The sequence below is a fragment of the Hyalella azteca genome, unplaced genomic scaffold, assembly GCF_000764305.2.
Source record: "Hyalella azteca isolate HAZT.00-mixed unplaced genomic scaffold, Hazt_2.0.2 contig6470, whole genome shotgun sequence".
NCBI lineage: Eukaryota > Metazoa > Arthropoda > Malacostraca > Amphipoda > Hyalellidae > Hyalella > Hyalella azteca.
Genome location: NW_025936631.1, coordinates 36,880 through 108,968, shown reverse-complemented (window position 1 = coordinate 108,968; position 72,089 = coordinate 36,880). Strand labels below are relative to the sequence as shown.

The 72,089-nt window shown below is 35.6% G+C and overlaps 1 protein-coding gene across 1 annotated transcript; it reads right to left on the bottom strand.

The window, feature by feature from the left end:
* Positions 1 to 12,970: 12,970 nt before the first annotated feature.
* Positions 12,971 to 54,042, bottom strand: LOC125178013. Its single transcript, XM_047880856.1, has 7 exons — positions 53,763 to 54,042; positions 24,934 to 25,139; positions 24,221 to 24,362; positions 20,854 to 20,996; positions 16,183 to 16,269; positions 15,266 to 15,392; positions 12,971 to 13,870 (listed from the first exon to the last, which is right to left on the bottom strand). The coding sequence occupies exons 1-7, from the start codon at positions 53,818 to 53,820 to the stop codon at positions 13,794 to 13,796; spliced, it is 840 nt and encodes a 279-aa protein (XP_047736812.1). The 5' UTR covers positions 53,821 to 54,042; the 3' UTR covers positions 12,971 to 13,793.
* Positions 54,043 to 72,089: the final 18,047 nt, after the last annotated feature.

Genomic DNA, 72,089 nt, shown 5'->3' with positions numbered 1-72,089 from the left:
CACGAAATGATGATTTCAACGACGTAAACGGTGTATTCCTGCCAAAATGAATAAACTTTATTCCAAAAATTTCAAATAAAATGATAATAAATCACTCGAAGAAAATTATTCGGTTAAAGATTTTTTTAAGTGATTCGGTGACATACGTTGGGTTGGATTTTTTATTTATCAGCAGGGGATTTCTCCCCGAAACCCTACTAACAAATAACAGCGGGATAAATTTAGAAGAATGATACAAAACAATGCTGGTCGCATGAGAGATGAAATAAAAACATGCTTTTCTAAGCTTTTTGGTGGAAATTTGCACGTTGAGGCACGTATCTGCTTCGGTCCAATTAGCAGCAGTCGCGCGTAGCGAAGCCATTTGCATGCCGTTCAAATGTGACCCATTGTTAGATCACATTGGCAGTGACAGTCAAAAGCGTAAACATTGCGAGTGTCATTGTAAGTTACGGAGGAGAATAAAAGCCGATATGATGTCAGTGAAGTTGAAAAGAAACTTGTGCAGAATGAAGAGTCTGAGGCTAGGTCAGATCTAATGCATCTCTATTGAGTCTCATAAAAAATTCAATAGATTTTTTATTACGCCCAAAAAATTTTTTGGTTCTAATATTCAGCTGGATTACTATGCTCAAGCATTTCCGTTCAAACTTCATAGGGTAAAGAAGAACTTATCGACTCATCCTCTAGTCTTCAAAAAAAAAAAAAAAAAACAGGCTGGTGCATCAAATGGCATAGAAACTTAAGCTCATAAATTCGACCGGAACCCCCTTCAAACTTATAAAAGAATTTATTGTCTGCTTTTTAAATATTTAACCAAACTTGAGGTGCTTCATCAGTAGCTTAAAAGAAATGGCTACGGAGTTCTAAGAGTTTTGCCTAGAAATATTTTTATAGGAAATATATTAATTTTTAGTTAATATTAAAGCCATATACAAGCACACAATTTTCTAGCCATTAGACGACAGAAATAATTTGTTATGATTACCGGATATTTAAAGCCAAAAGTTAATGCTGGGTGGCATTATTGTCCAAAAAATCTCAATTTTTACTATATCATACGATCTTAATATTCGCATCATTCATTGATTGGATACTTATCAGCGATGAAAGATTTTCGTTTATCATTTCTTTTTTCAAAATCTATGAACAATTTTTCTTCTACATTCTTTTTACCATGGAAATCATGTCTGTTACACTGTAACAGAATTGCAGAAATAATCTCAATCACAATATTAATCATGAAGAACATTAGTAATGTAGGAGTACCCCTCATTTGATGACGCAGACGCAAGAAAATAGATCTGTTGAATGACTGACTGCTTCTTCCTTGCGAGTTCACATATAAATTATGCGCCTATTCAGCATAAAAATGTGTGATTTTATTCGTGTTATCATCGCTGTTGGAATAAATTAACATTTTTTTTGAACTGTACAAGTCTCGTGGATTCTATGGGAAATCTCACTCGCAGAATTCACTACGTAAAACCTTATATTGGAAAAATTAAGAAGCTGTCGAGTAATTTCCGGCATACGTTCCATGACACTCCTTTATCCAATAGCCTGACTTTGATTGAGTGAAATTAAATCATATTCAATTTACATTTTAAACATTGCTTGTTGTGCTTGTCTCTTGACACTTTTAGACTTGTCCTTTGTTCGATTATCGGTAACTTACTTCAATGTTTCTATAGGCATTCACGATACGATGATGTCTTGCATTAGTCCCATTATCCGAGCTTTCCCTCAACAATTTTTTAGTCAGATATATCCGCAATTATTATCTGATCTTGATTTGTGCAACAATTATGTTCGTTTGTTTTATCCCGTTTTGTTCGTGCATCAATCTAAGAAGATATGTTTCCTAGGCAGAATCCGTTTGAAAGTGAAGCAGCGCGCTCGAAGTTATTTCCCTGAAACAAACCATTAGTTAAGATCAAATTTTTGTGTTATCTACGTACATAAATGATCTGAGTTAAGATCATTTTGATTTAACAGCAAAGACGCCTGCTATATTATTCACATCATGTCCTGATGTGAAAAATGTCCTGTTTACATTATGTCCTAATTTTTACTCTCTGTGAGAGTAAAAATGCAGCTCTGTGGTGCTTGGTCCCCGACAAGAACATGAATATTAGAAGAGCAAGTTGATTCATCACATTTTGTGAATGCATATGTTTATTCAGCTAGTAAACTCATGCTGTAATATATGCATCAATATAATATAGGAGTGTTGAATAATAATGTATGAAGACTTATTACTATGTGTCACAATTTCTAGAAACTCCATTGCGACAAACGTGATTCGATGAAGAATTTCATTTCTGAAGTATTTCACTTAATAGAGTAGATTTTATCTCTATTAATTTGCAGAAAATGCAATTAAAATCTAGAGTCCTCTTTTCAATCGCCGTGTTTCAATTTCAATCAATCGCCATGCATTTTTCGCCTATTTCAATCGCCAATATTTTTTGCCGTGAAAACTTATTGAAGTCCAGGCGTCTTCAACATAGAAAAGAAGGCGGTTATGAGTTCTTAAACTTATGAGCTCTAAACTGAGTTTAAATTTATCTAACAGATGGTGAGGTTCCACAAGCGTTTATATTAGAAAGGACCTTTAAATCGACGAGGTTCGGCTTAAACATAAAAGTATACAAGCAACAACAGTAAAGAGAGTCTCCTTAAATTAGAATTTTTTCCAAGAACGCGGTAATTACTAGAAGTTATGACAAAAGTGAACATATTCGCTACTATATAGAAGAAAAAATATTACATCATTTGAGGAGGAGTCATGCAAAATACTTCTTCTATAATACGATATCGACTTGATCACATGCCCAAGGCCATTGACAGTATTGGCAACATTAGGACGCGACGTGGTTCGTTATCATTTCCTGTCAAAACGAAGCGGCTGGATTTTTTTATTTTGTGTGCTTCTGGTATTTCGTTATCAGACCAAACCTGAATATCAAAACACGTTATACTTGTGAAATTTTCTTTATACAAAACAATTCTTTTGAACGTTTACCTTCACATTAAAAAGCGTTGCTGTCCGAACTGAACTTATTCCGAACAAATGTGCACTATAGCTGTACATTTCGCTTAAGATTAAAATTTATTCAAAAATCCAGTACGGATAAATTGGAGACCAACATTATTGTTCTTGTCCTTAGATGAACGAGTAGAAAAAATTTCTCAGTAATAATTAGTGCTTTTTTAGGTAAAATAAAATCTAATATGACCAAAGGAAAGTTTATAACGATCATAAACACCCAAGAGATCGCCCGCAAGCACGAACGAATGAGCGAGAAGCTTGAGTGCAAACAGCGCTTGGTGCCGCCGCTCATTTGTTTCCGACTTTAACTTTCGAGGCATAACAAAGAGCTCGGCTCAGGTTACAGCACACACATTATGGGAGTTTATGCTGAGTTGGAGCTTCTCCTTACGAGCGTCGAACGCTTCAGATTTTTGGGCAGGCGTAGTGCAAGCTCGGTATGATTCGGGCAGACATACCCATGAAATAATCTCGGGACCCCATAAAATATTTAGGGTGGTAGATAAAATGCAAAGGAATCGCCCATGAAAACTGACATCAAACACGATTAAGAGAACTAGGAAAATAAAGTGATAGCCCTCAGTGATAAAAACAACATTTATCATTGAAGCCAACTAATGTATAAACGCTTGTATATGGTCGGTGCACTCGCCCAATGGATCACATTGTAACGGACGCCTGCGTAAATACGGTAGTGACTTTAGCGTTAGACCTACACTCACCCGTGATTCCGCTGTAACGTTAAATCTAAACCGGCATTGTTCGTTTATACGTGGAGCAGAGAGGTAAGAGTCCGTCAATATTTAAGACCACATTTCCTATTGAGCTGATTCATATATGCTGCTTATACGTGACATGTAAAAGGTCTTGTTTATTTGCTTGTTTTACCGAATTTTGTTCTGCCCGTAGGAAAGCTCCAATTCTGACTCAACAGAACACGTTCCCTTACCCATTTCCATTGTGCGTGGTATGATATAGTGAGAAGTGATCTTGTAATTTAGTCTTTAGTAAATATACGGTTTTTGAGAGTGGTTTATTTATACCTGGTCACTTGATAGGAGTATGTCGCGACGGCCCGCAACAACATCTCTGCGTTTAGAGAACAGTCATGATGTACATGAAGCGTGAAAGGAGGACGTTGATTTCACTGAAAAATAGTAGGAATAATATATTTCTGGAACCCATTAAATAATAATATGCTTCTTGCGAATGGGAAATTTTTGGCCGGTCATGCCTTAGCGGTAAAGGTGCTAATCAGTTCGAGTTCATTTATGCGACGCTTTCCTCTTTGTTTAGTTAAAATGGCTCAAGCAGCGAGTAGTATGAATATTTTTTTTGTAGCTCACAGTTTTTTCAACATTTCTTCCCTTCAAATTTATTCTGAAAATCATGTGAAGAAGGGAGAACCTTCTCTGAAAACATGTCGTTGTTTAAGATTTGACTCTGTCAGTGATGGTGCTCACTAGTCTGCTATTATTTGCTGCCAGGACTAAACTAATTAAGCACAAGGTTTTAGCACCCTAGTAACCGGGGTTAACTTAGGGGTTCTCTAGATTTGGGCTCGCCTGGAGAAAAGTATGCTAGGGTTCTGGGGATTATATTTTCCGAGTTTGTCTTGGCTATGTAAACCTTGCAAATGAGCTAGGTTGATGTATCTTGCAGTGCAAACGAAAATTTCATGATGTTGTTGTACACAATTTTATAGCTCATGTGTACATTTTTTTTTATTAAAATTACCATTTTTAAATATTTGTATCACCTGACACATGAGTAGAAATTAGAAGCATATGGTTACGAAGTTGAATCGTCTAAAAACTTTTGATCTGTAGTTTATTAGAGACTAACATGTGCACTGAATTTTATTGAAAGGATTTGCATTCCAGTCATAGATTAGTTATTGAGTTTGAGAGCTCAATGAAATTAAAATATATCATCACAAGAAATGAAGACAACATTTGATAATTTACGAGGAGATTTACCTTCTTGCGTCAGTAGGCCATTGATCCACAACATGTAAATCTGCAGACGGAAATCGAATATAAGTAGAGGTGCTGGATGAAAAAACTATCAAGATTGTGCCTTATTTATTGCAAGTTTCTTTGTAATAGAGAAATTTAGTTTTGTATTGCATTAAAAAAAATTGGTAAATTAAATTTTAACAAAAATTTGTTAACAACAAAAAACGCAAAAAATAAAAAAAATAGACCAGTAATTTTGGTTTTGTGGTCGATTCGTAGAAATAAACTCGTTTTATCATCTCAATAACAATAGTAATCCGTTGTAGAATCGGTCAGACCACTAATCCAAACCTTGTAATATAACAAATTATCCGTACGGAGTTGAAGTGCAAGTGTTACTTTAAATCGAGTGCTCAATTTTAACAGCTTTTTAGCGCATTTTCTCATTTATGGGAAAAATGCACTATTGTGCTCGCCATGTCCGTCTGTCTGTCTGTCCGTCCGTCCGTGACCTCAAGTTTTCGTCGACGAGAAAATGCGCTCTCTGTCACTCACTGCAGTGAGTACTGAGTTATATTTTTTTATTGATCGTTTTGCAGGCTGCCGCCAAGGACGCTCATTAAAAATTATGGCTTCATCTTCTCCTGTGATACCCTCGATCTCCCCTTTGCAAATATCAGCTTCAATTAGCAAGTCAGGGACGCTTAATTGGGAGGATGATGACGAGAACGAGACTGTGATTTCACGAATAACTTTATTTATGATCTACCCAAGTCACGCTAAGATTTTGTCTAAAATAAGATTGTATTCCTTTTCTATCCTTTAATCTACGAGCACAACGGAATGAGTACCTTGATAGAATATTAATAACATTAATACGTTCATGCTCAATTTAAAACTATATTTGCCCAACTTCTGAGGGCACGGAAAATCGCGAAAACAAAGTTGAATGAAAATTAATGAAATACGAGTCTTCTTAATTTATATTTATGGCGGAAACAAATCCAAATTTAATGCGATATGCCTTGAATTAATACGGTATGCTTTGAATTAATACGGTGTGCCTTGAATTAATATGGTTTGCCATGAATTAATACGGTGTGCCCTTGAAAATTTTTACTTCAAGAATGAATCTAGATATGAATGGCAATCTATAACGTACGACATATAAGATACAATTTCCGAGGTCGTGCTGCTCAAGTAGCCGGGTGACTCATGGCATTCAAATTCCATCCGATAATAAGAGATTGCCAAATTGAGAGAGCTTCATTTCGATATGAATGCTTAGCTAGTCTAATTTTCATTCTCATTACTTAAGAATTTGCAGACTGCTAAGGTCACTCAAATTAATCCTTTGTATCAGCAGGATGACAAAGGCTACCTTGAATCGTCTTCCTTTTTTCCAGCAGGGTGTCAAGTGTCAGCGTAACTGCAAAGCATCTTTACTGTGTGTACTTGTGTTTCATCCAGTGATTCATGGACTCCAGCTCTGCTTTTATTAATTGAACCAAAACAACCGGCAACATTTATGCATAAATTGTACATTTATGCTTTTTGCATCGATCCACCAGATACCTGCTTTGTTTTCTGAAGCTGTTAAACTTCAATGACAAAAAGTAATGTGAAAATTTGCTTGGCTTCAGTGAGGTTTTCTAGCCGTACGCAAGTCCAATTTTGCTAATTCCAACAAGAGGATAGAAATGAAATTCGTTTTAGTTTGTCACTCGGTGCTATTGTATCCAAAATATTGTAAATTTGCAAGTCCTCGTAAGCCTATTGACACTAGTATAATAGTTATTAAAAATAATTTTTGAGTAAGTTATTTTCAAGTCGCAAGTAATTTTGTTCGAAAAATGTTAACTTTCTTTTTTTCGTGCACGTGACAACTATCAAATATCTTGATATTTGAGGGAACCTTAATGTGGGCATAAAAGAAATTTACCGTAAAATAAATTTGAGTTCGTAATTACGTAGCTGAATTAAATTTAAATTTTATTCAAACAAAACACCTTCCTGATTTGGCAATGTATTGTATTCTCCATCCGCACTTCTAATCAACTTTTCTAAGTAAAAGAGGCGTCTGTGGAGAAGTGAAAACAGGACTGGCGCAAGTTCCACGGTTTGAGCTTCTCTGACTATCACTGTGTCCCCGTGGACTCCATCTTGCACTTATCAGAACTAATCGTCATGGGTCCCACTCAACTAGTATGTTGTAACTCCATCTGTGGAACTCTAATGGAGACTTAAAGCCTGCTACGCCAGCCGCCCCGAGGACTGTCGACTTCCACCCGCTCCATTTGACCCATCCTCAGCCAGAGCTGATCCTCAATCCATACACCGTAAGTCCGGCAGGAAGTACGTGCATTTCTATGTCTGTGAAGGTGTTTTGTGAGGATCCTAAGCCGCTTTACGGCCTGTTCTTATAATAAAGACGATGTGCCTTATTTAGTTACATTAAAGCAAATGATAATCGATAACGAACTATAATAATTGATTAAACTAATAGCAACAATTTTAATTGATTGAATTGATAAATGGATTGAAAAAGGGTCATAGTCTTACTGGCGCTAGAAAAGCTTCCCTATGTTCTATGACTATAATATTGATTGATTTTTCCCAATTTATATTCCATACACCAGTGACGTGATGACGTGACTCTGACGTCATCCGTCATCAGGCACTTCGTTGAACGAATTTGGCGGGACCGGCACGTTTAGCTTTTCATCTCAGGACTCAAATGAACAGAAGCGAAACCTGGCCGAATATCCTTCAATAAACTGATTTTCTTTGTTTCGAATTTTTGTGTCCCGCCATAAGTTTTTCGTTAACAACGGCCAATTGATATCAGTTTTATAACTGTGATGAAACCCTCACAAGTACTGTGAGAAAAAGTTGGAGTTCAGATAAAAAAAATCAAGCAAGTTATTTTAATTTTAAAACGGAAAATATGAGCAGTGAGCGTCCAAGTTTTCGACATTTTGCGCGCGTCTTTCGGGGTCTTTACAAATCATTAATTTGATGGTTCCTATGAGTCATACGAATGAATATTGAGTATTTCTCTTCTTTCTTATTGAAGGAGTAAATGTTCTCGATTTTCGAATTCAGCTTTGCTAATTTTAGAGTTCAGAGTTCTATCCATTTGCGATCTAAACCATAGTTCAGAGTAATGAGGTCCAAATGCAACCAGGTTTCCTAAAAAACTCTTGTTATACGAGTGCCAACGATAAGGCAGATTCATATTCATCAAAAACGTATTTGGGATAGGAAATGAATCAAGGTTTGTCGTTATTGTAAAAGTAAATGATGACTGCCACTCAAACAAGGGCCCTGGATCAGTCTGGGCAATGTCATGCATCAAATTGCAGAGTTCAAAATAACCGCCCGTTGAGGGAATTGTGCAAATTATGTTTTTGTGCTTTTGCCGCTATTCTGAACATCGTCGTTACTTATATTGGAGTTTGAACAGCCCGCGAGAGACTTGGAATTGGTCAGTTTCTTGAAATGAAATTTGATTTTATCGTGGCTACCGCAAGTTTGGTTTCTTCGTCGATGTTAGTCGAAGGATGATTCTACCTACTGGAGAACCTTTATTTGATGTTGAAAAAATTCTGGATAATGTATATTGAAACGTATCTCTGAAAATTTTGCGGCGTTTTTAACAATTATGAAGTCAATACATTTTTCATATCGTGTTACACATATAATTTTAAGTTAGGGTACTACATGTACATAAATTCACAATAATGAATAAGCAGCCGAATGAAATATAAAGAATAAAAATGCGATAAATCGAAATTTCTCACATGGTAGAAGATATTCCTTGATTTATACGTTGTCTTCTATGACAGACTGGTTTGTGGTTAAATAACATTATTTCATGATGTTAACCTCAGTTAAAACTTAAGCATTTTAAAAGTTATTATGGTTATTAAGTTATTATTATTATAATTTTATTATTATTTATTAAATTTTGACACATTAATTGTAATTCCAAAAAAATATTCACACGAAATCCTCTAGCCGGTTGCATGGTTCAATGAGCTGTTGTCTCTGAAAGTTAATTTTCTTTACGAAATGATCAACAACAGAAGCCATTTGCTTTTACTAATCAGAATCCACTTGTCTCCTGCCTATTTTCAAATAAAATTTCCTATATATTTTTCTCCATTAACAAGACGTCAATTGTCCAACAGTTCCCAAGCTCACTCAACGGTCTGTTCAGCTGAAATTATTGGGTCTGGAGACCGAAATTCCTTCAATAAATCAGTCTCGATCATCATCGTCTAATTCTATATATTTTATTCTTAAAAGTCGATTGAAATATTCATGGCATCGCAGATGTGTCAAAGCAGTCAAGAGGCCATTTGAATTCGAGATTAAAGATTTAATTGGTTCACGATAAGCTGGCGTAATGGAAAGGCACTTAAATCACATCCGATAAGAATTCAGAATTATTTTGGCTTTCTTTAATAGTCCACCTGCTTCAATTACAGTGGATTAGTTGCAAGGATTTAATTATTTTGTAGAAATCGTATCTACAAGTTATTTGAAATAAATGGCATGAAAAAAATTTTTCACTATTATTTAGAATGATTAAACAAGTTTAGAGTTGTGAACTAAACTGCTAATGATTAAAATTTCTGACAATATCAAGAGATATTAGAATAGTTTTAAAATAGGTTGCATTTTTTATCGTCTTAAAACATATGATTATATTATTCCCCACTATGCCTAAATTCAGAAGTATATTTCTAAATCAAGAACCGACCAGAAGATAAACTTCATATATACATGCTTTGGAAGATGAACTTTCTCAACAAGAAGATATACTTCAAATGAATAATTATGATACGTTACTGAAAATAGGTTTTAAGTATTAAGGTCATATCTCAAAAATTTAACTGAAAATGTAAAGAAAATTTTCTACCTTTTAATTCAGTTCAAAGTTTAGTAATAGAAGGATATTTAAACGGAAGATACAGTGGAATGGAAACCTGTATGTTCAAATGCGAAGCAGCTATGAAACACTCGCATAACAATACCTAAGGTATACGAAAAAAATATGCTCGGTATTTAGTTCAATTTAGTTCAATGTAAGGATTCAAAACTTCTTATATAAAAGCACGGAAAGAGTGAAGCTAAATATTAAAGACTAAAATATTAGACTCTCTGGTACACGGTACCTGATACAGTGAAATGAAGTGGATGGGCAGAACGAGCAGATTCCCAAAGAACGATAGCTCCTTCCCTTCTTACCGGCCAAGATGGTGTAGAAGTTACGTGACATACTCCATATGCAAGCCAAAATGCGCACTGCGCACAACTGTTCTCGTAAGTTTGCGTGGACTTCGTCTAGGCAAGAATAACAAATTTTCATTTCAATAAGGAACCAATATTTAAAATGTTGATCAATAACGCAATTAGAAAATATTTTTGAATCTATTTTTCTACTTTTTATGCAAAGTTATTTTATGACTTCCATCTCAAATTTTTCTGACGTGAGAATTTTTGAATTTTTTGGGGGGAAAAGGAAACTACTTATGAATAATTCGTATATAGGTCATTTTTCTTTAATAATAGTGAGCTAAAGGTTATTATGTGACCGCGCCTTTTATCGTTGAAGTTTTATTCTATACAGAGTTAATTTGATGTCCGTTTGATTATACGTTTGATTGAATTGTGTACCGATAATAAAACTGGCCGCGGAAGTGATTTCAATGAAAATAAGTTAAATTTTCTTGGCATTTAATTTGCTAATAAACAAAAAAAAAACTTTTTCCTGCGGAAGCACCTCCAACTTTTTACTGCCTTCGGAAATGTTGTCGATGTAGTGAAGCTAATATGATGATAACAGCGAATGACCAGTTTTTTTTCTTTTCCTGTTCTTTCATCATGTTGCTTAAATATTAGGTTAGTGGGAAACAATGTCAATTCTGTAATTCTTTAATACATATATTGTTGAAACTACCAAATTCTTTCATTCATTCTATGGCAAGAACATTATCTTCTTTCATTACATTCGGCGCAAAATCTGAAACTTCCAAATTAAATTGTTTTAAAAAGTCTCAATTAGCTTATGTATTCACTCCCATAGGAAATCGTCATACGATATCAAACTCGTTACTCATTCTATTTTGTCATTAATCTAATATATCGCAGACACAATTAGATTAAAATTTTCGGACTTTCTTTCTTGCTGCCAGTGGCTCTACCTGAACTTTCTTATATTTTAATCATTTTAATCTACAGTCTAGTCTTAATTTAACAAGGAGGCTGGAAATACTGCTCCGCATTAGTAAAAAGTATTAATTTTTATCGATTACATTTTCTATAACACCAGCCAGCCAGAGGGAAGTATCATCAAATTAAAGTTCCTAAATTTGGGTCACAGAATCAACTAGCAGTCTTCAAAAGAAGGATCTTAACCCTCTACCGCCTGACACGAGCAACCGGAGCAGTATTGTCACTAGCCTACTTCCCAAAAAGAATACGTTCTATTGAGCGCAAAATGACTTGCGCTAACGGTTGCCACCACGTACGACAACTTTAAAATGTTCTCTGCTGCGTACAAAACGTCCTTAGATTGCTACACTCAATAGTTTACGCATAATTTATGTTGAAAGTTATGTTCGCGGCGAGTGATAGTACGGCGGTGGAGGGTTAATTACTGTACAGCGTTATAGGCCGTTCACTTATAATCACTAGAGAACCGTAGGAATAACTATTGATGCTTATGATAGATTTTGTTGCGATTTGGTATGAAATTTCTACATTACACTCATAAAGAAAACAGAAAATGTGGACTTTGTTTCATAAACATTGCTGATGCTTTTTACACTCGATATAAAGTATCAAAGGAAACTGGAACTTTACATGCAAGGAGGTTTCAAATTATTTGAACGTCTTATTTCACATTCAAAATGTGAAAAGTTTATCGCTCCATACACAAAAATTTGTTTAACTTAATTTTAGCAGTCACCCTGGAAGTATATGGCAGTTACTGATACACAGCTTGTTCAGGACGGGACTGAGGAGAATGAATTAATTAAGTGGGAAGATTATTTAGGAATTGGTCTTATGTTTCTACTCCTATATAACTACTCACAACAATAGAGTATTTACCCGTGAGGCAGGTAAAATATTCAAAAAATAATTCTACCTAAATTGATTGTTTGGGGACTAAAACTCTAACAAATCGCTATCGCTATCTTACTATACGTGAAAATAAGACATGAGGATAAATTATAGAGTAGGGAGAGGTATCATTACTTGATGTGGGAGTTAAACAGTCATTAATTTGAATTATATGCTTAGAGAGTAAGCAGCTTATAGAAGATACATTCAATTAGACAATTTGTTGGCGTCACCACGCTCGTTTTTGATAGCGCCTCAATAAAAGCGACTAATATTGAACGCAACTTATTTTTTGTGCACAGCTTTAAGGTTGCTCCGTCTGAAGTTGTTCATATTCTTTTGTCGCAAGGCAAATCAGCCTCAAATTTCTGGAAAATTATTGAGAAAAAACTAACCAGCAGAAAACCACAATTTCGTTATGAAGAAAACTGACAAATATTTAATCTGAACTCATTCGTGTAAGTGGCTTTACTGAAAATGAATGATAATTTGGAAGAAAAATAGAGGCTTTTTAATTTCTATCGATGATTTAATTCAACAATTCTTCTTATTTTAACTTATAGAGCCTATGATAGACCAAGAAATCTAAAATTCTGTTTACGGCTCAAAGTGATTGCTCGCTTCCGGGCACATAGCAAAGTACTTGATATAAAATCTAGATTTTCATTAAAATATTAATCCCACATCCTTAATTGATTACCTAATCGTCTATTACGAAATAATTTAAGGAAATCTAAGTAAGAAAGACGTTATCGTACCTCAGCATGATGTTCCTTTAGTGCAAGTTACAAGTAAAGAAATATATATTTTCCCACCACGTGTAAGTAAATATAAATTGGTTAGCAGGAATTCGAAAAAATTTTTCACATCGATTGTATCACCAAACAGAATATTTTCCTTGAAATACTTCTACAAACATTCAACGCAATCATTCCAATATATGTCTTACGACGTGGAAAATGCACTCAAGCCATGTTAATAAAATATAGACATGCACAAATTTTTGCTACACGACACAAACGATAGTTAAGCATATATAATAGCTTAGAAAACTCATTGTCTACAGCTACTATCACGAAGGGAACAGGCCACGTCGAGGCAGAGAAATTCAAACGGAGGTCTCTAAGTAAATGATGGCCAAAGTTATCACGTCAATTGCGATGTATCAAATACAAGGAAAATTAAGGGCTGGTGGGGCTGTGAGTTTTACAAATTTCTGATCAGCTTCAATTACCTTGTATAATTAACTTTTCTATTGAGTTTTTGATTCCGCACAGTTGCCTAACATCATTTTGTATATATTAACTATGCTCTAAAACTAGATGTTAGTCCGACTACTGCAAGAAAGCTCATATGTTTTGTTCGACTCCAATGTTTTACCTCCTGCGTGCTGATTTGCGTCATGAACTATGCTCTCTAAGGTGATGAATAGTTTAATAATTCTCTAGGAGCGCTATGTTGTTACCAGCTTCTGATGCATATAATCTTAATCCTGTGATGAGTTATTATATTGATAATTATTATTGATTATTTGATATGGACCTAACCTGCTTCGGCAAACTTCTGAATAATACTTAAATTAACCACGCTGCATGCTTGGACAAGCATTCAATGAATCTTTCTTCTCAGCTGATGTCCTCTCGGCTTCAGCTGACCCCTAAGAGTAGACGCGCTGCAGCGAGCATCGTCGCTGCCATGAAGCTAACTTCGACGCGACTTGTACCTGTAAAAAATAACGTGCAGAGATCACTAATCACTAAGACCACCAGTACTACAGAGATCAAAGTACATGTAGAAAATAATGTACAGAGATCACTAATCACTAAGCACTAAGATCACCAGTACTGCAGAGATTAAAGTACCTGTAGAAAATAACGAGCAGAGATCACTAATCACTAAGCCACCAGTACTACAGAGATCAAAGTACATGTAGAAAATAATGTACAGAGATTCACTAAGCACTAAGATCACCAGTACTGCAGAGATTAAAGTACCTGTAGAAAATAACGAGCAGAGATCACTAATCACTAAGCACTAAGATCACCAATACTGCAGAGATTAAAGTACCTGTAAAAAATAACGTGCAAAGATCACTTATCACTAAGCACTAAGATCACCAGTACTGCAGAGATTAAAGTAAGGTATTAATTCCGTGAAGTTTTGCTCCTTGTAGATATTGAATTGAACCTTATATAAACTGGTAACTGATAGGTTCCAAAATGCTAAATGAAACGTTCAATTTAAGTGACATTTTGTTGAATTTAAATTATTTTTTATGAATTTACATTCCAGCCCTCTTCTGCAGAAAACAAATCAGTCAGATAATTAAAACCGCAAGTTTTTTTCTATGAAGTTATAATTTGCCCATAACTTTTCTCCAATAAAAAGTTTTTATGTTGTTTCTACAATAAAAAAGCGCACATTCAACAAGCAGGATAGTATATAGATTGAGAAGAGTCAATATAACTGATATTCACTGAATATTCTAAAACATAGCATTGATCGAATGACTTAATTCGGATGCAACAGAATACGGCCGCTGTGGAATTAGGCAATGTGATTTCACAGCGATAAAAAGTGCGCGCGCAAAAGTTAATTTTACGGTTTGTGCTATTAAGGAAATAAGAGACCAATAGTTTCTTGCTTCGTAATTACGAGTATTTCTGCGAGACCAACAATAAAGTTTGCTTCTGAGGGGAAATAAAACAAGCGGGACTCCAGAGATTCCATAAAATCGACGTGGAAGGTGAAGTGTTTTTCTAAGGCATATAACGTATAAAGAAATATGGAATGATGAGGATTGATTCAAAAGGGGGACCCAGCTCCCAGAGACAATACATATCCATCTGGCATTGTGTCACGATGACGCTAAATGAAAATTTAGAGCCTTCACGAAAGATCAATAACTCACCCTGAGTCCCAGAGATGGCGAAGAAGTAATCTTTCATCCTGACCCTGAGGGTTTCGACGGCCAACTCACCCTGAGCCCCAGAGATGGTGAAAAAATTGTCTCTCATCCTGACCCTAAGGGTTTTGATGGCCAACTCACCCTGAGCCCCAGAGATGGAGAAGAAATTGTCTCTCATCCTGACCCTGAGGGTTTTGACGGCCAACTCACCCTGAGCCCCAGAGATGATGAAGAAGTTGTCTCTCATCTTGACCCTGAGGGTTTTGACGGCCCTGTCTTGCAAGGGACCGAGGCTGGCGCGACACTCCACCTGCACGCTGCCGCCGGCCTCTACCACCTACACGCAATGAGATAAAACGTAATTTAGTACACGACTTTGAAGAATAATTTTAAAACATCTTCTTTTATGCGTAAATAAATTATATATAAATAATTTTCCGAACACCACGGCAACTTTTATTTAATTTTCTATGGAATAGGTAGGATGAGGGAGGGAACCGTATTGATGGTACTGTAGCCGCAGCTTTGACGCATCTCTTGTAGCATTTTTTTTAGTTTTCGGTATCGCTCCGTCACCAAGTGTCACTTGTGGTCACGACGCTGACCAGCACGGTACGATGTAGAGACGCTGAACATGTATGGTAATATTATTATTTGTCAGATTTAAATTGTACAAGGATTTATTACTATACTTAAATGGTATCTTCAACCTTTGCAGACCTAGCTGCAAAATAATTTCAAACTGCAGCATTATGCCCATATTGAGGCTGTGGCTTGAAGTCTGTGTATAGTCGGAAAGCTGTTTGTGTTTATTGGAATTACATTTTCTCTGTTCAGTTACCAAAGTTTCATTGGTCATGCCCTTGTGTTAACTAAATAGGCAGGAAACATGAAGACCATCGCATAGGATGGTCAAGCAACCAACTATAGGCTAGATGACTGGATTTAGCGATTACACTACATATGCATTATTCCATCAATTTGATTAATGGAATAATTAACCCATTTTTCTTTTCTCCGAAAAAAAAAAATTTCCCTGCATTCATTATCAGCAATTGATAACCATGGAAAAAAATATGAGTGGAAGACTAGAAACAATTATCATGAACACCACAATCGTCTCTAACCTGCTGTGCTGAGACCTTGAAGCTCAGAGCTTCTGAGCCGCCGTCGTGCTTGTCGTCACCAAGCACCTCCAGCAGCGAGGAGCCGACCTATGGATTTACATAGGGACGATTCGTTACGACGATTAGTGACGAATATTTAATTATTGAACTGAAACCTGTCTCTACCGTTTCGTTCATTGTATCGAGACTCAAGAACGTGATAAATGAACCAATGGTTATTTAACTCGTGATGGTTATAATAAAATGGTTCAAATTTGCTCTCTTCTATATACAGGGTGGTTCATGGAAACCTCTTAATTTTATAGTTCAGTAAAACATTAATAGTAAAGATATCATTGACTATAAATTTTATTGAAAAGGACTTTAAATGAGTTTGTGCATCATTTAGTTTTAAAGATGACAACGGAAAAAGGTCGGCCTCCATTGTCAATGCATTCATTTGATCGATTTTCGCAGTTCCGTTCAACTCACTGATGGATATTGACGGGTATGTTGGCCATGACTTGGGGGTATAATGGCGTATGTTGTTCTACAAATGAAGTAGTGTCCTTGAACAGTCAGTGTAGACAATTTAAGATAACCCCTTAAAAAATCACACGGAGCCAAATCGGGGGATCGGGCCTTCCAAGGAAGGTCACCTCTCAAGGAGATGAGGCGTTCTGCAAAATGTTGCCTCATAAGGTGTGGAGAGCGCAGAAACGCCTCTCTAACTAACCGATCAGGAACCTGACTTGAAGGACGAATACTCAACCGAGTATTCGACCGCAAACGCACGCTGCTCACTTGTACAAAGCATAGTGGTAACTGACAAGGCGGGACGCAAAACTTCATGATCTTGCCTTTTATATGAAATACTCCCCGCCTTTTTTCTACAACATCTGGCTGCTTGGCACATAATACAAAACTGGAAGTTTCCGCCAATCACCCGGTATGTTGGAGCTAGACGAGATATATCAATAAATTCAAAGTGGTAATAACAGTTATTTGGTAACTCATTTTGAATTCGAATTTGACGGTATCGAATTACTCCGATCACCCTTCGGTCAGCTAAGTATTGCACGTTTGTCCTTATGCTATGCACGTTCACATTAGATGCTCTGATTAGGTAAGCAAAAACGTCTACGAACAGCAGAATGTTCGTGATATTCCGACGAGAATAAAATGTATAACACCTTGTCGCGCAGTTATTTTATTCATTTGATTCTATGGAAATTTCGGGCTCCCAGGGATTTTTTAAGATGAACACAACTCGAAATTTCTACGTTCGTTTCCGCGTAGGTTCAACACGCACCAATTTGACAGCATCAACGCATGCATTCAGTTCCAGTCCCTTTCTCAAAATCATTTTACCGCACGACGTCGCAATCATTGAAATACTTCCGCGCCAACTGCGACAGATGACAGCGTCCAACTGTCAAACATCTGTCAGGGTCAGGCGCACGTATCAGTGACGTTGTCACAATACCAATGGCAGGCTGTGGATGGCAGAGCATTTAGTGGAAGTATAGTGTCGAGAACATTATGGTGGAGCAAAAAAGAGAACAGTTTTTTTCTGAAATAGGATATCCGACTATGAGTTAATTGAATCTCCTGCTAATGAATATCCTTCGAAGGATTCGCAAATTAGGAAATTTGAGAGTTGCTCCAAAGCGATTGAAAATGTAATAAATGGCTGAACATAATTTTGAGGTTAACATTCAATGTTCGGCAGTTAAACATGATTATTTAGCAGATGTTTCATTATTACGAGTATATCTCTATTATTTTATAATAGAATATTAATCCTAATGTTACCACCGGTTGAAGCTAAAAGGCTTTTCCAGCCTGAAACGCGGCGGTCTATACGAGCGCAGTAAATAATTGATATGAACTGATGAAGGTTTGTTCTGTAACATAACATAAAAAATATAACTCAGTACTCACTGCAGTGAGTTACAGAGAGCGCATTTTCTCGTCGACGAAAATTTGAGGTCACGGACAGACGGACGGACAGACGGACAGACAGACAGACAGACGGACGGACGGACATGGCGAGCACAATAGTGCATATTTTCCATAAATGCATTTTTTCCTAAAAATAGATTAAAAACTTAAGACTGCTGAAATAGTTTCATACAGGCTTCTTCTGAGTAATGAGAAAATTGAAAACGTTCTAAATAAGCTGTAACTTTTAATTCACAAGTTAGCACATCAATAAACCACAGATCATGTGGTTTAGTGCCTCGATTAAATATGATATAGAGTTTTTAATTTAGAGTAATATAAAGCCTTTATAAATTCTAAAGTGCCAGCGTAAATATTCAATGCTTATACACGAACATATGTTTCTCACTGATCGATGTTGACTCTTAGAAAAACTTTTAACAGAAAAAATTTTTTCGTTGTCAAATGATTGTATTTTGCGATTATTATTGTTATGGAGCTGTCTCGCTGGTATTTTCCACCAACTGCTAGTGACGCCTGTGAGACGAATATGTTTCATCTTTTCACTGTTAGTATGTGATACGGAACTCGGAAAATTCTGGAAAATTTAATCAATCCTGTTGCCTGGTGAAATAGTTTATTTATTCATCAGCAAACATTCTCGTCAATCGAGGTTCTGTATCAACAGATTCCTTATAAGTGATGAGACCCGGTTACTTCTTCTATCTTACTCTGTTCTTATCGCGTCGAGAACGTGTGATTTTGCTGGCTATACGCGCTGCAATTTATTATGATATAGACAAGAAAATAATTGTTCAAGTTTAAATTCATGTTCATTCAAGCTAGACACGAACTAGCATGGGAAAAATTATCAATATATTTAGTATGTGACAATTTAAGAGAATCAATATTAATTTTTCGGTCAAATATTCCTAGCTTTCTTTTTAAAACTCATATGAAAAATATTAAAAAGAGCTGAGATATTTCACATCAGAAAATTATCTCAATTGAATTCTAAGTGTAAATGCAATATTATATTTTTCCATTGGCCTGTTACGAGCGTTTTGTTTGAGCCTGCACTGTCTTTAAAGTTCTTGAATTTAAATACTTCTTTCACATTAATATTTTACTGCAAGTCACAGCAAATAATTTTTCCTGAAATATTTCCCGATTCACTTCAGAAAAAATGCCAATACAGGCTCACCTGCTCGAAGCTTAGATTTACGTCCTACTTGATTTTTAATACAAAGCTTGATAAAAATGTTGCCTGTAAAATTTATGACATTGCATAGGCCTCCAAAGCTGATTTATTTTGCGCCTTCGAAGCGTCAAGAAGGTTTCTGAATTCGAAACGATTCATGTTCCATGACATTTTGCTTCGCTGTATAGCTAATGCCGTCTATAAAAATATTTATTTTCAGGAGTTATTCAATCCCATTTCAATCCTTTTGAATATTCAACCACATGATGTTTGCACCCACGTCCTCACCATTGAATCGTTGTAAAAAATTCTTCATTCAAAATAAAATACGCTGTGGCTGACGTGTCACAAAATGTGTAGGGATGAATTTTAAAATTCGGCAACGTCGCTCATGTATGCGTAGAAAAATGTTTTTTTTTGCATCACCATATGCGGGCCGCTGATGAGCACAGGCCTCCATCCTTTTAACGAGCGCCGTAATGCGAGACTGCCTGGCAGTGAGCTACGAGCCCTCGTAGCACGCCAAGTCGTGCGCCGGGTTTTATGTAATCTAAAGCAAAAATTGCTACTTGACATTATGCAAATATCCAGCCTTGGAGCAATGTACGAGCTTCTTTAATCGAATCAGCCAGGAAGCTGGATTTTAATGCATTTGTGCGGCGAGTCGCGCAGAGGAAAGAGAATTGATTCAAAAATAGTTCATGGCAGGAGAAAAAAACACAAGTGGACAAAAATCTTCAAAATATGAATTGGAATTCTGAAAAATTGAATTACAAAGTGCATTCAAGCTTTACTACATATTTTTAACGGTCATTTTTGTAACTTGCAGAGTTTCATTGCTCCTATGTTGACGAGTAGTTTTTCAACTTCAACTTACGATTTGAATAATTTCTGTGCGTTCGTCTAAAAAGAGTTTCTGACAATCCAAGAAGTAAATTGCCTGTTGCAATTTCTGCTGTTGTGTAACCTTTTCCTATGTTTACATTTTAAAAGGACAAATAGCTTCTAGTAGCTTCTAGTAACATTTATCAATCATGTTATTAAATAGGATATTGTTAACAACGTCACGTATTTTCGTGACTCTTAGTAAATTACCATGAATGAGTTGAACCCTCGCGCCATAGACACACGGATTTATTAATTAATATAAACTGAGGCATTTTTCCACAGTTAGCCGCCAACTGAGGAGTTCGCGTTGATGACAAATAGAGTTCTTAATAGCATTATACGAGCACCGGCATAATAATACGCACCTGCTCGCATATAGCAGAAAGTACATCGAAATGATGCGTTATTCTACCACATGCTTAAATACGTTTTATTAAATACGTTCTTCTAACATATGGTTAAATACGTATAGTGTCGCAAGAAAATTAATGAGTGTAAAATATTGTAATACAGCATTATGGAAATTAAATTATATCACAACTAGAATAAGGTTTCTTTGAATAATTTTCATACACAAGTAAAATTATTTCTAGACTATTAAATAATAAGAATAAATTAACTAATTTATAATTAGTCCGAGTTTGAGCTGGGACGGTCACCTCTTTGCCGTCAATGAACCAACTGAGCCGCGGCCGCGGCTGTGACGGCGAGTCTCTGCCGTGATGACACGTCACCGCTATAGTGTCCCCAGGCTGGTACATGTCGCGCACGCCTCTTATTTCTGGGGGACCCAAGCGCGCACCTGCTGAATGAAAACATGGCATACGCTGAACTTGCTTAATGGAAATAAGTAAGTTCAACTTACTTAACTTAATAATAAATAATTAAGTATTAATTAAATTAATTAATTAAGTACTAATTAATTAATAATTAAGGATTAAGTATGCTTAACTTAATAATAAATAATTAAGTAGATAATTCATCTGAAAAGAATGTAAAAATAATCTAAAAAATATACAAAATAAAATCAAAAAAATATAAAAAAAATTTTAAAAATTATATTAAATTAAGACAGGTTAGCATCCAGGATAAACTTGAAAAGTCTGTGTGTATGTATGTTGGTCCGTTTACATATTTTAAGCTTGGAATTTGGAATTATAATAAGCTTCAACAATACTTCATTAGTAGGGACAACATCCAAATCCTCAATTTTTAGATTTATTATTTAAGTTGGGGCATTTCTCAACTATGATTAACAATTTAACAAATTTAGCAGAAATTATATTGTATTCAAAATGAAATTATGAGATTCTGCTTTAATTACATAACAGGTTCAAATGCGTTTCAGAGAAGGATGGGAGTTCGTATATGCGGTAAACAATTTATATTGCTCTATGTACCGAGTGAGTGACTAGTGTTCTTGCCCCGGTAAAGTTCGAATCCGTTGTAAAGATAAAACAAGTCCAATGGTTCATCTTTTTTTGACATACCTTGATAAATTGCTGACAAAATCTATAATTATTTCACTATTCAGAAAAGAAAATTATTAATTAACTCTGATATGAGCTAAGATCCCGACAAATTCATCCACTAAAGTAGCAAGGAAATTTTTTATTTCACCGAACCAGCTCAAGCAGTGTCATTTCGAAAAAAATTAGAACGCAGGTAAGAAATTAAGGAGATAATTCTCAATTTTGTATCGTGATTTTCTTTAGTAAGGCTACATCTTGATCAGACCTCGCCTTGTCTGCAAAACTTATCTAAGACGCCAAGGTCTTTAGTGCCTGTCCCGACGAGCAGGTTTAGGGATTGCGAGCGCAAGATTCGAGGGAATGTAATGCAGCTTTTGCTTCAACTCGAGCTGAAATTACTGCATTTACGAGGACTGAAAAGTCATTAGAGAAAGTCAGCTCAAAAATCTTGATGAAAATAATTAATTAATCGTTTCATCTATCATGCAAAATGGTGCCTAGTTTTCAGGTTAAGCTCATTATTATGAAACGCAGACACGATTTAGCAGTCCTGATTCTGTCTTAGTTAATCTGCTTCAGTTCATTTGCTTCAGAATTAGTAATGCCCTTAAGTTGAGACCTCTTTTTCACTATAAAGGAAAATGAGTATTCTTTCCAAAGTAATTTTTCAACATCATATCACTAGATCAAGCCTTCCCATTTTACTTTATCAAGTTAAACTGAATCCAAAGAATTTTAATATTTGGGTGTAATTTTTGGACGAGTTTTTTTTCATATAAGCTAACTACGGTTGATTTAAAATTATGTTAAATACAAAAGGTTTGTTCTCTAACTTTGGAGAAATCAGGAATAAAATTAATTGGAATAAAATTAAACGGACAAATGGAATTTAGGCGTAAATAGAATTTATCCGTATATTTATTTATCCGTATATAGAATTTATCCGTAATAGAATTTATCCGTATATCCGCATTGAGAAGACTAACTCAACATTGGAAACAGGAACCATCCCAGCAGGTAATGTCAGGTTGAATCAAAATTGAAACAACGTACCTCACGACGTTAAAATAACGTTGATTATTATTCCAGAATGAAAAGTGAATCAAAGTTATTTTCTATTTTTTTTTAACGTCGTACACTTCGGCGTTGTTTCAGAGTTGAATTAGCGCGAGTACTATGACATTCATGATCATGACCCTTTCATAAATGCGCTTTTGACGTCAAAATTCAACGTTATTTCAACGTCGCGAAGCATCCTTGTTTGAACGTTGATTCAACCTGACATTGCCCGCTGGGATTTCTGTCAGTCGTGTTAGACATGGCATTGTGCATACATATTGAGTCTCCCTCATTCTCTATTGTCAGTGAAGCATTCGCTGGCACGATTGAAGCTCTTCTGATTGACTTAGCATATATGTTACTCACTTAATAATCGTCTCTCCTGCGAGAGAATTCAGAATTGAAGCAATCGGGTTGCTGTTTGAATGCTAGGAAATCTTATTATATGAATCGTTACATTTTAAAGTTTTTAAAATCTCATAAGGTTTTTTCGTTAAAACACTCCTCAACTTTCGGCGAAATGGCATTAAGGAACTAACAAATCAACGTGAAGGAGGCGGTCGTTGGAGGCTCTCGGCATATTTTAGATGAAGTTTTCCTGCGCCCAGATTTGTGTTTTTTCTGCCGCAAGAAATACCAAAACACCGGAACCGAGTTGAGAAATATGGGCCCATGACTCCTTCCTAATATCCTGACACAGGCTGTTTCGACAAGCCCGAGTTTATCTCCCTAATATACCGTAAACAATTATCCCTCAACATCAACAACATAATGTTTCACGTAATTTCTATTAGGAATTCACTTGATTGTTGGCCACCGAATTGCGGTCATGGTAACATTTTACCTTATTCAGCTATCAGCAGCTGCTAGGCCAGGCTGAACTATTTTACGAATTTTTATCGAAAATGACTGTAAAATAATTCCCATTAAACGTTCAAAGATATTACCCAATATATCATCCCCAGCCTGAAATTTTATTGGTGATGATTTCAGCCATCTTTCTCTAAGTTGGCCAGCTTCTCAGAAGATGCGCGCCGGTTTTAAATAACTTGGGTTTTATTCGAAGGTTTATTTCTAAAGAGATGCATTCGATTTTTTAAGATTCCTTCATCGCATCAAATGTTTACATGGAAATAACATAAAAAAATTATAAAAACTTATGGCCTCTCAAGCGCCCTTTACGATGGAAGAAGCGAATAAGTTGATGCAGCTTTTTGGTATATCTCCTAAACCAGTAACTAGAAAATATACATTTTAACATCATCGTAATTGATGCTCCTGATTCTATAAACGTTTTATTTAAAAACGTAACAACTAAGTAGGGCGCCTCAATTCTCGTTTTTTACAATGCTTCCAACTATTTTGCGTGACGCTTAATTATGATTAATTTAAAGAATTAAGAGAAGAATAAAAAGAATTAAAAGAAGAATAAAGAAGAATAAATTTGGCTGTAAAATATAGTTTTTCGGTTATTGGAAAAATGCAATGCACTCACTGAGGACCGTCATGAAGGCCTGAGCAGACTTGGTCCTGAAGGAGGGATGCTCGGCCAGCACCTCGCACTTGTACGTCCCTGTCGCTGCCGCCGTCAGGCGTCCCAAGGATAGCGTCACGTGGCGGGCGTCGCGGGACACCTCCTGGGGCAAACGCATGCAAAAGAATGGATGTGTTTAAATCGAACTATTTAATTAGATGGAAATATTTAAATTGAACTATTTGATTTGATGGAAATATTTAAATCGCACTATTTAATTTTATGGAAATATTTAAATCGAACTATTTAATTTGACGGAGATATTTAAATTCAATATTTAATATTAAAATAATGTTTAAATTCTGAATGAAGAATTGGATTTCGTCTCAAAATTTTACTTAATATGCGATAGAGACGTGATGAGCACCTAGCATCGCATCCATTTAGATATTAATAAGCAAATCGGCATAATGGAGGAAATAATCGTTAGATCATGATACAGATTTAATACGTTTTCCCGAAATGATTTTTCATGTACACATTACACCATGTCTATTCCGCCCAATAATAAGTTTCAACTTCAGCTCACATGCAAAAGAATGATGTCCGTTGGGCCAATATTGACCAGTAACACCTTTTCCGGAAGTGATTTATCATGAACAGTGTATGCATTACACCATGTCTATTCCGCCCAAATAAGTTTCATAAGTTTCCGCCCATAAGTTTCAACTCACATGCAAAAGGAAGATGTCCGTTGGGCCAATATTGACCGGTCCATTTCTCTCTGTCGGCACGTATCTGTAGAACTCTGTATCGTTGTGGTACCACTTCAGGGAGTAGAGTTTGGTGTCACTCATGTCGTAGTCGCAGCGCAGCGTCGCGGTGCCCGACACGAAGGCGTATTGTGGCACCTCCAGCGCCTGTAGGAGGCCACTAGCTCCTGTGAACATCAACATAAGTTTTCGAATTTTTCTGATGAACGAGAGCGGCTGGACGTTCAAAATAAATTATGAATAACGAGACATAGGCTTCCTTGTTGAACACGAAAGCAATGACACGAAATAAATTCTGAAATATACCAATAGATGCGGTATAAAAAAGCCTGTTTTATGATCGTAATTAGAGTAACAGACTGCAAATGAGCGCACAACTTCGCGAAAAAGACAAAAAATTTATGGGATAATAAAAGCAATTTTATCACAAATACTCAGCCGAATGATCTCTGTCAATTATCGTGTTAGTTTAAATACTTAAATTAACCGCAAAAACTTCCAATAATACGTGTTTTGTATCCATTTATAAATAGCCATTCACGTTATAGAAACATCATATCGTTCTTGAGTTCTGCCAAGTTTTTTTTATTTGCGGCAGCAGTTTCCAACTCTTCTAAATATTATTTACTGCAGTAGTTGAGATCCCGATATTTTTCACTGATAATTCCACGTCAATAGCGTTATCGATTATTAATTCAGTATGATTTTCTTAGTGGCGCTGGGACATCAAAAGTTGAGACTCAAGCAAATATTTACTATTTACAAATTTTCTCTGAGATTTTAATAATTTTCAACACCCGAAGCAAAGCGATCCGATTTAAGCACGACTTGTCCACGGGCAGCGTGCCGCCGCCATGGCTTCACATGCTCGTGTTTGCCTCCGTGTAACATCACTATCAACTCCAAGTTGCACAATTTCATGAACATTATAATTTTTGCAAAACGATTATCGGTTTGGATAAGAATGATTTTACTATTTATTCTTTCAGTATGCTTTATCATCGGTTCAATAAAGCACGAGAAACTAAAAAAAATCTACAATAATTCCTAATTTTAAGCAAACGAAAAATTTAATCCAATATTGATTCATATATAAAAATTTTACCTTTAAGTTTTAATCCTATTGATTACATATCCCAAGCTGCATGAGATATTGGTAGATAGTGTAGATATTAATAATTATATAACAGTCGAACTTGCCGTTTCTAGCTAGATAGATTCACCGGCCTACGCAAACGATGCGACATGCAGCTATTGCTTGCAGATCAAACACGGCGTAACACATGGATCTGAAGATTGAATACGACGTTCACTGAGTGCGCCCAAGTTTGACCAGAATATACAATAGTAATATTGTTGTCGCTGCAGAAACATACAATCAACATAATAGATAAGTAGTTGCATCATTAGTGCATGCGAATACAAATAGAACTTTTCGCATTTGAAGTAAAGCAATGAATCAACCTCATGACTCAAATTTTTTTCCATTTTCGGTTTTATAGGCAAGATAAAAGAGTAAATTCCACAATTATTTCTGACGTTTTTCAGAAAATATAATATTTTTGTACCTTTCACTACACTGTTACATTTTATACCTCTTCCTTCCTCATATGTTATCCCAGATACGCGCAATTCATCGGTTCGTGTCCACATATGAATTCGTGTCTCAATTCGTACACATACTCACTAGTTCACACGGGGATGCAGTGGGGAAATATTGAGCCTCAAGCGCAAATTTATGCACTTGTGGAATATGGTTTTAAGAACTGTGATTCATTACATCCGATTTGGCAGACTCGCATGATAAAAAAAATTAACGAAGTTTTTAATGAAAATACAGACGCTTTCTGCAGTACTTCAATAGTTTTTTAGCAATAAACCTTGTTTAGCCAAATAATTGTCGATTTTGTCGTCGGTGCTTGCTATCAATTTTGGTAAATTGGATGATGTGTTACCAGAATTTTTGTATTATTGCAAAACTTACATTATTTTATTGTTAATTAATAAATTTTAACTAATCTAACGTTCCTCCGGGTTTTGTGAAATGATGATGTTATGTTGTTGTGGGAGAGCTTCCAACATATTTAGGCTATCCGTCAATTTTTGACGCGATAGTGATAATAAAAACTTCCTTGAATCTATGGGTACAAAGGTTTACTCATAGACTCCAAAAACCAATGCGCATCATGTCAAGGTACGAGTAAAGCCCTCAAAAATGAGACCTTGTTAAAATCTGCTTTAAACACTACCCCTAATCCTCTTGTCAAACACCATTGAATCCACAATGCGAAAACGTACGAACAACTACTAGTAGCGAGACAGTAGAAGAACTGGTCTCCAGGCGTATTTATCGACCAACGAGAACTACTCGACTACACGAATTATCGGTTTTCCACTCTTATAAAGCTTGTGCTCTTCAAATAGTCCAGTGCATTGGGAAATTCAAGGTGTCTCATTCGAAGTTCTCGTAACCATAAGAGGGAGTCTGATGCTCACGTCCACCCGCCACTCAAAGAGATAAGGAAGGTCACTGCTGCGGCAATCTAACTACTGTACCATAGGATCGATAAAATTACTAATTAAGTTTCCAAAGTTCACGCGACACGAGATTGCAGTCACCCTCAACGCTGATCATTAAAAAGACCCTGGGCGATTGCGACGCATCCTACTCGTCACCAGCGTGAACCTGGACAAACAAAAGACGGACGAATAACGCAGCTACAATGTAGCTATGGGAATAAGAGTCATAGTCTCCCGCAATATGATATTTTTTATCATACTCCATTTATCTATGATGAAATCATTGGGACACCGATGTTGAATCAAGTGTTTTGGAAACGAAGCAGTGAATATAATAACGTATAATATATTCCAGCGCAATAAATTCTTTCATATCTTGTTTGTTCTTCAACGTTATTTGTCGTCTTCAATCTTTCACTCATTCGTTAAATTGGATGGTTTGTATGGATATAATTTTGTGCTCGTAATTCTTTTATAATTTTTGCTCATAACTTTATGTGTTTTATTGTAATTTTATGCTCGTTGACTACGATTTAGAATCTTTTCATCTGAACGTGTTGTTGCAGGAAAGCGTGCAACAATTAATAATTTTAGACGTTGAGCGGACAAGACAGGCTCAGCGTCATCGGTCTAGGAGGCGTAACACTTTTTGGGAAAATGAAACGAAGATGAATGGAAAACCAGAAGTGATCATTCAGTAAATAAACAAGTAGAGATAATAACCTAAATTGATCGAAGACACGTGGCCAGTAACGCAAACAAAAAATATATATGAATTACAAATTAACTTATGGCAGTAACACAAATTTACCGGGAGGTCAAGTCAGGGCCCAAGTTCAAATTCCGAACAACTGTTGGCGTGTCCGGTGCCAAACTTTTTCAACAGTACAAGTATCTTCACAAATTCTCATTAGTAACGCAGGTGATTAGAAGAAACAAACACCCTCCAACCTGGGGAGCAAGAAAAGCGTCTTAATTTAACGACTTACTACCTATCATGAACGATGCATCAAATACAGTATATAGCTAGATAAAATGTATTAATGTTTTACGAACGGAATCAAATTTCATATTTCACAATAGTGCATAATCCGTATAACTCAGAATCGATACGAATCTAAACTAGAATACTCGTATTTATAAAACTGAACTGACGTCACCAAAAACAACTTTCTGCTCTTTCCATATGGGACAACATATCATTCTTTGACCACAACCACACTAAGGTTAGGTCGACTGATTAGGAGTAATAAATGGTATCGGCGACCCGCACATAAGTTTGCGCCTGCGTCCCGGACAGGTAATATACTCAGTTAAAGAAAAATTTATAGAAGCGGTCATCAGGCTCCTTTGATGTTTCCATCAAGATGCGCTCTCGAACCCAAAGAACCCTTGTATATTTGTTTTAAAGTTAGAATAAGCTCACGAGGCACCGGGCCATGGTTAGATAAACTTCAGCACATTTCTAACTTAAAACTCATCCGATCAGGAGAACTTAGCAGATTCGCTAACTGTTTCAACGTTTCATTGTTTTTTTTTTACCTATAGCGCTATGTCATTTGGGTCGGGCAGGCTTACTAAATTCTAAATCTCTTCAACAACTTGTTCAGAAACTTGTTTAAGTTTGTCTCACATTGCTTGTAATCCTTCGTAGAACAGCGAGCGCAGTTAGGCACACAATTGAACAAGTTTTTTTAATTTAGAAGTGAAATAAATCGAGGTAAGACAAAATCCCTGCACACATTTTATTCAATGTCTACTATGCTGTACATGAACATGTGTAGACTGTAGAGTTCAAAGTAATACAATCTAATGTATGAGAAATAATTGTGGGTAGAATTCCGTTCTCAAAAAATGAATGTAATCAAGCAGTTGCCAAACCGAAAGATACCTACAAATTCGTAGAGGGAACTCAGAGATGAACTATTCCTTGACGTGCCACTGAGTTCTTCACAGAAAATTCTGCACGAATTCTGAGGAAATAAAAAATATAGGGAAATTTTTTATTGGGGAGGTAAAAAATTCAATCACATATTGAACGAATCATTAATTCCATTAGGTTTTCTTTAGGAGTATAATACCCGAAGAACTCGCCAGGTTCTGATATATAGCAAGATCCCGTACTCTGTAACAGATTGTTTAAATTCTAGGACAAAATTTCGCATTTGCAATGATTGGTCTGCCCGTATAATGTTCTTAATTTTTAAATCCTGGCAGGATGCATGAGAACCATCCAGTGCTTTTATTGGATGCATTGGATATATTATTATCCAATGCTTTTTATTGGAGTCTCCCATCAAGTCCACAAGCCTCCTTTATCCTACCTATTTTAATTGAGTCATTTATTATGCTGTGCTCAAGTGAATTGTGAAAGCGGGAAAAACTGGGAGCATTTTTATATATTTTGGTTGCAATTTATTTCAGAAATACGAAATGATCCAGTAAGAAATTTTTTAGGACCTAATTGAAACTTATAATACAACATCTGTATTAATATTTATTTCAACCGCGATTGTGATGGCATATTTATACATATAATAATACATTCTTCAACCGACAACTTTTTAACCGGATCAAATAAATATTAAATTAATAAAGTTTTCTTATGTTCGCTAGTCAGAAAAAGTAATATTCAAGAAAATGTATGAACGATATCTCTTCAAGCAATATACACTATAAACATAAATCCATTTGATGACTCAACACGAGACTAAAATTTCATTCGTTATTGGTCAAATATTCTGGAAAATCGAGGTTGGAAAAGAATTAATCTGGAAACATGGGTCATTGGTTTCAAATTCTTTATTTCAGTGAAATGATCTAAGTTACAAGCAGATGTTCAACCATATTGGCATCGTTCTAAACCCAAATCACTCAGAAGATCTCCCGAAGTGAAGGCCTTCTCCTCATATATCGGCGTCGTTAGGTATTCAAGATATCCCGCGTAGTCAGCAGAATGTCCTTGATGTTACCGAGAACTGATCTCGGCACTGTTCAAAGAATACCGTACGTTTTTCACAAAATTCTCGCTGCAGCAATCGACTGTTTTTTAGCGCATTTTCTCATTTATGGAAAAAAATGCACTACTGTGCTAGCCATGTCCGTCCGTCCGTCTGTCTGTTTGTCTGTCCGTCCGTCTGTCCGTGACCTCAAGTTTTCGTCGACGAGAAAATGCGCTCTCTGTCACTCACAACAGTGAGTACTGAGTTATATTTTTTCACAATGTTCTCGCTGCATCATTGCATGTTAATGTTCAACGACTGCGTTTTTTTTAAATTCTCGCTGCTTCATTACATGTTACTATTCAACGACTGCGTTTTCAACTAAATTCTCGCTGCATCACTTTGAAACTAAATTGAATATCATATTCTAACTGCAATCATTTTGAGTATGAACGCAATACACAGAATATGTATATTTGGGCTTGAATTAATATAGCTTGTGAGCCATAACTTTTAGCTGAAAAGTTAACGTCAGTTAATTATTATCGTCCTATATCTACTCTTATTTATTTACTGCATACTTTTAATTATTACCAGCTTTATTGGTTGTTACATAGACAAAACTAGGGCAAGGAAGTTTCTTTCAATTCAATGGGTCATTCACTTTCATACAATGAATGAAGGCTGAAACCTCGCATCTATATAATGATGAAATTTCAGAGTATGTACTTTTTTGCATTTTCGGTTTACTGCATCACAGCGATTCGGAAAAATTTCATACATTGTGATAAGGTTGTACAATCGATATTTTAGGGCAATTCTTAATAACATAAACTCCCATTTCGTTTCGAAAATTCGTTAATGGTACCCCAATAATTTGTACATGTGAGTTTTCCATGTCAAATTTTTCACTTTAAAGCAATGGTGAATTCAGCAGTACGCTCAAGCAGGTTAAAAATCATTTGAGCTTGATTTGGTATCATAAATTTCCTGAAATTCGGTAAAATGGGGTGACTTGGTCCGTTTTAACATCAAGAAAAGGAAACCCTATACTCGAAATGTTATTGCCTCAAATAAATTGTGTTGATGGCTCATAAAGTATCATGAGGTAACCTACAAATGCAATAAGGAGATATATTTCATTTATTTACTATGCGATAATTTGTATCACAAAAAGGTGAGCGCTCAAAATGGTCCAAGTCAACCCCGTCAATGGTTATTATAGCGCAGAAAAATTTAAATCTACTCTATATTATTAGATTGATATTGCCAACACATAAATGAAACTTTCACGTTCACTAGGCGAAATTCGATTATAGCAGCATATTACGTACTGACTCAGATAGATGAATATTGGATATTGGTCCAACTCAATGAGGGAACATGCCAATAATGTGACCGCGATAGATTTAATGGCTGCAGGTCTCTTCAGTGCCAGAACACCCTCTGGGATCCTGCGTCGTCTAGGGCTTGGACTGCGATTTTAATTCCAAGCCTTAATGTTCTTCTAATTTCAAGCCTTAATGTTCTTCTAATTTCAAGCCTTAATGATCTTCTAATTTCAAGCCTTAATGATCTTCTAATTTCAAGACTTAATTAATTTACCCTCCTACTTACTATTGTATTTACCCTCCTCCTTACTATTTTATTTACCGTCCCGCTTATTATTGTATTCACTTTCCTACCTACTATTGTCCTACTTTTCTTCTAATTTCAAGCCTTAATGTTCTTCTAATTTCAAGCCTTAATGTTTTTCTAATTTCAAGCCTTAATTTTCTCCTAATTTCGAGGCTTAATGTTCATTTAATTTCAAGCCTTAATGTTCTTTTAATTTCCAACCTTAATTTGGTTTCTGAGGATTTCGTTATAACGAGGGTAGAAATTTGCTGTGAGAAGGTCTTGAACTTACAATTGATTTGCATGTAACGAGAAAAACTACCAAGCATATTCTGTAAAAAATCTTTTGCTTGGCGAAACTTGAGCGCCCTGATAAAACGTTATCTTACCACTGTTTTAATTCTGTAGCCTAACAAATCGATGTTTATTATGTTAATTGAGGCCTTAGATGAAGTTTAATGTGTGATGTAAATTCAAGAATGCCAGAATGGTACTCGAACGATGGCTCAAATAATAACAAATTCTTGTTAAATTTTTTCTTGATGACGATAAGGACGCTGTGGTATTGTCAGCATTTTTTATTAATAAAATATGGCAAATGGCATTTTGAACCATTGTGAATTGGTAAGATGGAAGCCTAATATGTTACAGTCTATTTCGATAAATAATCTGGTATGTGTATCATTGTGTGTATCATTACTTTCACAATAACACACTTTGATTTGTTCGAAGAAACTCGTTATCTTGCATGTGGTAGGGCAACGTAAGCTAAGAGAAACTCGAAACTCTGTGGCAGATAATCGAGTTCGCAATGGAGGGCAACAGATCTCAATTTAGGCGATCCTCTCATTTGTTTTGCGACGCCACTGAAATCGTCTTGCTTCGCGTTAAATTCCGGACTTGATGGAAGAAAAGACCATCACAGTGACGCTTACGAGACTGGGCCAAATTAGATACGGAAAATGGGCAAAACATATCATCCCGAGCTTTTAATTAATGACTGCTCTGGGCTTGAGAGGTCGAAGCAGAGATACTTCAGCTGCAAGTTACATGCTTACGAACAAACAATTATTGAATTGATGAATAAAACTGACGAAATTGTGACCTAAAAAATTGATTTTTATTGAATTGGATAGGAGCTAAGATTTTGGTTGGCAAGAAAGTAAAAAAGAGAGCATGTCCCTCAAAAAGTTGTCAACTTAAAGCTGCAAATATACAAAGAAACGCACCGAAAAGTTTAATGTTGACCATTTTTTTGATGATGCAACATTGAATCTCATCTTTTAATGAAATTCTCATCCGAGATCATTAAGATCATGGAAAAAATGCAATTAGGCCTAGTAATAATGTCCGTCATCGGCGGAGTGGACTATTATCTCTTAAAACTCCCAACAGGAGACTGATTAACACAAAATGGTTTTCAGCAAAAACCAACCTTTTTTAACGTTAAAGTCATAAATCAGTTACGGAGTCGCATGCATTTTCCATCTGGGCAATCAGAAAATATCCTAATACCAGGAATTACACATCCCTCGCAGCCTGGGTTCCCGCAGCTCTAGCGCATCGAAGCTAATCAGGACCGAGCGAACGCCCGTGTCGAGACGCCCACTTCCTCGGAGGCTGGAAGCCTGCCTGACGCTAGATTATTTCAAGTCGCTTTGCCTTTATCACGATCTTTATTTTCGCCCTTCGAGAGTCCCGCTCTCATATGATTGACTATCTAAGTGCCTCAAGCGATTTATTCACCAACGTAATACTAATAATTTTGACACCTAGGCGGTAGACAAAATGAATTCAGGGTGATTTGAAAGTATTTCCGAACAAGTCACGATATTGGAAAAATTTCACAGATGAATGTTCTTTTGCATGTTTCTCAGTGGAACTGTAAAATAGAATCTCATGTTCGTTACATCATCAGATGTTATCTTCCTTCATTCAGCTCTTCTAGATGAGCAACCTTGGACAGGAGGCTTCTGAAATAATGATATAATTCATGTTATTTATTCATCCAATCTAAGCTAATGGCGTACAGCTATAAGTATAACTCTTAGAAAATACTTTGTAGCTCAAAAATAATCAATTGAGAAATATTTAATTGTGGCATCTATGAGCTAAGTAATTGTTGGGAGACGCTGTGCAATAGATTGCGTCCCCTAACAGAATAAAGTCGGGGTTCAAGTATTCATGTGTGATATTGATACCAATCTGTCTATTTAGATGAAAAGTTTGTGAGATACTTTTTGAACTTTTTGTCTTCGTAGTTAAACAAAAAACTGGCTCTGATTGGGATTCAAATGCAATTTTCATTTGATTTCTTGTTTGATTTTTTTTTCAGGATTTTTAGAGGGTGTATCTCCCAAATATTTATATGCAAACTGTGAATGCAGATGCCAGATGCGAGCGAGGAAGACAGAAGCGCTGCAACAAAAAAGCCAAAAAAATATCGCGTATTCCAGTGGAATTTAGTCAGGCAGCGCATTCATCCTCGACCTTACGTCAGCCATGTTTGTTTGCGTCGAAAAAATCTTTTTTTTAAAGCCTCCCTAATCTTTCCGGATCCCCAAGGTCTATACAAGGCAACTGAAAGAATGCTAGTAAATCTGAATAACAAACTCAGTTGTATGACACTGAATTTGCTATCCACACTGCATCTCTTCTCATAAATGTTTTAGGATTGAATTGCAACAAAAAATTCAAGATCATTCACAATGAACTCGTTTTTTCTTGATCTATTTCACTTTTTATCTCAGCAAGGCTAACATTTGATCAGTGTGACGACCCAAACTACGATATTAAAGCGCGTGACCGGTCGCATTAGCTCGAAAGTTTGGATTGGCATCCTGGCCACACCAACCAATAATCGGATCCGATGAAAAATAAGAGCTTGATCCTAAAACAGAGAAAGTGAATAAGAACCTGAATGAAACAAAACCTACACTTTGTTCACATATATAGTAGTATTAAACAATATATGACTCTATAAAGCGCCATCAAGCAGCTCATACCGGCGGCTACCTATTTGGTTGAGATATGGCGCAGCACTGACGAAAGCATTAGCGCACTACTAATAAATTATACCCACGTTAGAGCCAGTTAAGCTAAACCTTTAGTGCCTACGTACAAGTGGCAAATTTAAAACCTTCTCCATTACGAATATCAGATACAAGTTACTCAACATATTTTCTGCGAATAGCAGTATTTTTTCTATCCGTGCGATCTGGGGCAGCATGGCACAAAAATTTGTGCTCCGTTTGCTAATAACCGATTTTTCAAAGGACGCGAGCGTTAAGCGACGATCTCTTTGTGCTCGGCTTGCAGTGCCTCTAGCAACAGCGTCACAAAGCTGAATGCCTGAATTTATATACAGTGTTGACCAAATGTTAACGAGAGAAATTTTGATTGCAAATTATATGAGCATCAGTTTTTTACCGGTAAAAAAGGAAAATTTTTGCCGGTAAACAACTCCCGTTCATTACCGATGATTGAAAGTTAACACACCGAAATATTTTTTCACAAAAAATTACTGTAACGAAAAAAAACAAACAAAGTATTCTGTTAACAATTTCCATGCAAAGAAAGTGCTGAACCTTCATGAGATACTGCTTCAAACGGCCTAGAATATAAACTTAATAAATATTATTTCGTTCAATCTATTTTATCAGCCATTCAATTCGGAAGCGTTTTACATAATAAATTTTATGTTGGTTAATTATGCAATATTTTTCATATGATGCAAGTTGATTTTCAGTTGATATAATTTATTGAATTGCATCATTAGTTTATTGATGCAATTCCACGGTTCTCTCGACAAAACTTATGTATGCGCAAGTGGCATTTGGCCATTATATATAAAGTCACGATTCATGGCATTCCGGAGATTATGAATACTTTTAGGCAGTCGTCTAATCACATCACCATGGCTCTCCTTACACGACTTGCAAATGAGAGACGGAAAAATTTTCAATTGTCCGCACTCGAAGCGCTCGATTGCATACGACTTGATATTCACGGATTATTTCCAAGAATAGAGAACTGATTTAAACTGGTCTTGGCCGCCAGGTAATTTAATTTCGTCAATATCGCCATTGATGCTTTGATGGATGATCGTTGGTGCCAGGAGGCGACACCGTTAGGAACGAAGATGAGAACTGGCAAACACAATTTTAAAATCTGAACTGTTGCAGGAATCTTCATAAAATACGTGGATTGCGTTGGTAATTGATGACAATTCGTTTCAGTTGCAGCTTGTTCTTGCATTTTTTGATTGCGTTGGTAATTGATGACAATTCGTTTCAGTTGCGGCTTGTTCTTGCATTTTTTTTTTTCTAGTCAAGCCACGTTAATTGTGTACAGTCCAAGTAATATACCAGAAATATGTCTAATTCTACTAAATTAGAAGTCACGCGGTGCCTGCACCAAATTCAAAGCATGACCATCAAAAGCGTCGGAATAAAATATTCATTTACGATGTTTATGATTTTGAAAAGATAGCTAGCCTTCATTTCTCGATTTAATTTTTTCGCGGCGATTTTGAACAAAGACTTATTTTATTCCTTGTAAATATTCAATGAAACTTAGGCAGCTCCCAACATAAAGTTGATGAAAAGTTGGCTTGAAAATTCCAGCACCACTCTCAGTTGGCAGGCAGAAACGCTAAATGAAAAGATATTGTTCGTATAATATTTTTTTCCGAAATTTTACGAGAATGAAATTATATGGTATTCTACAATTTGAGCGATTTTGCAATGCCTCTAAGCAAAGTAATAATAGATATGCATTAAAGTCTTGGAGTCAATTCTGTTCAATTTGCTACAAATCGAGAGGGATTGGTGCCGTGCATGTAAAACCACCACACATGAACCGCATAATCAAGATTGTATATAAAACTTTCTTCCAAAAGCGTACGTCGCCGAATAAAATTTACACACATACACACGGTGCAACTTTGATTGTATGAAGTTTGTCACTGAATCAAGTTGAACAATGTTTTGTAAATCTAATTTTCATTTCGCTGCCCTGCTAGTAGAAAGTAATTCTTCCAGTAGCACACCTTTAGTAGAAAGGAGTCTTCCATTCTAGCCAAGAGGATGACCAGAAACAGCTTAGACAAGCCTAAAATCAAAGCAAACCCGATATACCGTAGGCTTAGCGTGTGCAACCCATTTTCCCTGAAAATTCAAACTTGATGGATAATTAATTGCAAAGCTTCCATGAAACCATGTCCTATGTTTTTTTTTGCCGGATGAAGCGAACGTCAACTAGAAAATTATAAGCTGCGGCTAAGTCTGCTATGATATTGCATGGTGGGCCCATGTAAACAACCTCAGTGACTTCAAGCATCCTTATTAATGCATCTTCTATTCAAGTATCTAGAACTGGAGGCATTGAAATGACTTGAGTTCTAGTGTTCTTTCTGTAAAGAAATAACTTTCGAAGGTTTTTTTTTTCGCGGAATGGGCACAATCAATTAATGCACAAGATAAAATTAAGAGAGCACAGCAATAAAAATTTTCATGTAAGCTTTTTACGTTTAGAATTACCATTTTTGTTTTTCTATACTTCACTATGCTGAGGTGTAAATCAGTTTTGATGATATTGATCATCCCTGAGTCCATTGTAAACATTCCATATTATCTCTATTACTAATTATCTTTAATTCATGATAATAAAATTAAAGTAAAAGAGTTCTATATTTTTATTTATAATGCCCAACAAGATGCTCAGGGAAATCGATGTATAGTGCGTTATAATATATATACCATGTTACAAAGGCTGTCTAATATCAAAGGCTACGATATCTGTATTATATCCTGGGTATTATGGAGAGAAACGGCTTTGAATTTAATGATGGGCTTCAAATGCCATGCTAGCTTGTCTCTCAGGAATGGCTACAATGGAGAGCGATCTACTGATGATTTAGAGGTCCAAAAATTATGGCTAACGACTCGAGCTTCACAAATCACAGGACCTCATAGGCCTCATTTGTATATCTATTTACTTGCCGTGGCACACCGAATATTGCAATATGCACTTGTAGTTATTGGAAAATAAAAATAAAACGGAATTTATGGTAATATTTAATATTATTATGTTAAAGTCAGGTAATATAAGGAATAGCGGATAAAACGCGTTCATTAAAAAATCTGCGTTCATTTAAAAAATTTCCGAGTTAAATTTGGTACAAATTTATATGAGTCATTAGTATTACAATAAAATTATTTCTAGTTATTAACTTCACAATTAAAATTATTTTCTACGTTACTGACAGCCTTTTTGCGTCATTCACTAGTGCAAACAACGGACCAAGAATCGAAACGAATACGAACGAGAGTTATTAGGACTGGTGCACACAACAGACTGATAGGACTGGTGCACACAACAGACTGCTGGGACTGGTGCACACAACAGACTGCTGGGACTGGTGCACACAACAGACTGCTAGGACTGGTGCACACAACAGACTGCTAGGACTGATACACACAACAGACTGCTAGGACTGGTGCACACAACAGACTGCTAGGACTGGTGCACACAACAGACTGCTAGGACTGGTGCACACAACAGACTGCTAGGACTGGTGCTGCTAGGACTGGTGCACACAACAGACTGCTAGGACTGGTGCACACAACAGACTGCTAGGACTGTTGCACAAAGCAGAATCTAGCTGGCACTGCTAAAAACACCAGACCGAGGGAGTTGTTGCCAGTAACAGACACTATTAGAACAGTCAGTATACGGTACCATGAAGGCAGTCTGAACAGCGGCTCTCAGCTGGCGCCCGACTAATGCACAGCAGTGAAGCTATAATTACAGCCTTTGCCGACTGGACCTCTCGGACACCCTTCGGTTGGGGTTTGCACGACACTGTATTCTCCTGATCGACATTCGCTATCATCTTGTCGGAAGCTGAATCTTCGTTAGAAGTTTGTTGGTTTATATTTAAGGTTTAAGGCTCAACATACTGACCTCATAGATAAGGCTAAAGGAATTAACAAAACATTTAATCTTAATATATTTTTTTTTCCACTTGAACGGCTTCATCTGGTTGCGCAGTGCCGGAGTTTTTAAGACGTTTCCATGACAAACCTGATAGGAGATAAAATGGTTCTATTCCGAAGTACAGTCTTGAGCCGCTCACGTGCCCACAGTTTATTGGCTGTTGACGGCGAAAGTTTTATCGGGTGTCTGTTGAGTTATAAACATTGCTGGGAATTATGTCTAGCTTTAGACACTATGATTCAGCCAAACTCTATGCAACTCCTGAAAAAATTAAAAGCGTAGGATATCGTATTGCCGAAAGCGTCCAAAAGTAGAAAAAATATAACTCAGTACTCACTGCAGTAAGTGACAGAGAGCGCATTTTCTCGTCGACGAAAACTTGAGGTCACGGACAGACGGACGGACAAATGGACAGACAGACAGACAGACAGACGGACGGATGGACATAGCGAGCACAATAGTGCATTTTTTCCATAAACGAGAAAATGCGCTAAAAATAGGATCCTGACAACATTGGGCGTTTTTTAATCATAATTATAACTTGTACTCTGGTGGAACGATTTTCAGATACGGATTTCGTTATCCAGACGTTAACAAAAATTTTTAGAAAATGGAAAGCCCATGAATGTTTGAACAAATAAGCTTGACATTTATTGTTTCTAAATATTCATCTATCGAATTTAATTTAATAAATCAAGACTTTAATAATTCGAGTATACATTTTTTCTGGTCTGCATCTTTTTTACCATCCCGAAGTAACAGTGCAAAATTTAAAAGTTATATCAACATAAATTTTGTTAATTTGAAAGAAGTCGCTGAGAAATTAAAAAACCTCGAAACTGCAACCAAAAGTTCGTAATTTTTTTTCAATCCTATTATCCATTAAAAACGAACGTTTCACTTCCGTGTTTCACGAAAACTAACAACTCATAAAATCAGACTTGAATCAGGACGAGCTTGTGCCACAGTATGAGTCCCAGCAACCCTTTAAATTCGGTCTCCCAAATGAGCTTAAAAATGTCGTATGTCAAGTACGTCATTCTACGCGTTGCGACAGCTTTGCTCTGACTTATTGCTTGTCACGTTTAAGAAATTAGAACTGCTTGTTTAAGCTTTCAAATAAAAAATATATTGCATAGTTTTCAATTAAACAATTCTCGGCTGTCAATATGAATGAATATGGAACTACTAAAATTTGGCATAAAGATTTCTTTTGCTGATCTAATGCTTTTTAAAGGCATAAACTTGTGAATGCAGCTATGTTTTTTATATTACAATTAACTTCCAACGAGCATTCATGGAATTTCAAGCGTTTTCAATTCCTAAACACAGTTATTCCAGGCGGAATGTTGGATTTTTTATTTTATAGGCTGACATGAAATATGTTTGGCCACGAGGATACGCATGGTTGCTTTATCTTTAGGCAAATTCATCCAACCAGCTTCACTCACTGAAAGAAGCGGTCTGCCTCTGACACCACCGCTGCATACGCTAGCCAAACTATCAAAAATTGAGCCAACAGGAAGGCTCATCCCCTGACAAAATGCTTTGGTAATTGCACTGATTTTTCCATCACGCGCGCAATCTCTGGTGCTTATGGCTTCTAATGCAACACGATAAAAAGCCAGACATAAGCCCTTTAATTTTAGTCAGGAGAAATGACGGTAGGAAAATACATAAACGAAGAGTGGTGGGGATAAGAATCATAAATACTTCTATGAGTAAAGAGTTATCAGACAGTTTAAAAATAATTAATAACAGTATAAATGAGGAAAGACGCTTCGATACTGACTGATTCATTTAAATTTGAAATTTGTCGTTTAGGGAACAATCACACTTAACATAAAGCGTGAAAATAGTATCACGAATAACAAATCTCAGTCCATGAGAAGCACGTTTGGCATTCAAGCTGCCGTACTAAACGTTTAGAAACAAAACTAATTTGGCACGCATTGGTTACATTCTTCGATCACAAACTTAAAAAGAATTACATAAATGTTTACATCTTTACTTGCAGCGCTTGACTTCCTTCTCTCTTTTCATCCGATAATCATCAGATTTATAGCTGAAAGAAACTATATGGACATTTGACAAAAATTTCATTTTAGTTGTTATATTGCAGTGACCGTCGATATTTGGGGCCGAAAAAATTTTCCGAATTGAAAATATAATGAAGTCTTTCAACTCTTATTCATTTCTGAAATTAGTTTTTCTTTTTGGAGGGTATTTTAAATTAGAAATGCAATCGTCAAAGAGAAAAATTTCTAGCTGCTTTCAGAACTCTTCTGAGTGATAAGAGTGAGAACAAAAGAGTGATAAAGAAAATAAGTCTGTAATGTGAGTAATTTACTGTGGTGAACAAAGTGTCGATGTAGTGAACAAAGTGTACTGTGGTGAACAAAAGGCTCACTGAAAACATTAATTGATTATCATATTTACAGTCAAGTAAGTGAGTTTCATCGTCAAATTAAAAAACGCGACTGCGCTAGGGTTAATCACAACTGTAAATATTTTTAGCGAACATTTTGTTAGCTTAGTTTTTAATAGTCTATTTTTTATGCGCTCCTATGATTTACTTGTTTATCCGACCTTTAGAGTGTAAAGGCTAGTCAACGACGTATCAAATAGTTTCATGCTAACTCAGTTGTTCGTAGCCCACGTCAAAACTGCCCACAATATTTCGGTGCGTTGATTTATGCCTTCTTATAACTTGTTTATACTTTGAAGATTATTTGTTATATTTGAATATTATAAGCATACATTGAAGTTTATAGGGTTAATGTATTTATGTTTGTTCCTACAGATACAATTTTTCATTCAATAAAAAGGAAATTTTTTGTTGAAACCGTGGTTATCCTAAAACCTGAACGCGGACTTACGGCAACCCAAACTCAAAAACTGAAAGCGTTTTTACAACAACATTAATAGTTCAGAATAATCGGAAGTCAGATCTCATCCTTATTCTCTTCCATGGGTTTACTCAATCCTGCTCATTATACTTCTTTTCGTAATGCACACTGAACGCGTCTGGAATTCCTCTTCGACTAGAATTAATAATTTCTGCACCTGATAAATAGATGTTATAAATAATACTCACCGATCGAAGTCATCAATCCAATCATGAGTTATAGCACCTATGATTGTGTGGAAAAAATCCATTACAATGGATGAAGACATCAGCTCAAAAATGGACTAACAAGTTCGTGAGTTTGACTTATTTTCTTCGAATTTTATTGCCTTGTAGAGTCTTGTTTATGACAGACAAGCTTGTTATCTGACTGATCGAGCTCAGTTTCGAAAAATGTTGAATGGCATTTCACTGCAGTCGAAAGGCAATGCGTCAGTAACAACTGAATGTTTCATCCACATATGCGAAAATATGCTCCGCTTTATACGTTCTCCAAGAAACAGTTGTAAGAAGATTCACTTGTCTACAGACGAGCATTGAGACTTGAATGATATATCATGTAGATTTCGCATCTCAGCTTAACTACGGTCTCAGCTCTCACTTGACATAAAATTTAATTTCAAAAGGCTTCTTAAAAATCAGATTGTTGGTAAATTTTTCTGGTATCTATCAATTTCAAATGCGAATACTACTTCAATATAGTTTCGAACCATTAAATTTGGGTATTAGTAACTTAATGTAAGGAAAATATCTATCCCGAAGTATTACAAACTCGAACACTGATTTCATGTTATACATGTTTACCTACTTTCAGAATTCATTTCTCATTTTTTATGCACCTGCATCTACACACAGATTACAATTCTACAATATAGAATCAAATTCATTGTCATGGGACAGTGACGAATTACAGTGGTTCAGTGTTTCCAAACATACATGGAAATTGTCGAAGAGAAAGTCGATCTTGCTTATTCGTGGTAATATTGAAATTTTAAAGTAGCAAAATTGTTCTAACATGTATATTAGTCTCAGTCGACAAAATGTCATAAATCAGACACAAACATTACTGAATTATTAGAAGTCAACGTCCAACTTATAAACCCTTCTAGCATTCAGGATATACAAGTGTAAATCACCACACCGATGATCTCAAAAGCTCTTGTTTTAGTACATTATACATAGTATCCCAATCTATAGGTACGCCCACTTTGCGGCTACCTGATGCCAGTGTTATAAGGCGAAAAGATTTATAATCCCCACTCTCGCAATGCAAACAACAACGAAATTGACTGTCATACTCATCTTCTCTGAACGAGAAACCTTTCGGGTAAGAAATGCACTGGCATCACACATAATATTGTATGAATGCAAAAGACAGGAGTACAGAATAGATCTGCGTACTATTCTTCTCTACATGAAAACCGATTAAGCTATTCGAATGTTTAGTAGGTTACTTTAGTCTTGCTTAACTATCGTCGACGAACAACATTGCTAAGAAAAAGTTTCTCAGAGAGCAAAAGTTCCCTCCCGAAAGCAAACATTTCTTTCAAATTAATTTCAAATCTTTTGATTTGTGCCAAGCAGACTACTCTGAAGTGGAGAATAAATGTTTCAAGCAAAGGTGCAATTACGGTGATAATGATATTAGACTTGAATACTTGTTTCAATGTTAACTGCGTTCAAACTTTATTTATAAATTACAACTTTTCACGACTCAACTTTTATTCATAGCGATAGATGATCCATCAGTATTTTTTAAGTCAAAATTTCACGTCAGAGCACTTCCAGCAGTAAGTTTTCTTCTAAATGATTTCCTCGCCTTTTGGTTCAAGTATCAAAATTTTTTCTATTAAAGATTATTATTATCAGGCATATTAATATTGTTATTTTAAGGCATATTAGAAATTTCACGCATGGCGTCCTAATAATGTTGATCTGAAAAATGTCTGATTGAAAATTCTACTCATGTATATATTTTTTTAGCCAATCGCCGAAATACTGAAAGCAAAGCTACGCCAGTACGGAAGTTTTACATTATTTCCATGATGTGCATTAATATCTTCAGACATTATTTTTAATTTCGTCTTGATCTCAGTTTCAGCGCACCACTCTAATTCACACAAAATTTCTTGTTGCTCTGACCCTTAAACAACTGTTTGGTTAATAATCTGACTCATTTATTTCAATCAATCATCAAATAGCTGTAAGCCAAACGCGGAAAAGGAACTCTCTATTCGTTGTTATGACGCACATTAATATTTTATTCAGTTTTAATCTCGTCTTGAGATCGTTTTCAGCTCTTTTTACGAGATCGCCTAGGAATTTATTGTTGTTCCGATACGATGAAGCCCGCAATGAAGTCCGTGAATCACTGGTTGCATGGTATTTATGAACGCAATGCAAGGACCTTCTTTATAGTAATGAGCTCAGGAGAAAGTTCACGACAACACTTCATGTTATTTACTGCAGTCACTTGGCTTGTTGTGAGGTTTTCCTTGCAACCCGGCGAGGAGACAAACTCTCAACACACAACCGTCATCGGTCATGGTCGTCCAGCGTCCAGTTTCGCCAGGTGACCTGGGCCTATACTTTAAAAAAAAAGTTGAGAAATCGTAAGTTCATCAGCCAATCATTGACGGCCTTTCAAGCAAAATCCACTAATCATAGACAAGAAAATAGAACGTAAGTACTTACGTTCACTTAGCGAGTTTTGAAAGTATGGCCTTTGCACTGCGCACCCGTCGGCCCGTTTATGTCAGCCGCGTGTTAGAGCGTGCACTTACAGCAATGCTGATATTACGGAAAATACATTAGAAATTAGTGGAATATTTTGGTAGGTTAGAGAAACTTATGCATTAAAATTATATTTTTTTGCGTGATGAGTGAGGTGTTAAAGGATTTGTTTATTGTTAAAAAAAAAGAGCAGCATTTAAATTAAATCTACGGAGCATGCTCCGAACATTTAATTACCTTTTGTTGCACCAAAACCCATGGTTTTAAAACCATGGAATAAGGGTTTTTCGGGCTTTTAAAACCAAGACCCATGGAATTAAAACTATGGAATAAGGGATTTTCGGCTATTAAAACCAAAACAACCCCAAGATAACGTATTAGGCGCTCGTTTTCAGGCTACCAAGGCATAACAGACAACCACTTGAAATTTTCGCTCATACAATACGCGTTAAGTTTGTCAAAGCTCGTTATGGTTAGAAAAATGCAACTGTTGGTCCTAATCGAACTTAAAAGTTCTGTCAAAGGCATGACGTTGCTCTAAAATATTTAGTTGGCTATCTGAGACGCATCCAGAAAGCTACAGACGAGGTCAAATTCTTGGGGCACAGGCATAAGTAAGCTGGAAATTCTTTATTTAACCATTTGCCTTGCTATTTTTCTGGAATATTCCTATAGCTTTTCTGCTTTTTAGAAAATTTTAGTTTCTGCGATCTCGATTTCATATGGCTAAATTATAATATTTCGCGGACGAAATTATAGTATCAATTTTTTATTTATCAGTCAGTATAATATTTATCAGTCATTTATTTCGAGCTCATATATCTTCAAAAGGAGTTCGGAATTGCGTGGTAGAAAGATTACTCTTTCTACCACGCAATAATTTTTTCACCAATCAGTTCTGAGACCCAAGTTTTCACGATGGAGATTGCAAGTCTCTTCGCATAATAACTGGACTCATTCTGCAAAATGAGATATTGTTACTCATGTTTTGATTCGGGAAGCCAAAAAGTCTTCGCTGCTCACTGATGTTGACATGGAACATGTGCGCATTCGGCCGTTCTTATTAACTTTAATATTCATAGATAAAAATAAATTCCATGCACAACAAAGTCTTCCCGCCCTTGGAAAGAACCCCGCGATTCTTATGCTTCCTGACTAACAGAGGCATTAGAGATAAATAATGACGTCATGAATACCAAGGGGAGATAGTGTAGTTCGATGGAAAGAAAAAGAAATTTTATTCTCTTTCTTACGTGCGCTCGTAGTACTCTCCGATGACCACAATGACATGACATATTTTATTATTAGATATTATATTTAATACGAGTGTAATGATACAATTCAATTTAAAGATAGCTTGTTTGTGTACTGTGGTATAAACGATTTGTTGATAAAGATTTCGAGAAATTACCCTAGATTACTAAGATAAACAAATATAATTGTTCAAATATTATTCCGGTATGAGATGTCCCAAAAAATTTAAAGTTAAAGAAAAAGGAGCGATTACTCGAAACCTGTAAACCCTATATCACTAAGTCGATTGTAGAAATATAGTAGCTTGTAATTAGTATTTCAATTAACGACAATCTGGCTTCATCTGACTATTCATCCAGATTGTGAGCATGTACAGCCCCTGAGGGTCCTTCTAATCAACCAATTCAGATTCATTATGGACGATTCGGAACCTCTAAAGTCAACTTACGTCATACTAACTAACTAAACTAAACAACTATAGTCATATTTTCGAGTGAAATATGACAACTAAAGTCATATTTCACTCGAAAGAAGGGTGTATGTTAACCAACTCTTTAACTTCAAACCCTGAAGTTGTGAAAATTTTGTACCAATATGAGACAAAATCCTAGTGAGCCCGAGTTTTCAATCACCAATGTGCATCCGTTAATTAAGGCTTGGAAGAACCCTAATCAGCAATAGGAAATTTGCCAAGAATAACAGAGAACAATTTGTTCAGAATTGACAGAAGGGGTAATTAGAATTATTCATATAACTCCCAGATACATAGCAAAATAACAGAAGTATATCCAGCAAATAATTAAAAAAAAAAAATATCAATAGCAAGTCAATATCGGACGATGGAAATTAATTATCGGTATGTAATTTCTAAGAAGCTGAATATAACTCCACTGTGACGTTTGCCTCGAACGGCACATGAAAGCGTAGGCAGGCAGAACTCCGATAGTAACTTTAGTAAACAACTGGTATATTGTGTAAAGGCCTGTTGACCTTGATCTTAAGTATTCAACTAAAAAGAATGCTCTGCAATGATGATAAAAATCCTGATTGTTAACTAAGTTTCTGAGGAACCTAACCCCATTGCAGAAAATATGGAATTAGTAGTTCGTAAATTTTAGAGTATGGAATTTATTTACGTACTTTTTTTCAGGTAAACGAGGTAGTATGTTTCACACAAGATGTTTTATTGTAATTTAAAATTGAAGACAAACACAAAATAGTTTTTCCTTTCAAACTCCACAAAATCTTTTTGGTTGTCGCAAAATAAATCTTGCTCAATCTGTTCTGGCCTCCTTTGAGTTGGTTGCAAAACAAAAAAAATAGCCGAATTTTTTCAAGATTGTAAATATTTTTCAGTCGAACTGTCTAAAGTGTTTGAAAATTCTCGGTTACTAGTCAAGAATGTACAGCGATGTTTTTTTTTGCTGCAAATAGCGAGAATATCGAAAAAGTTCCGATATGAATCGAAATCTTTCATAATCGATCATTCATTTCATATTTCATTATTCATTTCTTATATCCGTGATTGGCCGGTGCCTAAATTTTTCTCTGAGCAGTTTGAAACCAAACTTTGCAAATTTTTCAATAATACTATAACACTGAAATTTAATTTGTAAGTAACCGATTCATTATTCAGCAAAATCCTTTCATCAGATTTTAAAACCATACAAAAACAGCTCACATATATAATCACAAAAACTTCATTGAAATTATCTATTCATGTGAATCTTGTGCAACTTCAAAAACAGAATATTAAAACTATTGTGCCACCATGATGAATTTTAGAATACAACCAGCAGATCAACCAGGTCAAGCGCGAAATTAATAATCCCAGAGACGTCAATCAGAGAGATCCCGTCCCCGTTATCATATCTTTTCCCGGCGCCGAAATGTACAATTTGCCGGAATTTTCCGATATTAGGACATCGGAATTTTTCCGACATTTTAGATATCTAAAAATTTTAATCCACATTGTTTGTCAGTGCTTGTTGTTATTTATTATCTTTTTCATTTAAATTTTTTACCAGATATTCGACGTGTAAAAGCTGTACAATGTATTTAGCAGTGAAAAGACATGGCTGTAGTGATGTTAACTCAAACCAAATATTATTTGGGCACATTAAATTCACCACTTCTCTCATGTTTCTTCCTGCAAGCAATCGAAACGAATAACAGCTCCGGCAACTGTCCAATATTTTTCCGCATCACTGCCTAAATCAGCATGCAATTTTTTATTAAAAATTATGCCTAAGCTCTATTAACCTAATTTATAGGTCCCTCCAAGGCCAATGACGACTTAAAATATGCAAATTTCTTGTCTTTAAACGATATGAGAGTTAACGCAAAGGAAAACAAGATAGTGCATAAACTCACACTGAATATATGATAATTATGATGTCATCCATTTGATTGCGCCAAACAAATGCAAATTCTTTAGGCTAGCCTGTTCCACGCTGCCATATCTCATAGATAACATCTCAGCTGATCTATCTACAGCTTAGTATCGGTTTTGAAGGCATTAATCCAACGTGCTCTCTGATGGACCGAGCGTCTCTTTTCAAATGGTATCTCGGGCATAAGGTTTTTCTCCGATAAATCCGATTGCACTACATGGCAAAAAAATGCGCTTGAATTTTACAATCTTTCAGTCTTAAGATAACTCAGGGTTGATGCGATCTAAAACCACATTGTTTCTTGTCCTGGCTGTCCATGGGATGGAACTCGGCAGTCTTCAGCATCAAAGTTTAAAAGTATCTTACACTTCCAATTTGATTTTTCATAGGACTGGCTTTTCCATACCTTGTCGATTTTTATCATCGCACTTTTACCCTAAGTTAATCAACATTTTATCTCCGAGCTGCAATTTCTGCTCCAGTTGATTCGAGATCCTAGAAAAAAGTTTTTAACACACTTGATCTCTTCTCGTAATTTATGTACAACAAGAAATGCAATTTTGGCATTCTCAACATTAATTACTCCTGACATCTGACGTAATGAAATTTTATTTAAAACTAATAAAATGTTGTCATTAAAAAATCTTGAAGGAGAGGTTCGCGTTAGACCGCAGTAGCGCCATAACCAATTGAATTAAGGTTCATCGATCGTTGTCGGGAATGGTCAGCATAATTGGCATTGAAACGGGAGCGATTGCTCTCGATACGAAATGGATTCACTAGGCTAGGAACAAATGACTATTGCCCTTTTTTGCAGTAGGAAACTTCCTTAGATTCAGATTTAGAGATTAATATCAGTTCACGGTTTTTGAGCGTGACTAATGCATAGTGTTTCGGCATAGGGATCGGAAAAACCATAAAAAATTCGTTTTTTTGGGGGGGGGGAAGTATCGAATTGTTCATTTAAAAACATTTTCTATTACGTTTAACGTAACAATATAGAGTAACATAATTTTTATAAACATCCGAGTTTTGTGACTTCGTAATGGTCGAGCCAACATACAGTATATGTACACTCACGTCTTTTTCCGTGACCGTTAATAGATCGGGCTAATCCATGATCCTGGGAGTAGAGCTTCATCCGTTTTCTAGCCAGAAGATTGCAAGGCTCAAAATATTCATATATCAGAATCTCACAGAATTTTACTGGTTATTGGATTGGATTACTGTAGTAATATTGGAATCTCAAATGATCGAGTGAGTCTTAGAGTGCGGGCCAAGTTTGCTGCCATTTGAGCCATGATTTGTAGGCCAATTGTTCGCTAGAGTTTAATAATATTGTAACAGTCGAATAGTAATTTTTTCACTTGTAGTTGACACACAAAAAGGTAAATGATGTTGTCATGAAACAACAGATACGATTTAAGAAGTTTTCATATCTCTAAAACAAACATTCAAAATAAAAAATCAAATCTATCACACTTGAATCCTATAAATTATGGATCGAATTCAATAGTTTTTCTAGAGACGTTGTCGATTAGAATTTACATATACACGGTACGACTTCCGATTGGATGCAGTATAAAACCATTTATAATTAAATTGACAGAGTTCGCAGGTAAGATAAAATTGACTCTAAAAGACATGACATAACCATATAGAGCAATAATGTGATCAATTTATTGGGGCAAACAACGGACCAGGCCAGGAAACGAATGTGAATGAGAGATACTGGGACTGATGCACACAACATATCAAGGGAAATGTTTGCGACAGTCAGTGCCTATATATATATAGTACCGTTGCAAACCAAAGACCAATGGAGCTGTTGCAAGCAACAGACTCTATAAGCACAGCACAAACTGTGCTTTGGTGATAGTCAAATGCGCGGGTCTTAGCCGGCATCGAACTAATGGACATCACTGAAGCTAAATACTGCCCATGCCGACTGGACATTTCCTCTCCCCTTGCCTTAATGGAAGTGCAACTTTGTGAGAGGTTGTTGTTTAAAGTTGAGGTCTCATTTCTGGAAGCTCATATACGATTCATATCAAAAAGGATAACAGACATTGATTTGTAGTTGAATATCTTGCACCATTTTTTAAGCTCCATGTTTGAAGGTGACGAATGGAAGTTTGAAGTCGCTACCCTCTTAGGCGCTACTCCTACAAACAGAAAACACGTCCAGTGGTCTGCTCGTCCACGCTCCACTAATATTTTTTTGTGCAATTAAATATTCCGAGAAAAATAACATGGAATCCTCATGAAGTATATTTCAAAATTATTTCTGGTAATTTCGACGGACGAATGTCAAATTTCTTGGAGTAACAGGGAATCAATTTTATGATTTATGTTAAATGGCTTCAAAATTCGGAAATTGATCAAAAATATCTGCACAAAATGTCTGGATAAGGAAAACAATTATAATGCTAGGGGCACTTCTTTGATAAAATAAAAGCAATAAAATGTAATAAAAACCCCAGTATGGAAATTTCTTCAAGCAATAGAGATCCAACTGCATCGCTCACACGCGAAGACATTATATTTTTCAATCCATAAATAAGAATGTAAGGTACATATATTCCAGTCAAAATTTATGGCTGAACGGGGATGTAAACATGTAAGTATTGGGGATGGCTGAAACGACTTGACCATTGAATTAAGAGCCAACTGGATACCTTCATGCTGATACTGATCAAAACTTTATGCGAATTTCTTAACACAGAAGCTCAATCGGGCTGCACTGTGCAATACTGGCTGCACGTAGACCTTGTGAGAGATAAATATCGGTAAAAATGTTCGAACTTTGAGATGAAGTCTAGAGAAGCGCACGAGCCGACAGTATGTTAGCCAACGACGGCATAAATTTTATCGGATGTCTGTTGAGTTACAAAAATTGCTTCAAGAAGTTAAGAGTAAGAAATCTTGTTCTGAAAACTTGCGGTAATTTTTTAAGAAATTTAGTTCTGCAGGCGGGCCAAACGAAAATGCTCATACTCCGTAAAATGATAAGACATCCTCTGCTAGAATGTACCAGTTAGATGTTGAAATTTAAACTGCAAACATTCATTATTTTTGTGTTTTAGCTATCAAATTTCATTGAATAAATAGTGATTCAGATTCTAGAACAAAGTTTTCTGGACTGCATCATTCTTAATCTGGAAAAAATAGTGCTAAAATTATTAATAATATTGAATGAAACTTTTGCTTTATTTGAAAGGGATCGTTGAGAACAAAAGATTTGTGATCTAACCATAAATTTGACTCTCACTAAAAATTATAATTAAATTCCGTCTCCGATGAAAACTACCATCTCGTGAAACAAGACCTGAATCACAACGAGCTTGCTTTCTAGTAGCCGTGCTAGCTGTATTTTCCATTCGTCTCACAAATGAGCTTAAAAACGTCGTCGAGTCAAGCGGATTATTCAGAAGCAGTGCTCTGATTATTTAAAATTTGGCCGAGGAGAATTGAGCCGCCGGTTGAAATCTTTCACAAACAATAAATATTTGCAATGGCTTAAATTTAATTTATTTTTAATTTTTAATTGCTCTTTAATTCGAGCCTAATAAATTTCGTAAATTCTTTTTTCTAATTTAGCGTTTTGTTGGGGAATAAATCCAGGGAGGCAACTTTTTTCATTTATCAAAAGCTTTATCAAAACAAGTGTGCACGGATAGTAGTGTTATTTAGCTACCAGATCATTGAAATTCCAGCCGGCAGGTTGATTTATTTAATTTCACTGCATGACTACCAGCAATCTCTGGCCACGATGATGCGCATGGTTGCCTTACATCCAGGCAAATTCATGCAACCAGCATCGTGCACTGAACGAAGTGGCCTGCCTCTGACACCGCCACATGATGCGCCAGCTAAACGGACGAATATTACGCCAGCGTGAAATTTCATCCCCTGACAAAATGCTTTGTTAATTGCAATGATTTATCATCAAGCTCGTAATCTCTAGTGCTTATGACCTCTAATGTAACACAGAAAACATCCCTTCACAAGCTCTTTGATTGTAAGCAGTAAATATGGCGATCAAAGGAAACACAAACGATGAGTGGCGGGAGTGATAGATGATGAATTCATCGATCGTTCTGGAGTCCTCTGCTTGTTCAAGATTTAATTGAACCAATTAAAATGATAGATACGAAAGGAAATGAATGAACTTTATGCATTTAAGTCTCAAATAGGCTTTTCATTGAACAGTTAACAAAAGTTTAACTCACAAAAATTTGCCTTCAGAGAAAATAGATCATATTTTCAATTTATGTCTATATATAATATATCAATCAATCTTGAGGATAAAAGAATGTTATATAGCAGATTGCAAGCGAACTTCTTCGTACGGTGATAAATTATTTCTGGAGATTAATTTTTTCGCGATGTGAAATTTGAAAGTTATTGGTAAAATCGCCATAAGAGAAACGTTCCAAACCGCGCATTATGACTTCTTTATTGAAACCCTCCTAACATTTTTTTTGGGTCGTCCATCTAGTTGGTTCGGTAAACATGGTAGAGGCAACAATGGAAAATTTATTTGTTTTCAAATCAAAGCAATCACTTCCATCAAAGATCTTGCGGTAAGAGCAGCATGAAAATTTGATTTCTGGAGGCTAGTGTCTCTGTAACTTCATGAAGGGATATTCAGTTTAAATAGACCGAGTTTTCACGATTTTTTTACAAAACGGGCCAGAACAATTGCAATGTGCCTCTCTATAGTCCTCGCTCTTGTCTGAATATGAATGAATAAAGCCCGGAAATGATGAAAACCTCAGCTGCGGAACGGAAAACGCTGAACGTATGTTGGAATATTTGTCTCTACAAAAAATGATGAAAATTAATTCATATAAATTGGTATTATTCCCTAACAAAGTGAACTTGGAAAAATTAATTTGCAAAGTTATAGAGCGAGAAAAATGTCCAAAAATGAATTTACTTGCTATATGTACGCTAAAACGGAGAAAATTGCCAAATTCTAATATACAGTAGAGTAGGTTGTAGCAGGGGATTGTGGCGAGGCGTTGAATTCACTAACGAAATCCTTGATTTATTTGTAAAACAAGTCCGCAATGCAGTCTAGATGAACCTCAGCTAATTAAGTGTCATCATTACTCTTGCTCAAGGAAAAACTAAATCTTTCTTCCTATTTTTGGTCAAGTTTTTGATATAACGTTGACTCTTAAGACAAATAACGGAAAACCAATTTAGAAATGTATAGAACAGATTATTACAAGACGATGATCAACTTCATTCTTCTGCACGGGTAGAATCGATTCTCACCTTTATACTATACTTTACCCACCATAATTCTCTATCTGTGATGCACACTGAAAGTGACCAGATCCAATCAACCGTGTATATATATTGTTCAATTTCTGCACATCATAATAACATTTGTAAATAGTAATTAATACTCACCGATTGGAGTCATCAATCCAATCATGAGGTATAGCACCATTGATTGTGTGGAAGACATCGCACGAAACTGAAAAAAAAAACAATCTCACGAATGCACTAACAAATTATTGTGTCTGACTTATTTTTTCCACTTTTATTGCTTTTGAAAGTCTTGCTCTTCACAGACAAACTCATTATCTAAATTATTATGTTCAGCTTCGGAAAATGCTAAATTGCATTTCAATGAATCCCATTGCAGCTGAAGGGAAAATGCGGAACTTCTCATCCTTGTATACACGGATCTGCCAAAATAAAAAAAAGTTTTAAAATAAGCAAGTAAGACATCATTCCATTATCTGAAGATGAACATGTTTAATAGAAGTAAATAATTAATTAGATAAACGTTTTGTTCATTCCCTCAATTTTTTCTCAATAAAATCATTATTCTGTTTAAATTTTTATGGGATATACCTTTTATCCCTACAACATCTAGTCATGTCGTTGAAAAATTGTGATGGTAAATTTTGTATTTCTGTTCGACTACGACGTCATCGCTTCACTTAACATATAATTTAACCTGTAAGTATGTGAAAAATCATATTGCTAGAAAATTTTTGACTTAACATTTAATTTGAAATGCGATGACTATTGAATACGATAATTTCAATATTGAACTCGATCGCAATTAAATTTTAGAGATTCATTGTTTCACACACGCGTACTTCTACTTGCAATGAAAACATTTTTTATGTGAAGCAACACATGGTATACTACTGAAATTTAGGCAAAAAATTCTTCCTACTGCTATCTGTATGTAAGGCACAAGAGACATAAAGCCCTAATTAAAATAGACAATAATATTTCTGAATCATTTTAATTAAAAAAATTTAATGTTTTAGCAAACCTAAAAGACCAATTAGTATTCTAAATTTGCAACTGTAAATTGCCACACCGATGACCTTAGTAGATTGTGGTTTAGCCACTTTATTTACGGTACTTCAAATTTTTAATTATACCTGCTGTGCGATTGTCTGATGCCAAAGTTAGGAGACACACTGATTTCTAATTTCCAATTCGTGAAATGCAAACAATGCCGAAATTGAGGATCATGCTTATCTTCTCTGAACGAGAAAATTTTAGTTAATGAAGAAACGCACTGGTATCAGTTATAATATTGTGTGGGTATGAATACATGGGAACACAATCCAAGAATATTCAACGTTCATATTCATCTCGACACAGATAGCGCACAAAATACAAATTGATTTAGTCGAATGTTTAGTGGAATGCTTTCGTCGAACGAAAATGTCGAGGAACCATTATGAAAAATATTTCTAAAGAGCAGCATTTGCTTCCTAATATCGAAATATTTTTCACATATTATGCAAAAAATATTTCAAATACTTTCATTTGTGCCAATGAGAACACTTTAAGTGTAACAAAAAAGTCTCTAGTAAATTTGTGATTTGACTGATAATGAAATAAGAATAAAGTTTATTGCTGATTGCTAGTCGCTTTCCAAACTATATTTAAAACGTTGGCAACTTCTCATGACATTACTTTATTCATAACGATAAATTATAACTAAAACAAACTTTATTTTTCTATCGAAAATTGAGAATTTGATGACCAAAGCACTTCCAGCAGCAATATTTCTGAGTGACTATTTTCAAAATTTATTCACGCTTCTCATAATTTTTAATTAACTTTTACGTACAACATGAAAAATCGATTATTGAATGAATCGTTCACCCAATGTATTGATGATGAATTGGTTAATTTAAAAGACATTTAAAAGAAAATTGTGGCTCATCTTTGCGATCAATCGCCGAAAGACTGAACGCCATGCAACGCAAAATTATAATTCCCCATTTACTTTCATGTCGCGCATTAATATCTTTTGTAATAAAAATATCTTCTTTTGAAATTTTATTATCTTCATGAGCTAATTTTCAAAGTTATTTTGAAATCACCTAGGATTTTTTGTTCTTCAGATGCGATGGGCCCCTGAATGACCACCCGTGAATCACTGGCTGCATGGTATTTATGGTCACTCGCATGCCATGGACCTTGTTTCCAGTAATGTACTCAAAGGAGAACGGTCGCTTCATTTAGGGTAGTCTGACCGACAATGCTTGCATTGGTTTCACTTGGATAGTTTTGGGGTTATCCCTGCAACACGGAAGCAGACAAGCCCTCAGCACACACCCAACTACGGTCACGGTCTCCAGCCAACTGAAACCTCGACCCCGAACTAGATCCGCCAGGTGACCTATACCGTGCACCCGTCTGTGTCAGCCGTGTGGTCGTACGTACACTAACAGCGACGCTGATGTTATTATAATGTTATCATTAATAAATTTTTGCGTTACCCACAAAATTTCGCTATAAATTTAATTTTTTTGTCAATTATTAGTGTTTTATATATATAGGGGGTAGCAGAGTATTTGTTTAAATCTACGGAGTTCGCTCCGAGCATTTAACTATCTTCTCCTAGTTTAATGAGTGACCGCAGCCATCCAAAATAAAATAGTTTCTATGAAGACACTATCGGTGTACTGTGTAGACCTTTAAAGAGATAAAAATTGTGTAAAATCTTTGGCATGATCATTATTGCAGTATAAGGCACGTATTAGACGCTCAAAGTACTCAATGCTCGTTCTCGGACTCCCACTCGGCCTTAATGAAATTTTTGCGTGTATGTTACGAGCTAAATTGCCCTAAGCTCGTTAAGGTCAGACGAGGGCTTCCGTTGGTCCTAATCGGACACTTAAATGAGCTAAATGGCATGGCGTTGGCTTCAAATATTTAGTTGGCCATCCAAGACGAAGTCAGGGAGTAACTTTACCGGCAAGGTCAAATTCTTGAAGCACAGGACGCAAAGAAAAAAAAAAAGAAATATTTGTACCGCTTCATGCACGTGATTTATCTGCAACATCTTTGTAGTTTTTTCATTTTAAGTCAGTTGAATAATGTAAAAAAGATTTTTTTTAATTATTAATGGTGTCAGAAATCAACAAATTACAATTAGAACCATAACGTGTTAAAAATAGATTTACGCTTTCGTGGAATTAAGCGAAAAGCCTTGGTATCAAATTAATTTTCCCTGACAAATATGATGGAATCTGAGGAGACCAGTGTTCTGTGCTATCTTTAAATAAATCGATTACTCAAAGTTCCAACGATTAGAAGAAAACATTTTATCTTATTTTCAAAAATTCGTGACAAAAATTTTTCTGTGGTTAAGAGTGTGGTTAAAGAGTCATCATAACAATAATACTTTCCGGCAATCAGTTCAGCGTCTCAAGTTTTTATGAAGTAGATTGCAATTGTATTCGCATTAAAAGTGGAAGTCATTCCGCAAATGGAACTCATTCTTGGAACCCATCATAACTGGAACTCATTCTTGTTTTTCTTGTCGCGATTCAAGAAGCCAACGAGTCTCCAGCGCACACTGATCTTGGAATGGAACATGTGCGTTCTCAGCCGTTCTTAATACTCGTATCTTCGTGGGTGTGGAGAAATCCCAGGTATAATAAACTCTTGCCAGAAGGCCCTTGAATGAAACCCTGAGATTCTTCTGCTTCCCGACCAGCAGAGGCATTAAAGATATGTTATGACGTCATGAATAACAAGGGATGATATTGTAGTTCTCCGTATGATAGCGGAAAGATCTGAAGGAGATGATTAAATTTCTCTTTTTCGTCTCAAGTCTTGTGAAAAGTTCTTATAATCTTTCCAGGTAATTTGATCGTAAAAATTTGTTAAAATATTAACTTTATTCGATTACTTACTGAAAATTGTATGCAAAATCTTTTTTATAGCCTTGACGACGGCAGTATATATTTAAGAAGCTAAATGATACACCTCTTTTCAATTATTGCTTGTTTTACAGACGATGCCTTTAGCAATCAAGTATTTTTTATATTTTAATATCAAGATCACTGAGATTGCACAACTAAACATTAGTTCGCTACTAAGATGTTATAACAAAAATTTCAGCGAAGTAGATGGAGTCATTCTTCAAGAGCTGAAGTTAAATCATGGAAATGGTGTGTCATTAGGTACCAATAAGCGCAATCTGACTGATGATATTAGTCCGACCCGAGGACAGGGATTCTTGACTAAGTGCGTGAGGGATAAGTAAGACACTTCCCTCTGTAGAACTTACCTTTATACGAGGTGGTTATACATGAGAGTCATTGTAGAGGTACGGAAGGGGAGATGGCTACGACCGTTAGGTCGGAGGTGCTCTCACGAGTGTTACACTGCGGTTACACTGCTACTTAGAGGGGCAGGTTTACTGAGGTACCCAGCCCTTTATACCTTTATCGACTTCTACTTCCGCCCACTTCTGCTGTCTTGATCACGTGATGTATCACGTGATGTTGTTCATGCTGACTCAGGGTCTAGTATTTTTGCATCAATCTCTTGCGCATCAAATGAATATTACGTCTCAATTGTAAAATATCTATTATTTAAAAATAATTATAATGAATAGAATGAAACGCTGTAGGCTGTCAACCACCGGCCAAATACGTCCAAGCATCGTTCTGATCGTAAGCATGTTCAGCCCGCGATGGTTTTCTAATTACCTTACTCATGTTTATATTTTCCGAGGTTTATATTTTCCAAGGTTCCAACTCATGTTTCCGAGGTAAAGTGAAGTACACATTTCACTCGTGCGATAAGTGCCTATTTACCAAGTTTTTTTCGCATTCAACTCTAACGGTTTCAACTTAATGCACCAGTCTGAGACAAAATCCTAGTTAGCATGAGTTTTCAATAGCCAAAATGCGTTCGAAAAATTGACAATGAGGCTAAAATTTTTGCTGCCTTTCTGAGAAGGAGGTAGGCTTACTACAGATTGTAGCGTTGTGACCATAACAGTTTGTGTTTAATCAAACTACTTGTTAGAACAGAACGTATGTGTAATATTTTCTATTAAGTTATATCGTAATTTGCAATGTTAATGTGTACATGAATATTTAGTATGTTGAATTAATTTAAATAATTCAATTGACTAGGTAACTTGATGACCGACTACTCATAAAACTTTGAGCAAATAAATAAGCACTAAAATCACATACAATATAAATGATATGAATACGTATTCATTATCAGATGGTTGAGATTAATAATTCTGTTAAGCTGAAGATAATGCCAAAATGACATTATGACCGGAGAAGCAGGTAAAAACGAAGGGCAGATAAAAATGCGAACTTACCTTTTTTGAACTTACAACCGTTGTTTTTTTATAAGTATGCTGACTTTGACTTCACGTAATTCAACTAAAAAGGCTGAATTATTGCAATAAAATAAGCCTTATCAATAACAAAACTAATACGGCTGAGAGAAAAATTTCGGAGTGTTTGAAATTATTGATCCCCACAGTATATACAGCATGCTGTATGAAATCTCTTTTTATTCATTTTTGAAGATGGACAGGAATTCCTCACCCTAATTGATTTTACATAAAGGGGGTCTTTAATTTAATTTTGTTGAATCCAGAGAGGAAAATATTTTCTCTTGGAAGCCATAACAAAATTATATTCCGGTTGAGTCAAAAGGAAAAATCTTGTTCAATCTGTTGAGGCCTCCATTGAAGTGGCTGCAAAGCATGAAAAAAGCAGAATTTTCTCAGGTCAGGAAATTTTTTCATTCGGTCTTTCCAAAGTCTTTACGAATGCTTGGACTGAGGCCAAAAATATTCAGCGGTCCTTTTTCTGCTTCAAATGGCTAGAATGATCTTAAAATGCAGGGATAGCAATAGCTTAGAATTGATAAAATTGCTAATAATAGACAATGTATAGCCAGTACCGGCCGTTGCTTCAATATTTTCTCCAAATTTATCAGAATCGAATATGTAAAAAATTTCGATCTACATGAAAAACCAACTAAGTTCCAAATTAACCAAAATTTTTTCTCCACGGAAATTTTTTATCCGATCTTGTCAAATTCCAAGAATAGTTAGCCTATTAATTCCGAAAAAGTGCATATTATTCAAAACTGCCAATGAAAATCTCATATAAATCCTAACAGAGAATTTAAAACGTATGATGTAGACAAGATGAATTTGATAAAAGTACTAGCAGGCAGACCTGGCGATGCTCAAAATAGAAACTCTTATAAATTTAATCAAAGAGAAAAAGTTGCTGTTATCTCTCATATTTTTCGTCTGGAAGGACATAAATATTTTAAAAACTTTAGACAGCGAACCCTGAAATTTAAAACTTCGAACCTACATTACTTTTTCAGTGATAATTTGCTATTTTGGTTATGCTAGAGAATTATGAGACGTATGATGCACAGAACCTGTACAATGTACTTACCAGCGACCTTACATTGCACATTGCACATTCGACGGACAATTACGACTTAAATGTCACATATGAATTTAAAATTTGTGCAATAGTGCTTTATTTAATAAATTCATAGATCACTTCAAAGCTTTGAGAGCTTTAAATTCTTATACCGCCAATTTTGGTATCAGAGTAGTATCAGCATTTCAGGCTTTCGTTAAAAAACCTGGGGCCGTGGCCGGCTTCCTAAAAACTGCATTCAAACGTCGTCGGGGAAAGTTGACCAGATTCTTTCATATAATTAGATAGTAGTATACTTTATACATACAGCATAAATACAGAATGCTCAAAGTACACCACTGGGAAGCTTACAAATGAAATGTTCTCAATTATGCAACAGGAAGATTTGCCATAAAGTTTTCATGTGTTCAAAACTATGCAAAATGACAACAAGGTTTTTACCATAAGAAATTAACTGTTTTTTTAAGAAGTTCAGGTAATCAACCGGAAAGGAGTATGTGAGTTTACCTATAAACTATACTAATATAAAAGAAATAAACAAATTTTTACAACTATTTCCAAGCACAGAATTTTTGCAGGAATTTTAATTCCATGATACAGAACAAACAAGTCAGCCGTCAGTAGCAGGTATTGGCAATAGCAGGAACGGTGCACGGGAGAGGTGATTTAAATCAATGATTGGCTATTAGTGAAAGTTATTGCCTCTCGAGCAGGGATGCTATCAAATACAAACGGCATACAAATATAAATGAAACAATAGATGTTGCTCTGTGCTGCCCGATAATAAAGCCTGTCGATGCCGTGCCACGTAATTGGTTATAGCTAACAAAGATAGAATGTTCTCCTGTTTTGACTACCAGTATCGATTTATGAACCATGAAAAGTTTTGACTTTGTTTCCAAAAATAATAGTTTTGAATATCATGCATTGAGATCAGTGACGAATGAATTTTTTTGCTCGCTTTATAGGGTGAGTGAGCTTAGTATCATCACTATCAGAGAGATATACCTCGTGATAAAAAAATATTGTAGAAATATTTTGACTCGACATTTTTAATTGGGTACCTATGACAATGCTCCAAATTCCACATAAAAAATCCCCGTAAGTTTTCATTAGATTTATTGTGGAAACACTTGAACCCCGTTCCTGATTTTTTTCAATTTGTAACTATGTTACAGCATCAAGGAGCTCCTGCTTGCTTAGAAAAGCAGCAAGAGCCACAGCAGGTACGCGAAGCAATTCTTTCTATGCCTTCAAGTGACGCAGCATTACCTGGTTCCTGTATTGCAGCATCTCCGTCTCTTCCCTTCGAACCGTCTTCTAAACGTACGCTGAATATCAACTTCAGGGTTTCCTAGTCGACACTTGTGAATTAATCGATTTCGCTTTCCTAATATCTCAAATAGAGCCTTGTTTAAGATTCTCGCTTCAAAACAACCATCCCCATTTTTTTTGTGGGGCGAGCATCCCCTCGCCCCACAAGCATCCCCAAGCATCTCCAAGCAAACTTGTTTTCAAAACAAGAAGCATCCCCATTTTTTTCAGCGTATTCTCTAAAGCAAGAGTTTACCTGTACCAACTAACTCAATGGTAATTTGTTTGTCAGCTAAGATCGTTGTAAGCCAAACCTCCTGTAATTTGGTGAGATTTGTTCATTAGTTAACTTTTTCATGGAGGACTTGTTTGAGAAATGAATACAAAGTCAGTATATAGATTTTTTATCATTGTTTTCAGGATTTATTCTTATACTGTCTTTTGTATTGAGTTCAGAAGCTGGTTTAATCAACAACACCGAATATTCAATTTATTTCCTCAATAAACTAAAGAATCCATAAGAAGATTTTCACTACTGGGTTTGAAAGTCTTCTTATGGATTGAAATCCATATGGATTGAAATCTTATGGATTGAAATCTGGGTTGAAACAAATCTTAGTATAATTATTTTACATGTGCAGGAGATTCATATTGGGGAAGTAAGAAACGCTTCAAGGCAACTCAACTTCGGATCCGAATAATTCATGAGATCTCATATATCGTACATTATTAAATAATAATAATACATATTAGAAATACTTATTAATATCTACGAGACACATTGATAACAAAGTAAACAGTGTTACAAATATATATGCACTTTACCCGTGTAACTTTAACTGCCCTCATAGATCTAATTTCCATTGAGTAAAAAATACTGATGGCTGATCTTTTACATGCAATATTCCTAAACTAAATACAGAGTTAAAGATGTGTTTCTGCATGAATAGGATTGTGTTTACAAGAAATAAAGTGATTTTATCCCCGCGCGCAAAGCTATTGAAGAAAATTGATATCAAATGACTCGAGTCGACGACACTCGATAGCTCTGCTCGAACATCTCCTACAGAAAGCTCCGTGCACATGCGGGAAAAAAATATCAAGTTCGAACTCGGATTTCTATTCTTTTCTGATTGACGGAAAAGGAAGACTTCGAATTACAGCCATTATTGTATTTGGAAAAGGAAGTGAATGTTATTTGGTTAAAACTGCGGATCGTGTTTGAAGGGATTTAAAATTCATTTATGAAGCAATAAAAAGGGTCTCCTAGGCCATATCTATTCATGAAATGCAGAAGGAAGATAAAAAAAATGTTTTTTTTTTACATCCGAGACGAATTTATGAAAGATATTTTACGGCGAAATCTAATGTGCAACAACGATTCACAGCACAATTGCTCCTGAAATAGTTCAAGTGCCGTAGAATTTTATTCACATTAACTAGTTTCAGAGCTTCAGATGATTAACGTTGGGAAAGTGAAAAAGAACATATATTTCTTATTAATTATTCAGTAGCTCGCAGATCAATTTTATCAATTGCACGATTATTATTACAAATAAAATTTCTGGAAATGTATTTCCAGAAAAACAAATTTTGTGTACTTCAAATCAAAGGTAGACAAATGGAGAAACAATTACCAAAAATAGGGCTATGTAGTTACCCGGTTACTTCATGTTTCAAGAGCAATTTTGCTTGCTGATTTGCATATAATGTGCAGCGTCACTGAATATTTCTTGTGTGGTTGGAAGCTAGAATTAATGCATGATTATCCCGTCACTATAATAACCAAAGAATTATAACTGCTGAAAAGAAGAAGTTGCGCATTGCTTTCTCATCATCAATTTCACTCAGTCACTTTGGAAAAGTTTTTTTGTCTCGCGTTTACTCCTGTTAGGAGAAAAGTCTTGAAGTTTAAATGTCGAACAAAAGTTTGAGGAATTGTTTCATGGCAATCCGATTGTATCTGATACGATGCTGTTGGATATAATTAATGAAGAGTTTAAATTAATCCCGATATGATAATGCTGTTGAGATAGCAAAAGTCACTTGGGAATTAAATATTTATTTTTGCGATGCCTAATGTTTAGTTGGCAACTAACGCTTTGAACCATATAATTTGTTGTCGAAAATTTTTTGATTCATCAGCGAAGAACAAAAATATGAAGGCGAGATAATTAGAGAAGATTTTTCTTAATTATAAGTGATGGTTGCTACAATTTTTTTTTCTGGCTGTAAGAAGGTGCAATCCGAATAATTTTTTCGATCGTACATTACCAGATATATATTGACTGTTAGTTCCTCGATTGCCAAAATTACCATTTACTTGGAATGCCCACAATATGAAATGCATAACTTATATCCAAGGCAATATCTTGCAATGAAAATTGAGTCTCAATCATGTAATAATTAATTTCATAGACTTAATATATAATATATGAAACGAACAATTACATGTTTTGTGAATCAGAGATGTTATAATAAAATCAAATATTTTATTTAGATTTTATGTCAGAATTGCGGACAAATCTGAAATTTTAACCGTTAAAATCGGATGAAAACCTCATGAATCTTTTCCCAGTATTCAAAGCAGTGATGCCAGTCTGAATAGCTAGCATTTTTTTGGCGTGAAACTTCGGTTGGGCGTCCAACAAAAAGCGGCTTAGCGGATAAACTTTTTGTATTAAGGTCCCTAACTTGCATCGCTCGCCTTCTTAACGTGACAGTCAAAACAATCCGGCTTCTTAGGAGCGGTATTCGAGGCCTGGAAGTTTGATCCTGGAATTTTTCCTGCTTTGAGAGAAGAAAACAACAGCGGCAAGAGATCAATAAACGTAATGGTCAGTTCCATAACGTAAAATTAGTTCAAAACTGAGAAACTATTGAATCGGCATAGGAACTGGAATGAATTGTTCCTATTAAGTAGATATCGTTAGAAACTGTTTAGAGCGGCATTCCCCAGAGTAATATTTCAGATTCGAGATGCAGTAAAAACTGCACTCCCGATGCCTTAATTACATGTTGTCACTTTTCTACATCTACACCTCCCTAAAATATTTTAATGGCACTATTTGCATTAGTGTCAATCGTCCGATTGTGTAAAAATGCAAGTATATTTCCCGCTGCTCATCATATTAGAACAAGAGCTCTGCACACGCAGCTCTCTGAACTCGAGTTTCTTCGCAGAAATTAATTGTTGTTTCTTAACTCACAAGGCCTCATTCCGAAGACTTGAAGCCGAGGTCTAGTTTGATCGAGTTCATTACCATTTTCAATGGAAGATCAAGGCGAGATCTCTTTGTTACAAAATAGCCTAGCCAAGTTTCACAAGCTGGGTTTACTTTTAATCAAACACCAAAGAGAAGAGTGCTTTCCAAACTACATCAATCCAAACCCTGCTAATGTTAAGCTCTCTTTGGTGCCTCAAGGGCTTCAACTTAGCAGCTAATAACGCTTAGAAGCAATGATTTTTCGAGAAAGATTATATGTTTAATAACTTTCATAAACCGTAATGGGCTGATACTTCGATGCTACTAAATGGCGCCTATCTCCCAAAATTCAGCCTCGTAAACTGTTTCACAACATGGTAATAATGTATATAAAATCCTCAATTAATTTTTAATTAATTGTTCCTGTGACTCATTAGTATGTAATAATCTGAATGCGATAAATTTCTTTGTTTCTGATCCGAATAAAGCGAATTTTCACTCATAGCATCTGGCTGGAGTATATATAAAATAAATATTGTAAATGCGTCTAAAACAATTAGAGCCAACAAATATTTGCGTTTTCGGGCTGCTTGCTGATGTAAATGAATATTGGCTTATAAATGTTGAGTTTCGTCAATTCTTAATTTATTCACGCTTAAGTAGGCTTCAGTATCACCTCGCTCGGTTCTTACCCAGCGAAAATTTCCAGACGCGGCAGCTTCTGATTTGGATTACCAGAAGCTGGGGCGACTCTAAATTTTGTTGGGGTTGTAGTTTGCCGGTGAGATTTGACAAAGTTTCCGTGAAGTATAAAATGAACGTTCTTCTAATTCATGCCAGCTACGCGACATTTTTGTGTTAAATTTAACAGATTTTGGTTTTTATCCAGAACATAAGATCGCTGGCAAAAATTGATACTGGAGAATTGAATATTTTGATTACGTGAATATTTTTTCCCGGAATCGATACCGAAAAGTTTTGTTCGTGCTAAGAAATTGAAAGCAATATGGAAAGAATTCATTTACATTGAAAATTTTTGAAAATCCTAACTGGATTTACGAATAATCTCTAAATTCAAATATAATGTATACAATTAATTTATAGTTTCACGAGTAAAAAGACTGATCCATTAACACGCTTATTTTCATAAATAAATCACTAATAAATGGACAATGAGATGGATGATACTTTTTTGATTGAATTCATGCACAGTATAGATTCCTCACAATAGATTATAATGCAAGTTTTTCGCGCATTCATAGAAAATAAAATAATTTCCGAATCTGTATTGCTTTGCGCCTGAGTGATACTCTACTGCACCAAGCAGACAGAGTTTCTCTGTAATTCTCTCCGCAGATTGCGGTTTTATGATGTCTCTCGGAGCCATGGAAGATAACTGAATTTTTTGACGTGGGAGAGAGCACAGGCAGCAGACGACTTCATATTTGAAATGAATAGTAAGAGCTTTAATAAACCTGAAGAATATGTAGTGTGGTATTCAGTGTAAAATTCATTTTTTAAAACTACAGCGGTGATGAATTATTGATCTCTTAGTGTATATAGTAGTATTTAGTTATGTAGTTGAGAGACCAAATGAATGCAAACATGAGTACAAATTAGCTATGAAAAGTTATTTCAAGAAAGTAATTATGGCTGATTTTAACATAGAAGTCTTTTTCGAGACCGACGAAAAATTTTTTGCCTAAGTAATATTTATTGCAGCCTTAATTATGGAGCAAAATATCCATCGCAGATTAGAATGCTTGTAAAAATATTTAAGGCGATAAATTTTTTATTTAATATAAATGCTGTGCATTCATCAGAAAACCATGACGAATAAATTACAGTGAATTAAGGTGCTAAGCAAGTGTGGCTGAAGTTAGCTTTTTCTCAGTTTCTCTTTTCTTCAATTGACTACATTCCAAGATAAAAATACCAGGATTGATTTACAAATAAATATTTCGTTCTCCAATTGCCTACCGAGCTGATAGAGGAATTTCATTTCGAAGAAAATAGCAACAAAGATTCATTTGGAAAAATGAGGAGAATAGTTTCTACAATGGAAGCTCCTTCTGTGAAATTAATTTTCAGTTAGTGGGCTCAAAAGCTAATCATGTGGGAAAAGTTGATAAGATTTTATTTATATATTAACTTGACAAAAAGGGTCGCAACTGAATTGTAGTACATGAATGCCAGGAAATCTCCATAATTGAACGAGTATTTTTTTATATATAACCTGTTATTTTTTGCTGTCTGAAGTCGGGTCCCTGGTGCCAATTAAATCGTTTCGTACAAAAATCAGGATTCGTATCATATGACGTTATTGTAACTGAAAACGTGAGGAAATTCATTGTATTATTTATTGCCAACATAACATTGACATATCTATAGAAATAATGTAGGTTTAGAAACTCTTCTTATTCTGTCTAAAATTCACTAAACTAATATAGAGCCAGCATTTCGCTCAGGGAGAATGAAATGACTGCAACTAAGGCCTTGAGCTGTTCGTTATTTAAAGTGAATGTGTGTATTGCATTTGTTGCTCACTCAGAGCCGAGGAATAAGTTAGCTGCTGCTATTCAATGTCGTTTATGCATTCACTTCACGTGAATTTTGCGTCCTTTCCTAACATTTCGCTAGTCGCTACGACTCTTGGTCCGGCCTAACCTTGCCATTACTTTAAAGTGCTGCGATTTTCCGCCTTTGTTAGCGTGATATACGAGGCTCCAAATTCTCTAAGCCAACAGAAAACGGCGCTCCTCTTTTAAAAAATCGAATTGAAAGTTTTCTGAGCGCCGTTTTTAGGCGCCTGGTATCGTTACGTTTTCAAAAATTACTGCTTCTTCGCAATCGTTCCCGTGATACATCAGCCAGTCACCTATTGTGAGCTAAATTCTGAAATTTGGAACCCTTTACTCTGAGAAGACTCACCATTACCATTAGTTGAGTGTTGGTAAAGCTTTTGAATTTGTTTTCTGCTTACAGTGGAAAACCTCTTGTGATAATTATAACAAGAGTTTTGAGCTTGCGGTCCTTCAAAAATTATAAGGGCGTACCTTACGAAGTGCTATTAGAAAACAATCTGGATGTCACTCACTATATATTTTTTTATTTCAAATTTAAATACTCTAAAATAGTCTAGCCAGAGTTCCGATTTGGAGGAAATATTCAGTTAACACTCCAAGAATCGAAATTGTCATGTGATTAAATATTCTTTGATCAATAATACGAATAAAAAAATCAATAATAAGAATTATTCAATTAATAATCAATAATCAATAATAAGAATTAAATCAATAAGAAATAAGGCCTTGCATTTAATTTTCCCGATGTCTCGGGTAGTTGTGATGGATAAGGTAAAAATAAAATGTTCAAATAAGTTATAAATTTACTCTATGAGCAAGAATTTAATTACACAGTAATACACAGTACATAAGCAGGTGCTGTTGTTACATAATATCATTCCATCGAGCTTCAAGCCACTCAAGAATGAATAATTGTCATTGAAGATTCATATTTTCATAACTATTTAATTAAACTGAAGTCATATATTGCCAGTTTGAATTCTTAATTTTCTAAAACTATTCTAAAACTTCCTTTTAGACCAATAGTGCCCCAAACCTATAAGGAACCTATAAGTACCCAAAAATTAGGAGTTATTGCTTCCAGTTATTTCTGCAGTGTGTCTCGCCATGCACGAAGGGCAAAGATGAGTGGGCGTCAAGCAATAAGAAACCTTGTGCCTGATACACAGACGCACCAGAGGCCATACTTTCAAAATTCGCTAAGTGAACGTAAGTACTTACGCTCTATTTTCTTGTCTATAATTGGTGGATTTTGCTTGAAAGGCAGTCAATGATTGGCTGATGAACTTACGATCTCTTAACTTTTTTTGAACGTATAGGCCCTGGTGAACTGCTCTCTGCATGCCATGCGCTCGATGACGCTCTTTATTCTACGACCCTCTGTCATTATTATTGAGAAATTTACGGTACGATTTATTTAATTGATTCACTTAATTAGAAATTAGAATCGTTGAAAATGGATGTAAAATTCTAAAAGGATTTTCATCGCTAATTTATAAAAAAATTGTTGCAAAATTTTCTCTCAATTTTCTAAAAAATTATAATAAACGATTTCTTTCTTTCTTCGTGAAAATATGTTAATCAAATAATCCACTCATAAACAGTAGTCAGATTATACGTGAAATAATATGTTCTAAAGGGAAAAACATAGTTTTCTGGATATGATGACGTCTTCTGTTCTCTAAGCCTGTCATGTTCTAATATCTGACTTTTCCACTCGAAGAAAAATCATAACTTTCTCTGCGCGTAATAAAAATTCTAATAACATGTAGTTGATCTTTTTTCAAGATTTATTTGGTTCTAGCGCTCAGAAAGAATATCAAGCCGCTGTAATAGCGAGACAACGCGGAAAAATTATCATCATAAAATTTAATTCATGCATATTCCGAAGCTCATATAAATCATATCGCGAGTTAATGGCTTGCATTGCCAACAAGAAAACAAAAAGTCGTAATTTATTTTACGCTAATCAATGCATTCTTCTCTTCAATTCGTCGGCTTTTGTAGCTTCCTTCCATCTGCTTCAAATTTCATGGTGCTACGGAGCGAGTCCGTGTGCTCGTACTTATGCAAATTCTTACATTAAAAAGCGTAATGGAAATCGTCGTATTAATTTTCCTATGTTTATATTACCAAGTTCGTACATTTCTTATACAGGAACAAGAGTAGTAACAGATCTTGGAAGCATGGCTGAAAGTCATTACTGAAATAAAATGTGTTGTTAACAATCTGTCTCAAAAAGTTCCTTTAGATCTACTAAATTGAAAAACCATTGGAGTATAAGTCATTTTAAAAAGTGGGTAGCGAATAATAATCACCAATAATCGAGTCAAGTCATTCCAAACATTAAATCACTAAAATAGGAGACGTTACAAATCTAAAATTTTACAAAATACATGAACTTTACATGTTTCGAATTTACTCATATTTTCATAAATTGAACAATCTGTAACAGGACATAAATAATTACACATGTAAAAACTATATTTAAAATCATTTGAATATTGTTTTTATATGTCAAACTGTTATTTAGAATAGATTATTATATAATTCTCAATTATATAATTAATTTACAATAAACAATAGCGCAAATTTCTAAATATGTAAAAAGAAGCAAATAAAATTTGTCACTCCTCAACATGCTATCCATTCAGTTATTAATTTCAAACGAGAGTTGGAAATTTTTGCTGTGAGCGTGACATGAACTTTTTTTATTTATGTGTTCTGAAAGCTTGGTGGTCCTTGTAAAACTGCTGAATCTGCTGTCGAAACGCTCCAGGAAATTCTGGCATTCTGAAAACTGAGCCATAAAGAAGAGCAGTAAAATTTTATGAGATCAAGGTGACATTTGATCGATATTTTCTGCCGGCCACGACTGGGCCGTCACTAGGAAAATAAAAAATTCTGGCATGAAATGTGACACGGCATCAGTCACAACGCCATCACACATATAAGGCATGAATCACCTCGCCTCCCATTCCATCATCAGATGTACCACAGTTTACTTCACATCACCATCACACATATAAGGCATGCATCACCTCGCCTCCCATTCCATCATCAAGTGTACCACAGTTTTCTGCACATCGCCATCACACATATAAGGCATTCATCACCTCGTCACCCGTTCCATCAGCAAGTGTACCACAATTTTGTTCACATCCCCATCACACAGCAGGCCTTATGCTTCCTCCTCTCACTCCTACAAAAATGGCATCACAGTTGCCTTCCCATCTCCACCACATGTAAAATACTCATCCTTTCTTTTTACATTCCACGTGTCTATACATTAGTCATCTATTCATACCCAGCTTCACTGCCCTCACCCTAAACCTTTAATACGATAATGTAGTCACTAATACCTTGGCACGTTCGCTAACAAGATTCAATAACACAACTGGCTGTTAAACACCATATAAATTAAACTAAATATGGCCATGACGACGTCATGTAAGAGTTGATCAAAGCCTTGCAACAAGGCAAGATTTTGCGAACCTACAAAAAAAGTTTCAGAGTTGAGAGTTTTAATTTTCTGTCGCCGTACAATATGCACAAAAAATACACTAATTGTATAATAATTGAAAACAAGAATCTTGTCTTAGGGATATCAATTGAATCAGTGTGGCACCGATTTCACAAAATAGTATATTTAGAAGTACAGGTATAGCCTAAAAATTTGTAAAAACAATCAAATTAACAGAATAAAACAATTTCATAGGTGCCAACTAAGTCTCATAGGGCGCAATCTCGGCCATCAGGAAGGTTTGCATGGTTTGAAATAAATATGGATTTACTTCGAAATTAAATTATCTGTGCTAGATAAAATTTGATTTGTTAGTATATCTTCGAAAAGTTTGAATATATTATGGTTTTGGGAAACAACCAAGCAAGCAATGATCCCGCCTTTTGATAAATCCTTGTGGATGAAAGATTTGATCATATCCTCTACAACACTTCAAATATTTTTCATTTTTCTGCAGACACAGCAGAGAAATCTTCAATAGAGTAACGCTCTCTAAAATATCGCCATAGCGAGAAATTCCTAAAGAGTTTTCTTTGTGAATTTCTTTCTTTCATACTATCGAACCCTGACCTATTCGCATCAACCGTCTCAACGCTTTGCGAACAGGTCTCCAGCAGCTTAAGCTCCTTCTCTCGTCACGTAACTTCAAGCGGAAAATGGCAGATGTTCTCTCTACAAGTTCTGCAATGAATTTCGAACCACCCCCGGCTCAGTTGGGTATTACGAGTACTCAAGTTGAGCTCTTCCTAGAGGGCTCCTTTGATGTAACAGAACTCAAGCAATTGAAAAAATGTGAGCTCCTGGAACGAGTTTCAACTTTTTTGAGTGATCTGCCTCTTGATTACCAAGCTGACGAGTAAATATGATTCAATTTTCAATATTTGTTAAAGCATTTTTGAGTGTGACCATTTTTTATACTCTTGCGCTCAATGTTGCACAAACTCTAGCAAAGAACGCGTTTAGAATACAGTATATTCAGCTATAATTACTTATTTCTATTAGTGCGAAAAATATTTTTCAGCCGTAAACCAGAAACAACTCATGTGTTTCCAAGGATTGCGTGAGATATCACAAATTTATTAAAATTTGAAACACCTGTGCTAGAAACCTGACATAGAAGAGAGGTATTTTCTTCGTTAATTCATTCGTCTAAATGAGATAAGATTTCTGGACAACAAACATTCTATTGCGTCGGTTCCGTTGTGGTCTAATAAAGATGTACATGTTGATCCTCCAGGTTCTCTTCAAGAGCTAATGGCGAAATTGAAATTTCGTGTTCTGTGTTTTGGATAGTTAAGTTTTGTTAGCTGAATCGCCGTAACGAACTATTATTCTATTACCTATTATCCAAGAGTTGACGTCACGTTAGATGGAAATATGCCCACAGGGTTTTGCAT

Excerpts from the sequence above, each read along its gene's own strand:
- LOC125178013 (XM_047880856.1), bottom strand. The coding sequence starts at position 53,820 with ATGTCTTCCACACAATCAATGGTGCTATACCTCATGATTGGATTGATG. Across the intron at positions 24,363-24,933 it reads CGGACATCTTCCTTTTGCAT|GAGGTGTCCCGCGACGCCCG; the intron begins GTGAGTTGAAAC and ends CGTTTGCCCCAG. Across the intron at positions 20,997-24,220 it reads GGCCTTCATGACGGTCCTCA|GTGCGCGCTTGGGTCCCCCA; the intron begins GTGAGTGCATTG and ends TTCATTCAGCAG.